General features: G+C 38.0%; 1 protein-coding gene and 1 long non-coding RNA gene across 2 annotated transcripts in view; both read right to left on the reverse strand.

The window, feature by feature from the left end:
- The window catches only part of LOC140613643 (olfactory receptor 5G3-like), a 951-nt gene extending 444 nt beyond the window's left edge, over positions 1-507 (reverse strand). The window contains exon 1 of the mRNA XM_072792075.1: positions 1-507. This exon is cut by the window's left edge and continues 444 nt beyond it. Within this exon, the coding sequence (XP_072648176.1) occupies positions 1-507 (507 nt within the window).
- A 21,096-nt stretch (positions 508-21,603) lies between these two features.
- LOC140613435 (uncharacterized) lies at positions 21,604-59,697 on the reverse strand. Its single transcript, XR_012014474.1, has 4 exons — positions 59,557-59,697; positions 58,526-58,707; positions 56,043-56,079; positions 21,604-21,873 (listed from the first exon to the last, which is right to left on the reverse strand). It is a non-coding gene; the product is annotated as an uncharacterized lncRNA (long non-coding RNA).
- Positions 59,698-72,089: the final 12,392 nt, after the last annotated feature.

Below are 72,089 nucleotides of genomic sequence, written 5' to 3' on the forward strand. Positions count from 1 at the left end.
ACAGAAGGGTAAGCGAAATGTGAGAATTGTATGAGTCATTGTGCTTATAAGAGCCATGGAATAAGGCCCTACCACCAGCTGCACACAGACCCTCTGGGACATAATGAGTGTATACAGCAAGGGCTTACAGATGGCCATATACCGATCATATGCCATGGAAGCCAGGAGAAAACATTCAGTTGCCACAAAAAGGCCAAAGAACCACATCTGTGCAGCACAACCCATGAAAGAGATGTCTTTTTTCTCTGCAAAGATATCACACAGCATCTTGGGGGCAATGGAAGAAGAGGAACAGAGATCAACAAAGGACAAGTGGCTGAGAAAAAAGTACATAGGCGTGTGGAATCTGGGATCAGTCCATATGAGAATGATCATCCCTATGTTACCCCCCAGGGTGACAAGATAGACGAAGAGAAGCATGACAAAGAGGACAATCTGTTGATGGAGATGATCTGTGAGGCCCAAGAAAAGAAATTCAGTCACTCCTGTCTGATTCTTCTCTTCCATTGGTCAGTTTTAATCTGTTGCAAGAAGGAAAAGCAATTTATATACTTAAAAAATCAGTCGTCAACAGTTACAAATAATACTTTAAGCCAATAATGTATTATCTTAAACAGATTTGTAATAGACAAGTATTGAATTATTGTTGAACTTGAAGATAGTATGTCCATGTACTAGGTCTAGGAATTGTGTGTAGATATTGTATAAATTTGGACAATTCACCCTCGATCTCTTTAGATTCAGTACCCTCTCCTATAAAAAGAGGAGTCCAACTATATTGTCTGAAAGTTTTGCAAATCAGAAAATTGCATTTAAAATAGGAATTAGTCCCCACATTTCATCTTACTGTGTTATGGGATAATAAAACTCACTTAGGAAGACCTTTACTGGGAGTACTGCAAAATCTCACCAATGTGATATTCAGATCCTTACATTAGATATCTGGGAAAGACTAAGCAGAGAAGTTCCTGTTCTCATTGAAGGATCAGTACCATTCTAATATTATAAAGACACAATCATAGATGTGTCTATCAGTCTAATCTCTACTTGCACTGATAACACAATGTGGAAATGATAACATACACAATCAGTGAAGCAATTACTGATATAAGAGAACATGATGTTACGGAAGAAATGGAGAGGTCTTGTCAGTAAGAACAAGTGATCTGGCAAATTTTGGACAGTAAAACAGAAATGCCATGACAATTGTATAGAAAATTAAGCGTCTGTTTGCACCAAAATAACATGTTATTATTTTATGTGATTCCCTAAACATTGTATAAACTTCTTTTAAGGCACTTATCCTGATACTTGTTAGGCAATATCAATTATAGAATTGCCCTCCTCAATATAGTAATATCAGTAAGAAAAATATCAAATGCAGAATGCTTCACGCAGGAGAAAGAAAATGTTACTTTTTGTCTCATTAGTTCGGGAAGAAGAAATCAAATGGTTTCAAAGGAGACAATCACTATGGAGAAAAAGTATATGAAAAAGATCTGATTTTAAATAACGTTTATTATCACTTCAATTAATGTCCTCTTTAAATAAAACAAAAGCAATTTACTATTCATACAATAATTATTTGCAGAACTTGATGTATGATACAGTGACTGTATCTATTCGATTCTTTTATCATTATCATAATTATTTGCTCAATGCTATGTAAGGTATGTTTTCAGTAATCACAGGGACAATTCTAGATTTATGTTAGGTGCGTCAGCCATGACATAAATGAAAACATTTATGCCAGTCCAAATATACTAATATAGGTATGTGAAGATTAGGTGGTAGCAGAGACAGGCTGCTTCTAGTTTTGGACCAACCTTCCTACCTTCCTACTTTCTCTCTTTCTCTCTTTCTTTCTCTCTCTCTCTCTCTTTCTCTCTTTCTTTCTTTCTATCTTTCTTTCTTTCTTTCTTCTTTCCTTTCTTTCTCCTTTCTTTCTCTCTTGCTCTCCTCTCTCTCTTTTCTTCTTTTTTATTTGATTATAAGCCATTTTGAGTCTTCTATAAGACAGGGAGGATAATTTCTATGCCCCTTTCATATCTACATTCTGTGACCTTAGAAATCTTTATTGACATTGAGTATCTCTATACTACACAAAAATACATAGAAAATTCAGTTTTTAAAAGTCACACCAAATCAATTGTTTTATCTCCTGAGAATGTGAACAGAATGCCCAAGTCTACTCTCTTCTGAGAGCCTGAGCTAGGAATGTTATTTTCCTGACATTTAAACTCATCCTGATATTGCTCCACCAAATTTCAAAAACTTCATATTTTCCAAAATACAATGTACTCACTTCTTTAAGGATATCCTTCATGTAGCATTCTCAAGTGCTTCCAAAGAAATGATCATTTTCTAGAAGAATGGAACACTCAATTTCCTTCATGGTGGTAACCTCTTCCAAGAGGCATGACCTTTAAATACTCGGTGAAGAAGACAAATCTCCATCTTGAAGAGCCCAGCAGTGAAGAAATAATGTTTGGCCTGCACATGAATATACACATATTGCACAGAACAAGGGGACATGTTCTCAGGAGTTTTCAATAGTTTAGAGCCAGGTCCCCAAAGAACTAAAACCTCAAGAGTTTATTCCTAAAGGGATAAAATTAAAATAATCTCAGTGGCACTTGGACCAAGTATGATTTCCTAATTGTGTCTTTTCTCAAAGAGAGGATTCCTAAGAAAACATGAGAGTTTTGCCCCCACTTTTGGGTGCCTCTTGCCAAAAAGAGCCTTCTTTTCTATCAGTCGGGAGTGATCCATTGAACACCAGAACCAGTTTGGAGGAAGTAGTTTGCTGCCTGGATTCTGGACACATCACCTGATGTTAATGTCAATTCCACAGCTTTACAACTTGTGTCACTTTGAGCACATTTTCAAGTCCCTCTGTGCCTCATACTCCTCATCTCTAAACTAAAGAAGACAACAGTGTCTAGTTCACAGAGATCTTGGAAGGATCTAATGAAGTGATACATTTAAAGTATTTAATGAGTGTCCAACACAGAATCAGTGCTCATTAATACTGTGTATTTTGTTAAGGATTTATAGCATAATTAGGGACACAATCCTTGGACATTAAAATAAAACAGTAGATTTTTTAATTCTCTAGGCAAAATAAAACACAGTCACTGAACTCCAGAGAAAGGACAGATCACTATAAAACGGGAATAGAGGAGAAAATACTCAAGGAAGGAATTACTCTAGAAAGATAAATAAATTTTAGATAGACTGAAGTTAAAGGAAAGGTATTCCAGGCAGTACTAATGAGATCCACAGAAGCAGGAACAGAAGCACAGAGGTTGTTCGGGATGGGAGGGTCACACAAGAGAGAAGCAAGGGTAGCATCTGATGACATAGATTTAACTGTTGTAATCACTACCTTCTCTGAGACCTTGTTGTTGAAAGAGGAGTTGATATCCCCTTCTATTCAACCCCGATAACGTTTTATCAGTAGTTCATTTTTAATTTTCTATCTCAGAAGGTTGTCAATAATTGGCATTGGGTAAGTATTTGTTGAATTACTGGAAAATAACTCCTCCCAAAATTTATAGTACATAATGGTGTATATTTAGCAATTAAATTTATGTTATATACACTTGATTAAGGATGGCAGGAAAATTCTTCTTAAAGCCAATTAAAAATAATAAGACAACAAAAACAGATTTTTTGACATTTTATTAAACCTAAAACACGAAAGGAAAATAATGAGAAAAATCATTCTATTAACAAAAAAATATTATAGAAAACTCTTTAATACATTTTTAAATTTTAAAATATTCATTATGTGGAACAACAACATTGAAAAAAAGGAAAAAGATTATATCACATAATGGGAAGTAAACTGGCTAATCTCAGGAAAGAAATTATATGAAAGAAATTATATGAAAATTGTCAGCACATGAAACAAAACAAAATTGCTCCTTAAAGATAAGATAACAAATTCATGGATAGAAACTTAGGTGCAGTAAAGTTTCAATATTCCAACAGAAGAATTAAAACATGATGAAAAGACCAAATATTGAAAGGAGGAAAGATAAGTATAAATAAACAAAAACTTAGCTTTTTTATCAGAAAGTAAAGAATGCTATCTAAATTTGATAATAAATAGATAAATCCGTTAGCTGGAGTTATGGGAATAATTGTCAAAAGATCTAAAAACAAACACAGTTAAGACAAGTGTCTTTGTAAATGTGTCTGTTCTAGGAAATTGTCATCAAGTTTTTCTAAATTTCTGATTTTTTTAAACATGTGCCTTATTGTTTAACAAAAAATTATTTAATAAAAATAAGTTAATCTCAAAAAATTGCTCCTTAAAGCAATCATGGAAGATGTTTGAGAAGAATAAAAAGATAAAATTTAAAAATAAACCACAACTTCAAAATGTTTATAAGAAAGATGATTACTAAAGAATAAAGGAAGATCCAACATGTAAATTGGTATCCCTGAAGAGATATGTCATATGTAAAACATTTACTAAAACATATGATCTATATTTAAGAAGTAAAAGCACACAATATGTCTTAATGAAAAAACATAAAATTCTGGTTAAGGCATTGGAGTTCTCTTTTTTGTCCTTCATTGAAGAGGGTAAGAATCTAATCATTCTCAAAATGTTCCCCAATTTCATTTCACCTTACATTCATTAAAGTGAACACTCTTATAGATGGGCCTAAGATTAGAAAGCTGTGAGGATTATAAAAAATGGTGATATGACAATAGTAATATACTCAATAGTGATATTAATATGACTAATAATAATATGACAATATAATTAGCACGAACATGAAATAAAAGAAGACAGTTTTACAGGTTCCCTTGTCTACCAATCTCCTCTTCTCAGAGAAGAGAGTTATTAAATATTGATCGAATGCAAAAAATACAGTATTTTATATGTAAGTATATTCTAAGACATAGAAAATTTGTTGCTCGGAGCATTAAGAATGATAACATAATCTATCAAAATCAGCTGATGGAAGGAATATAAGAAATATAAATAAAGGAAAACTCTAACATTAATTAATATTAACATCTTTTACACTGATGTAATTTTAAAGCAATAATTCAAGAAATAGTTTAATATACATAATTCTAAAGGTTAACATCAGGGATTATAAAAATAAATTATACCACTTCCAGATTATCAGAAGAAAAACATATACATTACACATGCCTCAAAACATAAAAAGTCATACTATAAAGCAAAATATTTTTAAAAGGAATATTAAAAGTCAAAAGCTTTAAGAATGGGATGGCACAGCTAACACAAAACCTATTTATTTTGCATCATAAGTTAAAATAGCAAAATATTGGAAATAAGTTTTTAATCAATATTTGACAGATTAAATGATTTTTAAGTGAGTTAGAGCTATGTGTTTTGAAGTGACACAATTACATATAAAATATTCAACTTTAAAAATCTAGGAGCAAAATCACATGATAATCACAGAAAAAAAATTTCACAAAATACAACATCCTTTTAAAATAAAACCGCTTAACAGACTGGATATAGAAGGAATATACATCAACATAATGAAGCCCATAGATGAAAAACCCACAGCTAACATTATATTCAATAAAGAAATATGGAAAAATTTCCTCTAAGATCAGAAACAAGACAACATTGCTCATTCCCACCGCTCTTATTCAACATAGTACTGGAAGTCTTACCTATAGCAATTAGACAAGACAAAGAAATAAAAGGCATCCAAATTGGAAGGAAGAGAAAAAAAAAATTGGAAGGAAGAACTAAAATTGTCATGTCACTGTTTGCTGACTAAATGCTTTTACAAATAAAAAATCTCCTAGAGTTCATCGAAAAATGGTAAGAACTAATCAACAATTCAGTAAAGTGGCGGGTTACAAAAGCAATATACAGAAATCAGTTAGTTGCATTCCTTTATACTAATGATGAAACATCTGAAAAAGAAATAAAGAAAAATATACCATTTACAATAGCACCAAAAACAATGAAATATTTAGGAATTAAACTAACCAAAAAAGTGAAAGATGTGTACAATAAAAAACACAAGACTGCTGAAAGAAATCAAAGCAAACACAAACAGAAAAACATTCTATGTTCATAGATCAAAAGAATACTGTTAACCTAATTATGGATGCAACCCAAGTGTCCATTTATAGATGAATGGATAAAGATGTGAGATAGATTATAGATAGATAGATAGATGATGATGATAGATGATAGATGATAGATAGATAGAATGGAATATTATTCAGCCATTAAAAGGAATGAAATCTTGCCATTTGCAACAACATGGATGGATCTAGAGAGTATAACGTTAAGTGAAATAAGCCAGTCAGAGAAAGACAAATATCATATGATTTCACTTATATGTGTAATTTAAGAAATGAAACAAATGAATCAAGAAAAAAACAGATAGAGACAAATTAAAAATAAAAAACAGACTCTTAATTATAAAGAACAAACAGATGGTTACCAGACGGGATCTGGGTGGAGGAATGGGTGAAATAGGAAAAGTTAATTAAAAGCACACTTATCTTGATGAGCACTGAGTAGTATGTGGAATTGTTGAATCACTACACTGTACACCTGAAAGAAACTAACATAACACTGTATGTTAACTACACTGGAATTAAAATAAAACCTTGGTAAAAATAAATAAATAAACTTTTTAAATGGGCAGAACAACTAAATAGACATTTTTCCAGAGAGGACAACAAAATGGCCAACAGGCAAATGAAAAAATGCTCAATATCACTAAGTGTCAGGAAAATAAAAATAAAAACCACACGAAAATACCACCTCACACCTGTTAGAATGACTATCATCAAGAAGACAAGAAACAAGAGGTGCTGGTAAAGATGTAGAGAAAAGGAAACCTTTATACATTGTTGGTGGGAACGTAAATTGGTCCAACTGCTATGGAGGCCACTATGGAGGCTCTTCCCTAAATTAAAAATAGATCTCCCTTACAATCCAGCAATTCCACTTCTGTGTATACACCTCAGGGGATGAAAACAGAATTTTGAGATTATCTGTACTCCCTTGTTTATTGCGGAATTATTCACAATAGCTAAGATATATGTAGAAACACCTAAATGCCCACCAATAGATAAATAATTTAAAAAAAAAAAAAAAGATGTGTGACTGAGTGGCTCATTTAGTTTAGTGGCTAACTCTTGATTTCCACTCAGGTCACGACCTCAGGATTGTAGGATCGAGCCCAGCATCAGGCTCTGTGCTCAGTAAGGAGTCTGCTTGAGGATTCTCTCTTTCTCTCGTTCTGCCCCTATCCCTGCTCACACTCCCTCTCTTTAAATAAGTAAATAAATAAATTTCTTTTTTTTAATGTGGTATATATACACAATGAAGTATTATTCAGCCATGAGAAAAGAGAATATCCTGCCATTTGCAACAACGTGGATGGGCTACTATTTTACCCATGCACATGAATATAGATAACAACGCTATCCTATAATTATGTAATATGATAAACAACGCTGCAATGACAGCCATATTACAATGTATAAATGTATCATATTAACACATTGTACATCTTAAATTCATACAATTCAGTCAGATTCATTCAATAAAAATAAATAAATAAATAAGCCAAGAGTAGAGATGTATATAAGGTAAGCTTTTCTTTTTTTACATTATTTATAAAAGTGCATATATATATATATATATACATAGAGAGAGAGAGAGAGAGAGAAATAAGCATGCTTTTAAGTGCAGAGAAAAATCTCTTGATAAGAAATCTCTTCATAGGAACCTTTTTGGCGTGAATGAGAAATTTACATTTATTTATATTATCATTATGCAATATAAATTTTGCAATACTTATGATCATACTTTATAAGTGGAAAATAACAAACCTTAGAAATTATATGGGGAGGAATACATAATCAAAAAAAGGACACTCATATTTTTATTAATTTTTTTAAATAATATGAAAGTATATATGGCATGCATGATCTAAGGAATCACATGCAAAACTACTATTTTATCCATGTCTTTATCGCTATACCTTGTAATTTCACTTTCTTCCTAAAGTTGCCCAAAAATAAACATAACATGTAAACCACCAGCTATAAAGCAAAGAATTTACTTCTTTAGAAAAGTTTTTTTTAAATGTACGTGTATATTCCAACATGAATAATGCAAGTGTTGGTAGAGATGGTCCTAGCTTGACATGGCTTCTCATTGTTGATGTCCTACCTTATCCCACCATCTTCTTTATGCACTACTGCTGCATAATAATCCCTTTTGTGGCCACCATTTAATCCCTGGGTTAGAGCCAAGAGGTAAAATTATAAAGCTGATACTGCTACTTTGATATATAAAATATACCTTATCCTAACATTACCAGCTATTTACTTGAGTCATATTTGTAGTTTCTCCTGATCTAGAAACAGTAATTTAAAATAAGCCTGAGCCACTTACTCATTGGGCACCCCTATCACATCATGAGACTACCTCTCCAATTACTAGCCAGCAAGAAAGAGGTTTTAAAATCATATCTTTCTGGGCCACCTGAGTGGCTCAGTGGTTGAGTGTCTGCCTTCAGGTCAGGTCATGATCCCGGGGTCCTGGGAACGAGTCCCTCATCAGGCTCCCCACATGGAGCCTGCTTCTCCCTCTGCCTCTGTCTCTGCCTCTCTCTGTGTGTTTCTCATGAATAAATAAATAAAATATTTTAAAATCAATCAATCAATCAATCATATCTTCCTTAAACTTCAGGCACTTCAGAAAGTGTAGTGTGTACACTGCTTCCATCTGTCACACTGTGTAGGGTGGCGGACTCTATTGTGCTCCCACCCTTACCAGCCAACTTTCACTGCCACCACTTGCATATCTTTACCTGATGATTTCTCTTTCTACTACTTTTCTACTACTCAGCAAGTAAGAAGTGCCTCCCTTCCCTTGCAAAGAATTAACATCCCCTGAGAGCAGTTTTCAACCAGACTACTACAAGTGGAAGTGACTGAGTTAAAAATACACTTGGACTTCTGAGATGTTGCCTGGCTGGTTGTTCAGGTATCTGGAGGATGCCAAGACTGGAAGAGTAGAGACAAAGAGCTCTGGGGAAAAAGCACATGGATGGAATGTGTCAATGGATGCAGATCTGTGTGTCTTATGTCACTGCCAACAATATCACTGCAGACATCACTGACAGGTAAACAGGATGTCAACCGGCCTGTGTCTTCAGTCACCTCAGTACCAGCACAATGGAACCATGAGCAGAGCAGCCATGGTGCAGCTATATGCACAAACCCAACAGCACAAGCTCTCTCTCATGATGGCTGATGGAATAGCCATGCTGATACTGCTGAATAGCCATCTTGTCACTGAGAGACTGATTCTGGGCCATCAACTTGGTCCCATCCCTTGGGGAAACTAACCAGTCACCTGGTACTAAGTTTATTATATCAGATCCCTTCCACATTAGAGGAAAAAATACATGTTTTGATCTTACTGGAATTAAAACAAATTTCAAATACATATTTGCTCTCCAGATTATGATGCTTTGGTTATTATTAACTGACAGGTCACAGAATGTCTATATTACCATCATGGGACTCTGTCTAACAGCATCTCAGTCTAAGGGTCTTGTTTATGGTGAGAAGGGGAAATAGCATGTGACCATGAAGCCAATATGACCCCCCTTATGTCACATCATCCAGAAGTTACTGGCTGACTAAATGTTGGAATGGCCTTATGAGCAGTGTTGTAAAAACAGTTTGGAGATGATACCTAGCATAGTTAGGACACTTTGTCATGATGCTTTATATACTTTGAACCAATGGTCATTATATGACCAGTGTCGCTGAGAGCCAGAATATCAACAGTGATACTGGGACCCAAGAGATGAAAATAGAAGTAGCCCCTATCATGATAAACACAAAGAACCACTTGGGGAATTTATGTTTCCTACCACTTCAGATTAGGACTGATAGACCTTACATTTCATTGCCTGGGGGCATTCACTGCTACCTTCCTGGCAGGCCCAAAGCCCTGGGGGAATTAACAATCCCCAAGAGCAGCCTTCAACTTGAGACTGATGGGACTTGGTATATAAGTACCCGAGCTCCCTGGTCCCTCAGGTGGGTCAACTCCTAGGTCTGTGTTCTATACAGGCTTCCAGAATCTCCTCAACTAGCGCAAGCTCCAGCTACCCACAGTAGTAGCCTTTTATTGGACAATCTCCTCCTTCTGTCTCAGTTTCTCATTCCTGTATTGGTGCCTCCTTCATCTTCCAGATAAATTACTCAAACTCAAATCCTTGTTTCAGGTTCTGCTTCTAAGAAACACAAACTGAGAAAGCAACCTGACCTGAGAAGCAAGAAGATAAAAATATTAAAGTATATATGGTTAGGAAGAAACAAAACATCTCTGTTTTTGTGGGGATTTGGGTTTTTTGTTTGTTTGTTTTGTTTGGGTTTTTTTGTTTTGTTTTGTTTTTGGGGGGGGTTTTGCTAGGATATTTCTTAAATCTCTTTTCACAAACAAGGATAGGTGGACTTCTTTCTCTGGACATTTAGAATAGAACTAAGCTCTCATCTGTACATGTGCCTGAGTGTATATGTATAGGTATGATTTTAAGCATTTTAAATCTGCCTTGTAATTTGGCATTATATTTTGAGGTCTTTGTTTGTTTTAGTTGAATAATTGACATAAAATATCCTATTAGTTTTAGGTGCACATCATAGTGATTTGATATTTTTATACATTATGAAATAATCCCCCACAATAAATCTGGTTATAATCTGTCACCCTATAAAGTTATTAGAATAGTGTTGACTATATTCCCTCTGCTGTACATTACATCCCCATGGCTTATTTATTGTATAACTGGAAGTTTATACCTCTTTGTCTTTTTTACGACACCCCCTCAACCCTCCCCTCTGTGGTAATCAAGTTTGTTGATATCTGCATGTCTGTTTTCATTTTGCTGTGTTTGTTTTATTTTTTAGATTCCGCATGTAAGTGAAATCATATGGTATTTGCTTTCTCCATCTGACTTATTTCATTGAGCAAATATCCACAAGGTCCATCCATGTTGTCACACATGGCAAGATTTCATTCTTTTTTATGGCTGAGAAATATTCCGTTTTTCTGTATCCACTCATCTACTGTTAGACACTTAGATTTCTTCTATATCTCTGCTATTATAAATAGTGCTGTAATTAACATAGGGTATGTATCTTTTCAAAATGAGGTTTTCATTCTCTTTGGATAAGTACCCAGAAGTAGAACTGCTGGATTGTACAGTAGTTCTATTTTTAATTTTTGAAGACCCTCCACACTGCTTTCCATAGTGGCTGTACCAATTTACATTCCTACCAACAGTATACAGGTTTTCTCTTTTCTCCACAGCCTTGCCAACACTTATTTTTGTCCTTTTGATAATATTTTGAAAAAAAAAAAAGAGATACAGTCTAAAGTAGTAACCATAGTTATATACTTGTTTGGTGGAATCACAGATCATCTCTAGACCTAAGTATTAGGTCTTAACAGTCATATTGGTATAAGGAAAGAAGAAATTGTCAGTGCAGTTAAGAATAGGAACAGATGCTTGGGTGCAATACGTGTGCTTTGGGCGGCTTACAGGAGGCTCGATGAAGCTTATGTCCCAAGCTGCATGAAGCTGGGCTCATACCTACTCAGGGTATCAGTCCTTAGAGAGTCATTTTACTGTCATCTTTGCTAGGAAGTTTCTCCTGTGCCCAGACTGGTGTCATCTCCTGGGCACTGGACTCCTTGATACTTTAGCTGGACCCCTCTTATTGCAGACATGGCAAGTACACATACTAAACCATATGATACGGCACTGTTCCAGACTACATAGAAGTCTCCAGAGCTGGATCTATATTGGAGTAAGCTCTGTATTCCCTCTCTCCCTATGCTACCTAGTGCAATTAGTAGTACCAAAAAAAAAGAAAGAAAGAAATTGCTAACATATATATTTTCAAGTGCTACCTTTAAAAGCCTTCTGGCACATTAGTGTCAGCAGAATCAGGAAGAAAAACTAAGAGTGGGCCATTGGAAAAAATTAAGGAAGTCAGGAATCAACTAATGTAAGCCTTAGTGTCCTGGCCTATAAAATAGGAATAAAAACAGTATCTGCATTATAGGATTATAACAATGATTTAAGGAGAGAATTCAGGTAAAAATCTTAGCACTTTTTGTCAAGTAACAAGTTGTCAATAAATGTTAGCTAGCTTGATAATTAATTAATTAATTAAGAAAAGAAGATACTGGGGGAAAAAAGAACTGGAAGAAATCTTGTAAAAAAATTATTAGCACTGGGGACACCTGGATGGCTCTGTCCTTAAGCATCTGCCTTCAGCTCAGGTCATGATCTCAGGGTCCTGAAATAGAGCCCTACATCTGGCTCCCTGCTTAGTGAGGAGTCTGCTTCTCCCTCTGCCCCCCGCCCCATGCACCACATGTGTGCACATGAGCTCTCTCTCAAATAAATAAATAAAACCTTTAAAAAATATATTTAGCATCATGATTAAGGGTATATGTTCTTAAATCAGAACATCCTGAAATCAAATCCCACCTCTGTCATTTATCAAGTCATTCGCTTGCTCTCTGCCAGTTTCCTCATTTTTAAGTGGATATAATTGTTTGGTCTTAATAACATAATACATCCAAAGTATTTAATAAATGTCATTTTCTAAGTTCAGTACACATTTGGTTATCATGTTTTTTGGTTTTTTGGGGGGGGGGCGGTTATTTTTATTTTATTTTATTTTATTTTATTTTATTTTATTTGGCTGTATTGCAAATGAGGAAACCATCACCCAAAGCAACAGGGACTTGTCCAGAGTCCCAGATCAAGTTAGTATTATTGTTGGCACTGGAATCCAATTTTCTTGACTCCAACTTTATTGGTAAAAAAAAAAAAAAAATACACACATTAAAAACCTGCTAAGCTCTCAACACAAGAGTCTAGATCTGGCCATATTAAGAATCCACAGAAGCGGCCTTCTAAACCTGGCCAATGACGAGAAAAGACCAATGGGTGGCAGTATATTCACGTAAAAGAGGTTGGTTGTCTTGATTTTTACAGTCTTTTCCAATGACTTCCCTCTCAATCTAAACTCCACCACTGATATCCTGCCTACACCACAGTGTCTCCTTTGCCTGTGTAATCTTCAGATATCCCCAATTATGAACTCAGCTACTGATTCAGAACAGCATTTCCTTCAGCAGTTTGCTCCTGAAATCCTTATTATTAATTAAATGTTTTGTTGAGGCAAAAACAGCCTTTAAGGAACTTAAGGAGGGGGTGGCAGGGCCTGGGTGGCGCCATTGGGTAGGCATCTGACTCTTGGCTTGGGCTCAGGTCATGATCTCAGGGTCGAGGGATCCAGCCCCAAGTCAGGCTCTGCACTCAGCAGGGAGTCTGCTTCGGATTCTGTGCCTCTCCCTCTGCCCCTCCCAGTCTCCCCCTGCCACCTGGCACACACACTCTCTCTCTTTCTCTGTCTCTCTCTCAGATAAATAAATAAAATCTTTAAAAAATAAAAGACTAAATGGGAAAGTCTTTACTCAAGTGTATTACATGGGGCTAAGAAGCTCTGGAGTACCGTGCTTATGGCTGCTTAGCAAGATGCCACTAAATAGTCAAATTTTAATCACAAATTCTTTACCCATTTCCACATCCACCAAGCAAGCTGCAAACTAGTATGTGGCATCCCATGCACTGATATGTAGATACTCTCCAGGGAGCCTGAAGAATGAGACCCATGTGAGTTTCACTGTCTATAGAAGCTAAATACTAATGATAAAATCATAAATTGATACTCTACTTTTATCTATCATTCTCCTGTGAGCTTTGAGGGGGGGTGCTTTTCATTATCACTCTCTTGTGATATTCTTTGCCACAAGTCAGAATTCATCAACCCAATTACCCTTGAGATCCTATACTTGAAAACCTAACTAGGGGCATCCCTGGGTAGCTCAGCGGTTTAGCGCCTGCTTTTGGCCCAGGGCACGATCCTGGAGTCCTGGGATTGAGTCCCGCGTCCGGCTCCCAGCGTGGAGCTTGCTTCTCCCTCTGCCTGTGTCTCTGCCTCTCTCTCTCTCTCTCTCTCTGTCTATCATGAATAAATAAATAAAATATTTTTTAAAAAAGAAAACCTAACTAGATCCTGGACTAGAAGTGTCCAAAATTAATTTTTTTGTGAAATCTAGGATCAACCTCTTAGCTTCCTCTCATGACAGTTTAAGTTCATGGACTTAACTTTCAGGCATCAGCAAATCTTCCTTGATGAATATTCAGCTTGCTTACATGTCTGCTTCTGTTTTTTCCTCTCCAGAGATAGAAATAAATGGTCACCTGGCTACTTCATAGACAATGAGGGCCATTAACATGCCATGTAGCCTCTTCCTCGGCCAGAAGAGCAGTTGAATGACATCAGAAAAAATACTGACGTCAATTGGTGAAGTATATCCTAAAAAGGAGCAAATTTGGTGTAATATTGCTTTAAGTGAAATAAATTGACAATTGGAAATCTGTTATAATCACACATCTATTTTCCAGTTCAAAGATGACTATGAATCCTCCAAGTCACAGCTCCTCTCTTCCATTTGCCAAAACAGTGAAAGGTGATTGATCTCATTAATTTCACCAAAGCACCGTCCTTCCTAGTCAAGTATATTTGTGTGATTGATTGATTGATTCATCCTTACATGAAATATTTAACTGAAGGGCACTCTAGAGATTATAGAATCCAATTTATTCCACAAATAAGGAAGCAAAGGTCCCATACATACAACATGACTCATGGTCATGTAACTATTGGGTGACAGAGTTCCAGACTGATCACAGGGGACACTGGTGCCACACTAGAAATGACCTCAGGAAGAATAATGTTGAGGTTTTATTTGGGGTAAAATTGATCCCGACTTAAACAAGTGAGTGTTCACTGAACTTTTCCAGGTTCCAAAGTGGATTCATGGTCCCAGTAACCTACATGATATCATTTTAAATTTCCATGAAAGTACCTGATGCCCCATTTAACGAAAATTTGCAAACGCCTGATCACTTGACTCACCTACAGTCTATCAATGTCTGATATGCCATAATTAAAACAGCATTACTCTAGTTTTACATTTTATCCACCTGTTTGGAATGCAAATGCACCTGCAAGATATGTCACAGGTCAGTCAACCCTCAATAACTCTTTAAGTGAAAGAATTCCTTTCTCTCTAAAGAGCTATTTGTTGATTCATTGATGTCTTTGATCATGCGTTTAATGAGTACCTGCTCCTATAAGAGACTGTGCTAAGAGTTGGTGGAATTCATGGAAATGAATAACAGGATTGCTGTCTTCACAGATTTCACAGCCTATCAGGGTAAAAGGATCTAATAAGATGTGACATGTTACAGCAGTTCTGTGAAAATATGCTCTTGCTGCTACAGAGGACCGAGAACTAATTTTATTTAAGGGGGGTGGGGTAGGCGAGAATTAGGAAGGCTTCTTGGAGCAATCCACAGAAGGTTTTTATGGAAGAATAGAGAAAAATATGGGGGCATTCTATAGCTAAGGGGAATGGGGGAGAAAACAGTGTGAAGAGAAGAAGAGAGAAGAAAATCAAGAATTTCGGTTACTCAAAGGCTGACTTTATCAATTGCCCATGTGACCTTGTCCATCTAAATTACCATTTGCTCTAGACATAAGCTGCAAATATATATAGACTTTTTACTGAGTCATATGCCAGAGTGAATACAAAACTAATATAAAGTATCAATTGTGCGTGGTTGGATAGTTGCAATGACTCATGACACTCCAGTATTGCAGGAAAAAGAAGGCACAGGCAAACATCAAAGAGGTCCAAGATTTCCAGACACAGATTACAGAGTGCTTCCTCAATCACATAAAATGTACTTTTGTATCTGAAGCATGAAGTACCACAATAAATTCAGGATAGCTTTGGCTCAGGAGAGCCACACTCTTCTCTAATGAGTGGGTTTATACCCCTCTGATTGCATAGCAGAAAAATTAGGCTGGTGACCAAGAGCAATAGAAGAAACCAAGAGAACATAACAGAAACTAAGTATAAAACCACGTATCTGGTTTGTTTTTTTTTTATGAGTGAAGCTAATAAACCAGTACAGATTGCCTACATCATCTCTCTTCGATCCCAGCACAGGAATATTTATCACTAGTTAGTTGATTTCATTCTGATCTGGCCAAGAGTCTGCACCTTGGCTCCAGTCTTCCCTGGAAATAAGGGTAAGATTTAACAGGTCAGCTGCTATTAATTCTGTATTTACACATGTAATCTGCACTTCCTCAGACCAGAAGAGGACAAGTTAGTAATTCAGGTCCTGACTTCAAAAACCACTATAGCATGCCATTGTTTAACCACAAGTAGAAAACTTCTTAGAAGCTCCTAAGTAAGCCAGTTGAGTTTTTGATTGAGTGAAACACAGTCAGGACTTATTGAATAATGTTAGAAATGATCCCAATGCCAAGAACCAACTGGATTTTCCAGTTTTATTGAGAAATAATTGGCATACATTGCTGGATAAGTTTAAGGTGTAGAGTATGATAGTTTCATTTATATGTACTGTAAAAGGATTAGCGCCATAGGTTCAGCTAACATCAATCTTCTCATTTAGTTAAAATATATAGAAAAGAAGGAAGATAAAAAGAAGAAAAAACTTTTCTCCTTGTGATGAGAGCTCTTGGAATTAACTCTCCTAACTGTTATATACATTGTATAGCAATGTTAGCTACAGGTACCATGTTGTTAAGAGCCAACTGTCAATTGAATCTAAACTCAATTCGGGAACACAGGGAAACAATTCTCATGCCCAATAGATTGTAGACTGAGGAATGAAACTCAAGGAGGGCCCCAGAAAGCAGAGATGAGTAAATTTCATCCCCACCCCACAGCAGCCTAGGTGCAGGCTAGAGATGCAAGTCCCTAGTTCCCTCCCAATGCAACACTGGCAGCCAGAAGGGGGATGGTCCGAATCACACAGTGATTTATACTCGCCCTCTAACAGGGAACCTCAGAGGACATGGATTAAAAATCTCAATACCATAAGGTTAGAGATGGATATCTAGTGGTTGCTTCCCTCCTTGTTCCCTTTCCTACTCATAGCAAAGAGCCTGGTCTTGGACAGAATGACTAAATTATAATTCTAATGAATTTGCTCCTGAACAAAACTATTCCCCAGCCTCAAGGTTTACGCAGGGAGGACTGTGATGCCTTCAAGCCAGGCTCCACCCAGCAACTCATCAGGGATGAATTAGCATTTCAGTAAAAGGCTAGAGGAGCAAGCCAGATATTGTACACACTCTATAGGAATGCAGAGAGATTGATCAGAATGAGAGCATCCTCAGATCTAGATTCACAACCTTCCCTTCTCAACTTCTCAGTCCAGGTACAGCACTTAGCTGCAGACTAGTTAGTGTTGTGTCCTCTTTTCCTCTCTCATGAGAAGGAAAACAAAAGTCAGAAGTGATATGAACACACACTTGCAAGAAAAGCAGAGTGGAGGATGAACTCCCCTTTCTGGGGAGCTAGGACCGGGGAATATAGATGTTATGTGAGCAGTTCATCACACAGAGGGCAAGACTTGGGACAGGAGACTATAGAAGGAGAGATGGGAAGGCAGAGAAAAGCAGGAAATTGCTCAAGTAGAAGAACCGAGGGGCACCTGGGTGGCTCAGTCAGTTAAGCGTCCGTCTTTGGCTCAAGTCATGGTCCCACGTCTAGGATTGAGCCCCACATCAGGCTCTCTGCTCAGCCGGAAGTCTGCTTCTCCTTCTCCCATGCCTCTCCCCTGGCTTGTGCTCTCTCTCTCTCTCTCTCTCCCTCAAACAAATAAAATCTTTAAAAAAAAAAAAAAAGACAAAAGAAAAACTGAGTGGTTCCTGGAAGCGGTAAGTGCTAGATAATGACAGAACAGAACAGGTGAAGAGCACTCGCTTTGAATTTGAATTTGATAGGCTTTCAGTAAATGTTAAAAACACAGTTCCTTCCTTTGAAGAGCTAAAAAAAATTATTTTTTTAAAAAGAAAAAAGAAGAAAAGTGAGATGTTCACCAAAGACAAATGAATGCCTATTAACACATGAAAAATGTGTTAAAACCAAATAAATATTCAAACAGGGAGGCAGGCTCCTGGTGCCAGTAGACACCCTAAATGACTAATGTGAAATTAATCTTTGCATCAGTAGGAGAATAATGGACATTTATAGACATGAAAATCCATTGCCATATTGGGGGTTTGTCAGGATGAAGACCTACCTTAAGGTTTACAGCATCTGAAACACCATATCTCCAAAGGGGATTGATATCTTCCGGGAGTCTTGCCCACCTTAAGATATGCAACCACCTTTAATTTTCTTGTATCACAAATTCTTAGCACACTGTCTACACAAGTGGTATCACTTAGCCAGTGAGTAAACCTAGTCATTGTCCATAGTTTATGAAGCTTTGTTGTCTTATCTTCATTGTGGGTATGGTAACTCACTTAAGCTTTGCAAAAGCTTCTTATCTTGATGAAGTCCCAATAGTTCATTTTTGCCTTTGTTTCTCTTGCCTTCATGGATGAATCTTGCAAGAAGTTACTGTGGCCAAGTTCAAAGGGATGAACCCCTTTTTGGATGAAGGTGGGTGTAATTTTTTAAAATGGCACGATCAAGAAAGCCAGCTTCTAGTTTTGGAGGTGGGGAGTCTGAGAAAGTAGTGATTCTCAGGCTAAAAACGGGGCTGCTTAAATGAAAAGTGGAATATCAAATTTAGTTATAGCCTTACATCTCCACATACTCTCTACACAAAAGCAGAACTTAACAGAACTGTCTCAGTTAAAAAAATTACTCACCAAGTGAGAGACAAAGGTAGTGAAGGCTGAAAAGGTGGTTTTCTCGTCACAAAACGATCAATGCAGGAAACAAATGCTCCTGGGTAGAAAAGTACTTCAGGTAGGAAACTCAGGAACTTGCAAGTACACAGCCTTAGATTATAAACGGTGAAGCTACTGTAAACCTGCCCAACGTCTACCAGTAAAGGTTGGTGGGAGAATTTGCAGAAACGTTTTTTCTTGTTTAACGTAAAGTTAGTAGAAGAAAGAGTATCGACTGACTTCCCTGCCTATCAATTGTGTGTGTGTGTGTGTGTGTGTGTGTGTGTGTGTGTGTGTGTACCTAATTTGAAAAGCAGAAGAGGTTCTGGTGGAGAAGGTCATGGACCAAGATAAACGTTCCACACAGACAAAATCTATCTATGTGAGATGAAAATGCTTTGATACTCTAAGATACCCAAGGAAAACCAAATTCTGTGTTTAAAGCAGGTAAAGACTACCTAATTCATCTTCTCTGGGCCAATTATGCAGACCTCACTGTTAAGCTCAATTTGGTCTGCTCTGCTATGTTATTATTAAGGTTTTGCTTCCGTCCACACTCATTCCTTTGATGACCTTACCTGGTTTCGTTGTCACATGCCAATATATCCTGAATTTGTATGTCCCATTGAGACCTCTCCCCAAACACAGACTCCAAACATCTATTTTGTTTGGAGTAAATATTTCGACAAATATTCTTGGATGTTTTATAGGCATCTCAAAATTAATACATCCAAAAACGAAACTCCTAATCTTCCCCTCTTAACCTAATCCACCCCCAGCCTTCCCCTATCCTAATCATATTTCCATTTTTCTAGATACTCCAGCTAAAAATTTTGAAGTCATCCTGATTTTCCTCCTCTCCTCCTACCCCATATCCAATCCATTCACCAATGCTATTGGCTCTACTACAAAATATTTCTATATCCAATTATTTCCTACCCCCTCCCTTGCTACCACTCTCATCCCCCTATTAATAATTCTTCCACTGGAATCATTGCAACACTCTCCTAACTGGTTTTTCTGCTTCCACCTTTCCCCCTGAGTAATGAAATGGAATCTCAGCATAGAAGCCAAATGATCCTTTAAGAAAAGAAGTCAGACCAGGTCAGTCCTCTGCTCAAGATATCAGTGATTCCCATCTCACCTGAAATAAAGCCAAAAGCCTCTTCCATAATCGTAGTGCCTTATTTCTTGTGCCTCATTTGCAATTTCTTTTCTCCTGACTCATTACTTGCCAGCTTCACTGGCCTCCTTCCAGTTCCTCCAACACATATCAGAAATAGTCCCACCTTCCACCTGGAAGTCTCTTCTTCCACATATCCATGTGGTTCACTTCTTTACCTCCATCAATTTTTGGTTCAAATTTCATAAATTTGTGAGATGTCTCCTGACTATATCAACTTCGACTGTACCCCCTACACACACACACACACACACACACACACACACCCTCTCCTCCTTTCTTGCTTTGTCTGCAACAATCATCACTAGTTAAGGTACTACATATTTTGCTTAGTTATTTGACTTATTATCTGACACCCATTCTTGAATATAAGCTTCATGAAGGTGTACATTTTTTCTGTCGTTTTTCTCCTCCTAATCCTCAACTCCTACTCCCTTGTTGTTGTTGTTTTTTCCCCTAGTTCCAAGAATAGTGTCTGGCATGTCGTTAATGCTCAATAAATATTCGTTTACATTTTAATTAATCTAATTTCTCATAACACATTCACTTCACCTCCGAACTCTCAATAAATTTCCCTGGGATAGGTCAAGAGACTTCGAGATTCATAATTCCAGGTTACCTGCTCTGTGACTTGGACAATACCTTAACTGCTCTGAATCTGTTTCCTTATCTGTAAAATAAGAACAATATATCCAGCTTTAAACTATGGGCATTTATATTAAATAAAAAAGTAAATATGAAAGAGATTAATGCATTTCAAAGTGCTCTGTAAACTTAGGGCATTGTTATGGTTGCTGAAAAGTACCATCAGTCAGTTGCCCACTTATGCTGCTGCAGGTGCAAATTTGAGCAAAGACACATTTCCTGCCTGGAGCTTTTTATAATCTAATGCAGTCGTGCCTTAGGTTCATCTGGTTTACCCTCTCAGTCTTACTCTGGTTTATCAGAAATCCGTTTACTTCATACTGAGAAAGGAAGTTTAGACAGAGGTTTGGTTCCAGTAGGAGACTGGAATAAGTTACTGGTTCATGTACAATTCCCTGATCCTTGATCCAGCACCTGCACCAAACACTGTTTGCTCACACACCAGATAGGCAAGAAATATGACACAGACATGTGCACAGACACACGGGGGGACTGAAATGGCTCTGCCTCTCCAAAACTCCCACCTTGGACATCTCTACTATGCTCTCAAGTGGAAACAAAAATCTTTGAAGATTCCCTTGCAGAATGTTTGCAGTATTATATATAACACCAGCTTGTTTACCTCTTTAATTCAGTCCGTATCCATGTAGTGGGAAATTGAAGTAATCAACCAAATAATGAACACCTGAGAATTTGCTATTGCAGAGCCTGGAATTAGCCAGTGAAGCTGGTGTCATTCGGCAAAGTGGCTGGAAAATAACTCACCTTGCACCTCATTTTGCTAAAACTATATGCAGAGAGAGAGAGAAAGACAGAGAGAGATATGTATATATAATGTTATATTAACATATGTTGACCAAGAAGAAGAAGAGGCTGTAAAGCAACTAAAAGCATTTATTCGAGGTCTTAAGGATTGCAATCTGGGAGATACAGAGAGACCAAAAATTGAAAGTGTGCTCTGAATTGCAAGTGAGAAGTGCAGGCAAAATCCACAAGGTTATATAACTTGTTTTGAAGGAATTAACATTGATGCTGACAGAGCTGAACTGCCTAAGCCACAATTGGCCATTTAGCTAACAGATGCTATCTTATCTCTGTTTCAGTCCAAAGTAGAAGGATGAGATCCAGGAGATGGTCAAGGTGCAGTTGACAGGTTGCAATTGACAAAATTCACAATTCTGAAAATTGAAGCAGAGAAGTTCATTAGTCCTGATTCCTCAATATCGTCCCCACCCTGTTTTTTTATAATAAATTTATTTTTTATTGGTGTTCAATTTGCCAACATACAGAATAACACCCAGTGCTCATCCCGTCAAGTGCCCCCCTCAGTGCCCATCACCCATTCACCCCCACCCCCTGCCCTCCTCCCCTTCAACCACCCCTAATTCTTTTCCCAGAGTTAAGAGTCTTTATGTTCTGTCTCCCTTTCTGATATTTCCTACCCATTTCTTCTCCCTTCCCTTATATTCCCTTTCACTATTATTTATATTCCCTAAATGAATGAGAACATACAATGTTTGTCCTTCTCCGATTGACTTACTTCACTCAGCATAATACCCTCCAGTTCCATCCACGTTGAAGCAAATCCCACCCTATTTTGAATGATGTTCTTAGCAATGCTTCCTCCACTTGAGAATTTTTGTCACACCTAATAGGTTTTGTATTTTATCATTTTATATTAATTGTATATTTTTAATTTTAATTTATATTTAATTAATATTAATTTTATAATTATTTTATACACTGCAAATTAAGCATGAGGATAAGCCTTCTGTAAGTCCCACCAAGCTTGGGTATGGGGGAAGGGAGTCCTAAGGAAAAAATATGTGAATTAGAGAGAATTTAAGTTATACCACAGCATACATATTGTATTTAAAGGACATAACTCCCTTATGCCACTCTAAATATTTCTCTACAAAACCAGAAAAAAAGGGTTTAAAAAATTATCTGCACACACACGCATAAAGAAGATTATATATATTCTTTCCTTCTGCTTCCATCCTCAAGGTGAAACCAAGTTCAAAATAGTACTTTTCTTAAAGAGGAAAAAAAAAAGGAAAGACACTGAGCTTTCTCTCCAGAGATTCTGCAGAGGGAAATAATTAAGCTCCTTCTCTCTGATAAGATATGCAAACTAATTATGAGCAATTATCTGACACCAAGGTACAAGAAGCTGCAAGCCTGCTTTCACTCTGAGACTACATCTTAGAGAGGGCACAGTTCTTTGGTTTCTGTCTGTTGTGGAATAAAATCAGGGACTGTAATGAGGCTGGGAGAACACCAAGAGTCTAATTAAGTATGAAAATTCAATCCAGAAGAGTGGTCTTGCTTTTAAAAAGTCTTTTAATTTTATTTAATTCTTACTCCAAATGCTATCCATACGAGTTAAGTCTTGTTGTTAAGATAAACAAAGGCATATATTCTTACAAGCTAGTATTTGGATGCAGATGTGGGGTGGTATGCACAGCACAGGCTAATCCTTGACATGTAGCCCATGACAGAAATAGCTGAAATCAACTGGGTCTTTTCCAGGCATCTTGCATTGGGTACAAACATTCATTCATTTGAAAAATATGTTAGACACAAGAGATGACTCTGGGTTCTTGGGATTCAACACACAAATATTAAATAAACAAATGAAAGAGAGAGAGAGAGATTTCACCAACTTTAAGAAGTTATGAGGAAAATAACTAGTCCAGAGGAGCAGACCAGGGATATGGCTTTTCTGAGAAGGCGTCTAGCAATAGACTGCCAAATGATCAAGGATAGGGCTCTCCAAACCCCCTTCCACACAGAAGGCACACAAGTATGTCCTGAGTCAAGAATAAGCGTGGTTGGCAAGGCACCTGAGTGGCTCAGTCTGTTAAGTGGCCAACTCTTGATTTCAGCTTAGGTCATGATCTCAGGACCCTGGGTTGGAGTTCTGCTCTCAGCCAAGAGTCTACTTGAGATTCTCTTTCTCCCTCTCTCTGCTCCTCCCCCTGCTCTCTCCCTCAAAATAAATAAATAAATAAATAAATAAATAAATAAATAAATAATAAATAAATAAAAGAAGCTTGATTTGTGTGAACAACTGAAAAAGGGCTTTAAGTAGATGCTGTTTCCCCCCCCCCCTACTTTATACCTGAGAAATTTGAGTTTAAACAACTTGCCTAAATTTCTTTACATATATGTTCCACTTGTGGGAATTCTTTTAACTTTATTTTTCCTTTTTGAATAGGCAAATCACTTACGTTTCATCAAAGCAATATAAAAATGCATTCACTGGAAGTCTTGCTTCCCATTCTTGCCTGAGCGTAAGACCCCATCCCTCATCCCCACTCTCTCTCGCCCTAACTAAAAGTGGTTTAATTTTGGTTTTGTAAGTATCATTCAAGTGTTAATGCAAGTACAAGCAAATACAATTTCATATTCTTATCCTTCTTCCTTATTCCAAAACAATATATACTACATTAAACATGCTGCTTTTCTGTTTCATTTAAAAATATATCCTGGAGGCTGCTCCATGACCAGCTACTGAACTTCTCATTTTGCCATAAACTACTACCCCATAGAGGCGAACAACAGTTTATCTAATGTCTGCCTCTGGATGTTGGAAACCTAGCTTATTCCTAGCTCTTTGCTAGTACAAACAATGAATAACCTTGTACATATTTCATCTTATGAAGTGAGTCAGAGTATTGAGCATTGCTAATAGTTGCTATTTTGCCTTCCAGTGGAGTAATAGATTTCTATTACCACCAGTATGTCACAGAATGGTCTCAAAGTTCAAGAGAGGAAAGTTTTGTAAATTTTGGGTTTTTTCCCATTGGAAAGGTGAAAAATGTGATGATCTCTCCTTAATCTGCAGCAGCTCTCTTTACATTACAGAAATTAACCTTTTGCCTGGGACATGAGTTGCAATTTTTTGTTCTCAATTTGTCATTTGTCTTTTCATTTTACTTATGATGGTTCTGTCTTGTCATGTAGAAGACTTCATTCTTTTATTATGTTTTGTTCTTTAAAGATGATCAAATTTAGGGGCACCTGGGTGGCTCAGTGGTTGAGCACCTGCCTTCAGCTCAGGTTGTGATCCTGGGGTCCTCGGATCGAGTCCCACATCAGGCTCCCCACAGAGAGCCTGCTTCTCCCTGTGGGTAATTTAAACTATGGAACATGAAACTGCAGCTAAGGGAGCATACTGCATTCGTAAGTTACTTACAGTCTACACTGGCCTAGCCAGGACTTGAGTTCAGTGGTATGTCTACTATTGTGTATCCTCATGGTATGGTGCTAACAATAAAATAACAAGCATTTTTTGCATGCCAGTCACTCACTGTGCTAAGCACATTTCATGTGTAAACATATTTAATCCTCACAACAGCACTGGGAGGTATACTCAACAGCACTGGGAAGTATTCTCATTTCATGGATGAAGAAAGTGGGACACAATGTTTTGAAAGCCACTCACAAGGAAAAGTGTGACAGAAGGAAAAGCAATAAAAAGAGGAGATAGTGGTCACAGTCAATTGCAATTAAAATATCTCACTTTTGTAAATTTTCTAAAAACGTATGACTGTGTGAGCACATTCCTTGGGTCCCTTACAGGCCCTGGAAAGGGATGGATCCAAGTGAGAGGCTTCCTGGCAAATTGGCCTCTAAAGGAAGGACACTTTTGGAACCTATTTATTTGAGAATTAAATAATGAGAAGAAATTCATGTGAAAATATGTAGAAACAGTATCTTTGGAAGAGATTGCACTGATTTGACCAGTGCAAAAGGTCAAAGCAAGAACAAATTTGAGATGTTTGAGACATTGAAAGAAAGCCACCATATTTAGAATGTAGCTTCATCTTTCTAGCAAATTCAGAAGCACAAAAGTGTTAAGGAACTCAATGTGAACGTCTGCCTAGAAACCCATGCATCACTATGATGAGCTTAAAGAAATATCTGAGTCTATAGTCTTTTTTTGTATATGTTTTATTGGAGTTCGATTTGCCAACATGTAGCATAACACCCAGTGCTCATCCCATCAAGTGCCCCCCTCAGTTCCCATCACCAAGTCACCCCATCCCCCTGCCCACCTCCCCTTCTGCAACCCTTGTTCCTTTCCCAGAGTTAGGAGCCTCTCATGTTCTGTCACCTTCACTGATATTTCCCACTCATTTTCTCTCCTTTCCCCTTTATTCCCTTTCACTATTTTTTATATGAATGAGACCATATAATGTTTGTCCTTCTCTAATTGACTTACTTCACTCAGCATACATGCAGAAGAATGAAACTAGACCATTCTCTTACACCATACACAAAGATAAACTCAAAATGGATAAAAGATCTAAATGTGAGACAAGAATCCATCAAAATCCTAGAGGAGAACATAAGAAACACCCTTTTTGCACTTGGCCACAGCAACTTCTTGCAAGATACAGCTATGAAGGTGAGGGAAACAAAAGCAAAAATGAACTATTGGGACTTCATCAAGATAAAAAGCTTCTGCACAGCAAAAGAAACAGTCAACAAAACTAAAAGACAACCTACAGAATAGGAGAAGATATTTGCAAATGACCTATCAGATAAAGGGCTAGTATCCAATATCTATAAAGAACTTATTTTTTTATAAAGAACTTATTAAACTCAACACCCAAGAATTAAACAATTCGATCATGAAATGGGCAAAAGACATGAACAGAAATCTCACAGAGGAAGACATAGACATGGTCAATAAACACATGAGAAAATGCTCTGCATCACTGGCCATCAGAGAAATACAAATCAAGACCACAATGAGATCCCACCTCACACCAGTGAGAATGGGGAAAATTAACAAGACAGGAAACAACGAATGTTGGAGAGGATGTGGAGAAAGGGGAATCCTCCTGCACTGTTGGTGGGAATGTGAACTGGTACAGCCACCCTGGAAAACTGTGTGGAGATTCCTCAAAGAATTGAAAATAGAGCTACCCTAGGACCCAGCAATTGCACTGCTGGGGATTTACCCCAAAGATATAGATGCAGTGAAAGACTGAGACACCTGCACCCCGATGTTTCCAGCAGCAATGTCCACAATAGCCAAACTGTGGAAGGAGCCTCGGTGTCCATCGAAAGATGAATGGATAAAAAAGATGTGGACTATGTATACAATGGAATACTACTCAGCCATTAGAAATGACAAATACCCACCATCTATATTCTTTTTAAATGCCACAAAACATTTGTATTTTCTACTCACCTTATGAGACAAACCAGAGATCTGTGGAACCTACTCAAGGTAATAAATGTACCATTTGCCAGAGCGGAAGTTGAGAAGGAAAAAGTGAGTCTTTGGCAGCTGTTAATTCAACTGAAGCTTCTACCAGAAATATTATTTCTTGATATCTCAACAAAAGAGTCAAGGGATGATGTGTTTGTGATGAAAAGGCTAGAAGATATCAGTCTCCTCCCCTTCACTCCCACCATCCTCATCATTTTTCAAATCCTCATTACTTCTCACATTAAACCATTGCACAATCTGATTGTTCCTTCTGCCTCCAGTCTTTCCCCATTCCAGTCTGCCCTCCACAGTCTTGCCCAACTCAGCATCTTTCAAGTAAAGCTCTTATAAAAACATTCTCCTTCACACAGAATCTTCACACAGAATCATTCTTCTATAAATGAAAACATAGAAATCCCAGAATCTTTAAGAATGTTTGGATCCAATCACCTAAACTCAGCATTCAAAGTCTTTTGCAATCTAACATTAACATTATAATTTCCATATTGTCTGCAAATCCTGCTCTCATTCATGCTCTGACCCAGAAATTTTGAGTGCTCCTCATTCCCACACTGTGGTCTTTATTTTTACAAGAATAGATCTTTGCTTATTACCTTTGCCCACATGTTTCCCTAAGCGCTGCCACTGGACAGCTTCTCTATCTTTCATGGTCTTCCATGTCATCTCCTTTATGAAAATGTCCTTGTTTACAGCAAGCAAATAAGAATTGACTCCTCACACCAGAATGGCAGTTTTAACTGCCTGAGTTGTCATCATTTGTGAAACTATTTTGTTTTCCTTATACACCATAAGAGAAGGACTAACCTAACCTATTGATCTTGGTATCTCTCAAAGGGCCTCACAGAATGTCAGGGACACAGTGGGTGTTTGTTACCACATTTGGTGAAAGGACAAGACGGGGAGATCCACAGTATTCCATTCCTTCAGTTTAGGATCAGCCCACAAATAATAGGTTAGATATTGGAGAGAAATTCTGTTATGAAAAATTCAAATGCTCTGTCCAAACAGAGGGAGAAAGATGGAGGGTCACTAGGGTGCAACTTGACAATAAATAGACATCCAATGAAATTAGTTATAGCTAAATGGCACTGTGACAAATTAGAAAGAGCTTCAGCTGGAGCCAGTTGCAGCCATGTCCACATTCTGATCAAGTCACTTTCCAACTGTGTGACTTTGAGCAGCTCCCTGTCTATTCTGAATCTTTCCTGCAAAACCAGGCTAAGGGTCAGCTGTGAAGACTGCCTGAGAAATTGCAATTAACATTTCAGGACACAATATTTATGCCATAAAAAGTAACAATGACTACAAGAATCAGAAAATCAACTGCGGAGTTGAATATTTATTACTGAAATCAGCCTGCACAGGCATGAAACAGTCATTTGTAGCAGCAAACACACATGTTAGAAACCCGAAGTCTATTTTGTCATCTGAAGAGTTTATTAGGCCTGCAGAAATCACCTTTCCCCTTTCATGAGAATTTGTTTTGCAGGCTTTGCAATTATCATCAGGTCTAAAGAGGATGCAAATGACACAAGACTATGACAGCACATCAAAAAAATAAAAATAAAAAAGTGAGTGCACCTGGAATGAAAGACCTAAGCACACTTCTAATGAGGATGGGAGTGAGCCATCAGGGATGACACTGAAATGAGTTTACAAGGCTTGGCACTGCTGAGATGAGAAGGGAGCCTCGAGTTGTTTTAACTGAGACTTGCTGCCTACATTACAGAGAATATATTACAGAGTAGAATGCGAACATCTCTGGGCGTTCTTTGTCCATTGATCCATTCATTCACCCTGTAATCAAGTCCTGAGCACTAGGTAGTGTCAGATTTGAAAAATGCAGGAGTGAAAATGGCTTGTCCCTCAAACAATTCACAGTCTTATGGAGGAATGAGACAACAAGGACAATGCAATCAAGATGCGGCAAGAGCTCTAATCACACAGCGCCGAAGGGATGGGCAGAACACAAAGGAGTTCTAGCTCTAGCAAGGTTGATCATAAAAAAATAAAAGTGCTACCTAACCTGAGTTTTGAAGGATGAACAGGAGTCCCTCAGGAAGGCAAAGTGGTTTGCATAAGCAAAGGCACAGTACAGTGTCCCCTTTGTGAGTCCACACATAGTCTAGTGTAGCAACACAGAAAATGCAACAGGGTAGCAGACGTGGCTTCTTTTTACCTGAGAGCTAGAAGGAACCTTAGATAAAAAGGAACCTCAGATACTGCCCAATGCAGTGTTTCTTAGCATCTTCAACTACTCTATGAAGAATTCTGTTTTTATTCAACTTATAAAATAATATGGATATTAGGATAACCACCTCATTAGCAAATTCTGCATGCAAGTTTTGGTGCTCAGTATTTTGTGTTTGTGGCCTTAAATACCTGGATATGAAATGATTAGCCAAAATGAAAGCTTTGGCTTCTAATTCAGTATTCTTGGGGGCCCCAACCCCTCAAGTTTGAGAATGACTGTATCTGATGCAATCCCTCTATGTGGCACCCAGGAAGGGCAAATGGCTTTATAATGCATCCAGTTAATCGGTAACAAGCACTAGAAGCCCAGATGCCTGGCTCTGTGTTTATCACAGGTGGGCCACTACCCCTCTGAACAGGCAGTCCCCAGTCCCATGACTTTCAAGACTTCTGAGTACAACTTTATCATTCACAACCGTGATATACTTTTATGCTCAGAATTTCATCACCTCCCAGTTTATCTTGGACTACATCTGCGCTCCACCTCTCTGAAAAGCAAGCAGAAAAGGTCAGGATAAATGACTCTAGCTTGGGATAATGAAAAAAGCTTTTTAAAAATCCTCACTCTTTGACCTTCTCGTATTGCAGAATTCATGACTGAACATATATAGGACAGAATTTTCTTATATCCCGATTCCATGGTACCATGAAACTTCTGACCCCAACATAGGTGTTGCTTTTTTGTTCGCTGAAGAAGGTAGTAACTGCTTTCCTATTAGAAAATTTTTAAAGCAGATCAAGCAAGCAATTTTTTGCAATGCTTTACCTTGTTTGATACTTCATAAGTAATAACAATAAATAGCAAACTGACATTACCTAAAACACCCATTTCATACGGTAAATAACCTAATCTCAGAACTGGGAGGCAAGTGAGCCACAGGGTGTAGGGATTCATGGAAACACGGAGTATGGTTCCTAAGAACCTGGCTGTTTAGCAAAATCACCTGGTGGGGGGAGGCTTTTGAAAAATGCAGACTCTGAAACCCTACCCTCAACTAGTTGAATCAGAATTTCCACAGGCTGGTAACCAGAATTCAACACATACAATGGCTCTCTAGGTAACCCATGGTTATCTGATCTACCCAAATAAACTCTTGCCCCATATTTTTCAGGCAAGAGATTTGAAGTCAAAATGATGCGATCAATGATGGCAGTCAATTGTAATCCTGCATGAGATATGAAACCTTCCAGGATCAAAGTAATTGGGATTAGCTATTTGTTTCCTTCATCCAGCTATTTCTTCTGCTTAGGAGCCCACTTTTTCAATCATTGAGCAAATAATCATTAAATGCATACTGTACTAGACCTAAGGATATAATAGTAAACACAATATAAATCACCGTCTTTTCCTGGAGCCTGTGATCTCAGTCCCTATAGTACTATGAGAATTCTATCCAGGAAATTTTCCTGAATTTATAAACTTGACTTTTTTTGTTTCCTGATGTTTCCTTACTTTTTATACTTGGTGCAGACAAGCCTTTTTTTAGAACTATTTCCTGCCTGTACTTAGGGCTTCCACTCAAGAGATGAGATCCATGCCCCTTTTGGTTTGCGTAGCAATTACAGACTCTTTCTATTCCTTCTTCTCCTTTCTCTATCTCTTTAATCAATGAGCAACAGTGAAGATAGTAACATTTTGAGCCAGAAGAGCCATCCCAGAACCACACAATGTGTTAATTCTATTTACATTTTCTCCTGGGCTATATAAGGACCCCCCCAATCCTTTCAGGCTTGCTTATTCTTTACTATAATGCTCTTTCTGCTAAAATCTGCCAGTTGCTGTGCAGGGCAAGTGGAAATGCAGGTATGAAAGTCATGTTCTCTGCGCCTAGCATTAAGGGCATCCCCGTCCCTGTGTAATAACAAAATCAGGCAATTAAAGATAGACATGTACCAGGTGGTAGGAATGAGCACAAGGCCAGCACAAGCTCAACAAGTATATGTTTTGGATGCTCAACAAGTCTATGTTTAACTGATATCAGTTTATTTATTACATGGCACCATGTGAAACTAATGACATTTGACTGGTTTGACGTGCAAAGAAAAATCGCAATTATATGTAATTCAATCTAATACAAATTCTGATAGGATTAAGCAATAGACCATGTTAGAGAGCAGGGAAGTAAGACAGACCAAGGAGCTGCCTTTTTTTTAATAATAAATTTATTTTTTATTGGTGTTCAATTTGCCAACATACAGAATAACACCCAGTGCTCATCCCTTCAAATGCCCCCCTCAGTGCCCGTCACCCATTCACCCCCACCCCCTGCCCTCCTCCCCTTCCACCACCCCTAGTTCGTTTCCCAGAGTTAGGAGTCTTCATGTTCTGTCTCCCTTTCTGCCTTTTGAAAGTTCAACTTTTACTTTTTTTTTCTGATTGGAAAAGCATTATGTCAAAGAAGAATCTAGAAGAATAAATTCAGATCTACAATCTATTTCTACTATCACTCCTCTTATCCAATCCACCATCATCTTTTACCTGGACAAGGGCCACCAGGGCATCATACCTGGCCTCTCCACTTATGTTTCCTCTCCCCTCTTTCTATGCAGTATCCAAATGAATCATCTTGGAAAATCTCAAATCAGATCATGTTCCTCAGCTACTTAAAACTTCCCAATGGTAAACAGTTACGCTTGAAATAAGACACATATCTCACCAATGTATTGGCTCGACCTTGTATTTATCATATGTTTAATTCTTTCTATGCCGCTGCCCTAGTCCCTGTCAAAGACAGCAGGCACACAGACCTTCACATTCAGGTCCCCCCATGAACTTATTTTACATCTGTGGCTCAAGGCTCAGGGGAAGGTTGTTTCGTTTCAACAATATCTAAGAAGTTATATTAATTTTGACTCCATGTCAAAACTTCATTAGACAGGAGTTGTCATAACTTCAGCTGCACCAGTAAAAAGCAAGGACACATGCCTTTATAATGAATCTTGGGTTTTTCCTGAGGCATTTTGAATTTATGGAAGATAGCTCCACCTACCTCCCTTTATATTCCTTTTGCTCCACTGTTTGTTGGTTTGTTTTGTTTTGGGATTTTTTTTTTGCCCAGAATCAAAGTGATAAAGGATATTTAATGAGCTGTGGTCTGGTGATCTTTCCATTCCCATTCCACCTGTCTGCCCTATGCTCTCATTTGGGCTTCTCTCTGATCTCTGCATGGAGGTATTGGCTACCTACATATCAGAGTTCATATCCTATGTCCCTTGTATTCCGTAACATCATCTGTCTCAATGAGTATTTATGGGAAACAAGTTATGGCTTCAGCTCCAAACTATATGCATGTGGTTCTACACTTGAGATGAGGATCCACCCGCTAAGAACTTTTAGGGAAGTATGATGAGGATAGGCAAGTGAACACAAAAGAAGCAATACAATGATTGGCCCCGGCAAATATTTAGCACCCACTGTATACATTGAAGGCCCTAAGATAGCCACCAAGGACAAAAGACCTAACTGGTTGGTCAGGTACATTGTTGGAGAAGCACAAGTCTTGGTTCAAAAGACCTATGCCTGTGTTTTCATGTCAACAGAATGTGTGGATTTAGTCAAGTGCTTTTCTGAACCTTTTTCCTCATTTATACAATGTCACCGACACCTACCTCCAAAAGCCACCTGTGGGTTGGGAAGATTAAATGGATGTGAAGGAGTTTTTTAAACTGCAAAACACTTGCTATGATGAGGTTGAGAACAACAGGGTGTTTGCATGAGGCAAGTGCTGTGCTAAACAATTTAAATATATTATTTCAATTATTCTTCACCAATGTATTTATGAATTATATTGTTATAATATTATATTGTATATTGTTATAATATTATATTGTATCACAATCTCCACTTTCATAGGTGGGGTGCAGAGGGGGAACAAAATTTTTTCAAGGTCACATAGCCTGTGTAATTATGGAATTGACATTGGAATCTAGATCTATCTAGCTCCATAATTAATACTCAGTTATCATGCTGTATGACCAACCAAATACCTTTGTCTTTGGAAAGCACTTTTATTAGAAAGTTATTGACTCTGGGTTAGAGACCCTGGGTATGGCCTGGGTTTATAACTTATTCTTTATCTGGCACTGGGTAAGTCCCAATTGCCTGTTTGTAAGAAGGTTGAGCTCTAGCCTTCTTCAGGTCATTTAGGTCATTCTCTCTAGGAACTGAAGCAGACTACAGATACTACAGAGGGTTGAAGAGGAAGATCTCCAAGGGCTCTAGCAGGTGGAGAAAGCTTTTCAAAGAGGATGGGCCTGAACTATTTATTATTTTCCTCCATAGTCACTATATTTACAAATATTTTATTTTTACTTAACATAATGTGGGGAAAAGCTTTAAACTGAAAAAGTTGATTTTCAATAACTTTTTATCTTAAAATAGTTTAAGACTCACAAGAGTCACAAGAATTGTAGTATAGAGTATTTCACCAGTATTTACACGCACTCTTTGTTTTATCACATGTGCAGACTCAGATAAACTTTACCATAATCGAAATAGAGAATTGTTCCATTGCAACAGAACTTTCTTGCATTACACCTTAATAGTCACCCTTCTTCCCTTAGCACTTATCTTTGAAAACCACCAATCTGTTCTCCATCACTATAATTTTGTTATTTCAATAATGTTATTTAAGTGGAATCATACAGTTTATAGCCCTTTTTTTTTCACTTAACACGTCTTTGAGCATCATCCAAAATTGTTGTATGTATCAATAATTTATTCCTTCTTACTGATGAATAGTATCCCATTATATGGATATACCACAGTTTGTTTATCCCTTTATTTGTTAAAGGACATCTGGATTATTTCCCATTTGGAGCTCTGATAAATAAAGCTGCCATGAACTTTTGTGTTGAGATTTTTGTGGGAACATAAGTTCTAATTTCTCTGGGACAAATACCTAGGAGTATAACTGCTGCATTCTTCATACAATAAATGTATATTTAACTTTAGAAGAAACTGCCAAACTATTTTGCATTGGATCTGTACTATTTTACATTCCCATCAGCATTGTGTATGAGATCCATTTATGAGATTGCTATTTTAAAAAGGAAAGTGCTATAACTGTAATGAGACTGTCTTAATAACTAAAATGATTGCACAGCTAAGGCATCTGACTGCAATCATACTAATGGAACTCACTGCTCACCTGGAAAGGGAGGGTCCAAAGAAGAGAAAAGGTAGCAGTTATTAAAAAAAAAAAAAAAAAAAAAAACTTTATCCTTGTATCTCAACAAATAGAGACTTCTCAATCAAGCATTATGTTAGCAAACATCATCTTTTCTGAAAGGCAATTTCTACTCCCAGTTTGTATCTCTTAATCACATAAGTAACTGCCACTTGGAGCCTCAGATCAGCAAGTGATAACTAATGGCATCACTGAAATAAATTGCAGCCCCATGCAAGGAACCTGATTTCTCAGTGAGTCCCACTGACCTTATATGAAAAATTAGTACTTTTAGTGAGCCTGGAAGCAACTATATCTGCCAATTCATGATATGGATATATCACCAGGTAAATTACTTAATCTCTCCAACCTATTTTTTTTTCTCTCCAACCTATTGCAAATTAGCAAACAACAGTTTCTACATTACACTTTGTATGTAATTTGATAATGTATGTAAATCACTTAAAGCAATGCCTGAGATCTAGTGAATATTTAATAAATGTTCACTATTAATGGCATAGTGCAAGATAGCATAAAAGATGACAAAAGTTTTGATTCCTGGTGACTGACAATGCATTAATATTAAAGAAGATATCAAGATAAGAGGCTGCTTTAGGAGAGAGTTCAATTATTTTTGAGGCAGATTGAATGTACTTTGCTAAGAGTTTTCTAGCAGGTATGGGGAAATCAATATTTAGATCTGCACTCATCTGGTGCACAAGCTTTCAGTCACACATGACTATTTACAATTAAATTTTAATTAATTAAATGAAATTAAAACTTCAGGCTCAGTAACCACATTTCAGCACTAGCCACATTTCCAGTCCTCACCAGCCACATGTACTGGACAGCACAGATATAAAGCACTGTCAAAGAGGCAGAAAGTTCTATTGAACAGAAGCATACAGATCCTCATACCCTTGATCATATTTTTAAATAACTGAGATTTTTGTAATACTGTGTATTTTGTTTTGTGTGTTTAAAATATCTTTCCAAGGAGAGTTTCATAGCCTTCACCAAATTGCCAAATACAATTTAGAAGCAACAGTAAAAGACCAGAAGTAGAGGCAGGGGGACCTTGAGACATTCTTGTGGAAAAGTAATGAGAGTCAGTACTCTTGCACAAAGAGAGAAGGTAAATGTGAAGGAGGCATAACCTCAGGAAATGCTTACCTGATAGGAGACACTAATGATTGATTGGAAAAGGCAAGGCATCATGAGAGTCCTGCATTCAGAAGCCAGGAGAGTAGAGTGTGCTGCTTAACAGGGCCAGATGCTCCTTGGAGATCCAAGAGGGTGACTATTGAGCAGGAACTCCTAGGTTAGGCAGCTAAGTAGTTATGATAACCCCAGAAGTTTCTGTGGATAATGGGGTGCTAGCCACCAACATAGAAATAAATGGGTGTTTAGGAATGGAAGCAGTACCTGAAGACTATTCTTTCAAGAAGTTGGCAAGAATGAAAGGAGACAAAGGAAGGTAGCTTGAAGGTACAAAATGAAACATTTTTAATGAATTTGCAGTTATGGATAGAAAAAGGAAAATGAGCTCATGGTCTGATAGAGAATTTCTATTAGAGTTTGGACAGAAGGCAAAAGAATGGATGCATTATTGCCTTTCATGTCTACATGGGGCCATCCCTGGAACATGGACTAGATTAGGGCACAAAATAGAAGGCCATGACCATGTCCCAGTGTTAGCTTTGCAGGAAAAATCTTTCGTGCAGGAATCTCCATTTCCAGAAAGTCTATTCTGGGGCCTTTTCAGTCTTCAAAATTCAGCTTAGGATCACCTCCACCAACTCTTCCCTGAATTCTTAAAGACAGTTTTGGATACTCTCTTCTCTGTGACTCCATAACCTTCTATAATGATTCTCTCTCACATTCAACCAAGATATTTGAGGGTTAGTTTTGTCTTGTTCTTATTGGTATCTTCAACATCTAGCCTGTAAAAAGAGCTTGGCAAATATTTGTTGAAAAAATGAACTAATTAACATTGTCTATTCATTTCTTCTAATGGGCTTTTATAAAGTCTTCCTTAAAAACCTATTCCATCTAGTTCCATGACACAGATGAAACTGGAGAGTGTTATGCTGAGCAAAATAAGTCAGAGAAAGACAATTATCATATAGTTTCACTCATATGTGGAATTTAAGAAACAAAACAGAAGATCATAGGAGAAGGGAGGGGAAAATAAAATAAGATGAAATCTGAGAGGCAAACAAACCAAAAAAGACTCTTAACTCTAGGAAATAAACTGAGGGTGGCTGGAGGGGAAGTGAGTGGGAGATGAGGCAACTAGGTGTTGGGCATTAAGGAGGGCACATGATGTAATGAGCACTGAGTGTTACATGCGACTGATGAATTACTGAACTCTACTATTGAAACTAGTAATACGCTGTATGTTAACTAATTGAATTTAGATAAAACAAGTAAAAATAAATAACTAAAAATCAATTTTGTAAAAAACTATTCCATCATTACTGAGGGGAATTCCCTTTACCAGCTTGGAATTACTAAGAACAAGAAAGAGCAAAATAAGAACTCTTACAACCAACTAAAATGATTAACAAACATCATCACCCAAAAACACTAGCCACAAATGTTTAACACTATCCATGGCAAATCACCTATAATAAACTTAGCAGTGTATCTTAGACTCATATACACTGGGGATCAAAGTCCACTTCAGTCCCTTGGTAAACGTATGATCCAGAATAACCTGCTTAACCCCCCACATCTTCAATTTCCTCATCTGTAGGGTAGCAATGCAAATACCTACCTGTGTCTTGTGAAGAAGAAATAAAATAACACATAGCAATTAGTGATGTCATAAATATTAGCTGAACATATTTATCACCTTGAGTATTTAGTCCTGGAGAAAATCTGATATAGAATTAAAAAGGGAGTGGTAGCAAAAGCCAGTTTTAAATTTACTTGTTTGCTCAATGCCTTTTAATTGGATCTCCCTTTGAAGGACATAAAGATTTTAGATAGGTTAGAACATCATGCTCTGCTAGCTTTTTGTAATTATTGTTCTTTTAAATTACTGTGTTACATAGGCAGAGGGAGAAGCAGGCTACATGCAGTGAGCCCGACGTGGGACTCGATCCCAGGTCTCCAGGATCATGCCCTGGGCCGAAGGCAGCACTAAACTGCTGAGCCACCCGGGCTGCCATTACTTATTTCAATATATCCCATTCTCTCATATTTTATACCAACATGATTTAACTTAGTTATTATCACGTTTTCTCAATTTATGTAACTTTATATTTAACTTAATAACTCAATTCTTTAAATTATCCTTTTTAAGTACATAAGAGTCTAAGTACATTAAGTACACAGAAGCCTAAGAAAGTAACACTTTCCAAAACAAAGTTAGTAATGATAACTTTCTTACAAAAGAACAAAAATTTATTTTAAAAAAACAATTTGTTAAATACATGATTTTATATTAATTTCTTTGAAATTTTAAAAATATATTTCATGTACCATTGACATTTAATTTTACATATTGAAAATGTCTATGATATTTAGAATGTATTTATTATATAAGAAAACATATCATCTAAACAAATTGTTTATCTACTCAAATAAAAAGAATGTTACGCCAGAAAATAAATTAATTAATTAAATTACTGTGTTAAAAGTAACACTTGCTACTGGTGAAGTTTTCAAACAGTAAAATAAGTCAGAAAGTGGAAAGTAAAGGTGTCCCCCATGGACATTTAACACACTCACACTTTCTTATACAGTTATCTAAAATTATTATGTATTTCTTGAATCATTTTGATTAATATACTATAAGAAGTGTTGCTTGGGAGAGATCTTCCTACACAGTAAAGAGACAAACCCTCTTTATTTCTTTAAGATCTTCTCTGCTGGGTGTTATTCCATATGTTGGCAAATCGAACACCAATAAAAAATAAATTTATTATTAAAAAAAATCTTCTCTGGTTCAAGCATTGTATGCAGTGTCAATAGAAATGAATCCACAACTATCCCATCAGCATCTACTAGAAGCTCAGCACCACCCAAAACTTGGGGAAAGAGTATAGTCAACAGTCAATGAATCTGCTAGTAAGATGGCAGATTCTGGAAAATAATCTAGCAGCAGATGTATGCCAATATGAATTCAGACTCTTAGTTCTCAGATATTTCTTTGCCTTTGTAATTATTAAACTTTTTTTAAAGATTTTATTTATTTATTCATGAGAGACACGGAGAGAGGGGCAGGGACATAAGCAGGGGGATTCCTTTAAGGGACTCGATCCTCAGATCCTGGGATCATGACCTGTGCCAAAGGCAGACGTTCAACCACTGAGCCACCCAGGTGTCTCTAATTATTAAACTTCTAATGAAATTGATAAGTGTAAATTCTCAAAGTCAATTTGATTGCAGTTATAAATCACTGTAAAAATAGTCAAGACCCTTTGACCCTGTTTTTCCCATTCAAGGCATTTTTCCTATAGAAATAATGCAAATATATACTTATTTAAACGGATTTTGTTATTCTGTTATTAATAATGGGAAAATTTTGAGAATCACCTAACCACTATTAGGGTTATCACTAAATAAAGGATGGTACCTCCATAATGTGGAATGTTGTTTAACCATTCAAAGTTGTGCTTTTCAAAGAATACTTTTCAAAGAGGAAATGTTAAGGAAAAATACATTAAATAAATAAAAGCAGGATACAATATAGCATTGTGATTTAATTCAAGTTCTTTACTTGGGTTTCTTGAATTATGTAATAACTCTCTGGAACATCCTTATTCTGTCTTAATCTCCCATCTTCTGGATGCCTCAACTGCTCCCACACCTTTTTATTCTAAATTTTACCCTGAAAACTTCACTTTTGCCACCAGCCTAACTGAATATATTCTTTATTTTTAAAAACTCATATTGAATCTAGTTCTAGACCCTAAATGTTAGCATAAATCGCTCAGATGAAGCATCGTTAGGGCTACCCCCTGCTCCTTGTGGTATAAGAGGCTCAAAAATACTTGGTACTGAGGGGAATAAAATGAGAGAAGATGCCCCATCTTTATATATAACAATCACCCTCTTTACTGCTGATCATTCACTATACAAAACTATTTTTAGCAGTCAATATTTACTTATCCTTCTACTGTTCCATGTACTAAGCTAAATGCATTTTTTTACTCCTCATAACAATCTCTTAAGAAAGGTGACCAGTATCTCCATTCTTCACATACTTGCTGTGTAACTTAGGAGGAGTCACATGCCTTCTTTGATAATCAACTTTCTCTTAAAAGCAAAATGAAATCCCAACTCTGACATTTGATTTTTCTCCTTTACTACATACAAAATCCCAAATAAAATACTGTAATAAAGGAGGGAGAAGGATTCCATTCTATAAATTGGTCCTATTTTTCTGAACTGACCATGCATTTACAGTCATTTACTGACTGAAAGTAGCTTTATTTCTTATTCAGCATACTGTGATCTTCCCAGGACATGTTGGGAACACGAAAAATTCTCTGGATAGATAAGCACATTCAAATTCTCAGAAGATTTCCTGATCACTTCAAGATCTTAGTTTCTGAATACAATGTCTTTTAACATGAACTCAGTATCTGCTTCCAGGGTTGGGGCAGGAAAAATGAGACTAGCATATCATTGTGTGCCAGGAGGTAAAGATTCCCATCCAAAGTTGATAGGACTATATATCCAAAAGATAAGAAGTCAGCTTTATTTAACCATAACTGGTAATATTTGTAAAATGAATAATAGTTAAGATGGATTAAAGTCCATTAATATAAAAATAATCCATGAGTATGTATTCATATAAATAAATAAAGATAGGTGGATCAATAGATAGAGTCCTTACACATGCATGAAAGAGATGAAGCAAATGTAGTAAAATTCTGACAGTTGGTGAATCAAGATGATAGGTATATGAGTATTTATTATTTTTCTATTCTTGCAACTTTTATGTAGGTTTCAGATTTTTAAAAATACAAATTTGAAGGAGGATTTGAACCAAATGACTTTGTTCTTAAATGGCTGTCAACTATGGACTTCAAAAACTCTCTTAAAATAAAAATATTTCATCTCTCTTTAAAACAAAGGAGTGCAGGGCACCTGAGTGGCTCAGGTCATGATCCCAGTGCCCTGGGATTGAGCCCCATGTGTTGGGCTCCCCACTCAGCAGGGAATCTACTTCTCCCTCTCCTTTTGCCCCTCCTCCCTAAACATGCTCTCTCTCTCTCTCTCTCTCTCTCTCTCCCCAAAAAATATCTTTAAAAAAACAAAGGATGCAATGATCACTGATCAATAAAATCCCACTGTGATCATCCACATTATTTTTGAAGTTTACATAACTCTTTCACATAGCCATCCATGTTCCATTTTGTCAGAATGTTTAATTTTGCCACTTTAATTCCTTTATAGGAATTATTCTGATATGATGCACAGTTTGTATCTCCATTAGTAAGTTCCTAACGCTATGTTCAAGACATATAATAGTGGTACTGAATGTAAGGGGGGAAATGCTTGAATTCAAAATAACCCATAAAATTATTTTAATATATATTTTCAAAGCACCTCCAGAGGCTCCTCTACTCACATATCATATAAATCACTGTAGTGGATTCCTATGTCCCCACACGAAGACACATGTCTAGATTTTGCCTGCAGAGCAATTTGCTCTGGCAGGTCAAATCTTCCTTTTTCCTGTGGCTCACACACACACACACACAAACTTATACACATGGACTTAGGGGAAGCATCATCAAGATCTTGATGAAACACAATGCTAGTGTTGTCTTCACCTAAAAAGACATACTTTCTCCTGCCTGAGAAATAGAGTTAATAGCACTTCCCTTCCTCCCCACCCCAGGTAGTAAGTAAGTAAAATGAGGGAGGTAACTATACAGATACACGCAGATGCTTAATGAATGTCTCTTCAGTCATGCATTCTTCTCTATAAATGATGTGGCTAAGAGGCCAGCTAACTGCCCTGGCCACCTGAAACTCAGTCCGTTCTCCTGGTTGGAGATTCATGCATTTATTCATATGTTTACAAAATATGTGGTGAGGACATACTACTAGGCTGAACCCTACAAATAGGGTGACTAACCAAACAGGAAGTCCTGCTCCCTCACCCCAGACTTTAGAATTTAATCCCCAGATACAGCCTTCCCTGTCCCTTCCTTGACTGATGGAACACGCGTTCATGGATGTTCATGTTTCCCATCTCAGGAACCATCTCCTGTCTCCTTTCTCCTTTCTCCCCATGAGATTCACAGCAGCTGAGACCACAAGGAAATCTGTGAGAAGGGAAGGCCATGCTGCTGCACCGGAATCCAGTCCTTGGCAGGACCAGTGCCAGCCAAACTCCAACTAACAGGAGACCAGTTGGGTCCTGGGAGTGTCTGTGACTAAAATATCAGCTTTGAGACAATGAGATTCTTCAAAGCCAAAACACCAGAAGCTAATTAGGATGTTTTTCAAACAACCTGTTGAAATGATAAAGAGCTTCAGAACAGTTGTCCTGGGAAAATCGGTGTGCATTTCCTACAGTCACTCCATTCACAGAGCCAGGGCGTTCCCCACACCAAATGAACCCCTGTGGAAAGTGAGATTGCAGGTGATCATAACAGATACACTCACATGCACTCATATAATGTGAGTTCCTCCAGGAGCTCAAAGCACTTTATAAACAGATAGGTAGCTAGATAGCAACCAATCATAGCAAGTCATCAGAAGAATTGAATCTCCCACAGTCAGTCCAACAGGCTGCATGATATTATGGTTAATAAAAATGGTTTCATTTTTCTCTGTGCCACGATGGATCCAGTTGAAATAGATCTTATGGAAAATTAGAAAATCTTGTAATCACAATCTTCTGCATTAAAAACCTCATTCCATCTTCACTATCACTTTTGAACCTCATAACACTTTTTTAAAAAGGCAGACTGGGTATCATTACACCCAATGTAGCAAGGATAGAAATTGAGGTTTGAAGACAATAAAAAACGTCAATAGAAGTGCTCTACTTTTAAGAAGAAAGCAGCAAAAAAGAGGCATGATTAGTTCTGCTAAGACTGGAGCTTTCTCGCTTTCTGTGGTGTTTTCAAACAAATGTTTCTTTCTCCCTTAAAGAGTTTGAATCCTCAGGACCAACAAGTGGCACTAGCGCCTGTTGTAGAATTTCTTTAAAAAGCGTTTTTCATTTTTCACCTAAAAGACCATGCTTTTGTTTTGAGGACACTACACCATAGGATTGTGCATAAGGTGGCCCTTTTGTGTTAGTTTATGACATTGCAGAGCTGAAGAATGTTCACTGATTGACTTAAAAGGAGATAAGGAGCCTGGAGAAGAGATTCCAGTGGTAGAAGGTGGTTCTAAGACCCATGTTGGTGACAGTGTAAGGAGGAACCCTCAGCCTGCTTCTTCAGTCTGTAATTTATACTTTGATATTCTGTGTCACTACTTCAGTTGCTGCACTGATACATCTTTGTCTCTTTCTCTGCCTATTTAACTATTTTCCCACTTTCTTTAAGAGAACAGAATTCAGGCTGCCTGGGTTCAGCAGTTGAGCATCTGCCTTTGGCTAAGGGCATGATCCTGAGGTCCTGGGATCAAGTCTTGCATTGGGATCCCCACAGGGAGCCTGCTTCTCTCTCCCCTTGTGTCAGCTTCTCTTTATATGTCTTCCATGAATAAATAAATAAAATCTTTTAAAAAGAGAGAAAAAAATTCTTGTAAAGACAGCATATCCAGTAATCGCAAGTACTCATCAAATATTTGCCGTGATTGAATAACATGCTGACTCAAAGATAAGAGAATCCAAGAGGCTACTGTTTATATAGAGTACTTAATACATGCCAGGCTTTGTCTTCAGCATTTTACATGAATTAGCACATTTAATCTTCACAAAAGAAAATCTGTAAGGTTTTCAGTATTATTAGCATTATACCTATTTTACAAGTGGGGAAAGTGAGGAAAGTGAAGGCATTTGTCCAGGTTCACAGGGCTAGAAACATTAGTCTTGGATTTTGAAACCTAGAAGTCTGACTCTGCAAAGAAACTAAATGCTTGGGGGTTGAGGGGAGGAGAAGTGCATTTTGTTCAGTTGTTTTATTTTTAGCAGCTCTCCATATGGACAAAAGGAAGCTGTGTTCATTCCTTATTTCCAGGTTATCTAGCATGGCAACAAGAAAATAATTAAATTGTCTGTAAATCTTCAATGCGTTATGTGAAGGCAAGAAAGTCCTTGATGGCAGGAAGAACTTCCATAAGCATCTGACAGTTCCAGGCTGAGAGGTGGGGGCACCTGGATTCAGAAGGTTTTGTACTGGTTTAACCTGCCTGACCCAGGACATGCCTTGAGTCCCCCAAGTGATTGAAAGTATACATTCAAGTCATAATAACCCCTACTCTGATCTCATATGGAGTAATGATGTCAAGAAGACTCATACTGTTTTTAAAGATGCCAGAGAAGCCAGGAGGCAATGCCAGCCCACAGAGTCTCCTCGATATAGGCTCAGTGGATGGATCTGTAAATACCTGAATGATTCACCTTCCCCTGGTAAAAGATGCTAGCTTTTCAAAAAGAATCATATCCTTTAAGGAAATCTTGGGGAACACACACCTTTTTGTAATCAGAACAATCTTGAGCATTACCTCTGAGGAAGGCATTTATTTCATTTTCCCCCCAAAGAAATTAGAACATGATTACGGAGACAATCCCTGAGGAGGGATCGCTCTCTATAAGGCTGGGACAAGCCTCTCCAAGTCTGGGAAAGATTTGACACACAGCCACATACGCACATATTCTGATCGACTTGCATCCATTCTGAAAAGGAGTGTGTGATGGAAACCAAGTGTACCGAGGCCTTTTGCAAGAAAAACCTCCATTACCAGTACTTTCTCAGCCTTCCAAACATCTTGTACATAAAGCAGGAACCAAGCCATGTTCTATTACCTTATTTGAAAAGGTTCTGGGGCACCTGGGCAGCTCAGTGGGTTAAGGTTAAGCATCTGCTTGGCTCAGGTCACGGTCTCAGGGTCCTGGAATCAAGCCCCACATCAGGTTCCCTGCTCAGCAGAGCGTCTGCTTCTCCATCTTTCTGCTCATGCTTCTCTCTCTCTCTCTCTCTCTCTCTCTCTCTCTCTCTCTCTCTCTCAAATAAATAAATAATATCTTTAAAAATAATAGAAAGGTTCTGGCCCCCACTTAGCAAAGGCTCCTGTGCTCTCCCTATGTGACAAGACCAGTATGAGAAATCATTCTAAACTGTCCCCTATCCTTCTAGAGAGGGCCAGCAACAATCTTAGCACTGTTGACACACAAACTACTCAGAAACCACTCGTTACACTTTCCTATAAATGAAGTAAGAACAGTTTCTCTCTCTTTTTGTACACAGTTAAACTTGAAGGGTTGCGAGTGGCCATCAATTTTAACATCTCATGTTACAAATAAGGCAACAGTCCCAGTGAAGGGGCAAGGCTTGCAGGAATCGGGGACTGTCAGAAGTACTTCCTTTCTCTACTCCATACCACTCCTTTCTTTCTTATCTGCTTCCTCCAGGGTTTGGTCTCATTTCATTCACATTTATCATTTCTTCTGTCACTTTCCTTCTCTCCAGCTCTCTCTTTTCTTCTCTCTTTCTTACGCAGAATTGAGTAAAACAAAAATGGAGCCCACTGAATGCCAGTCCGTCCTAAGAGAAAATAGGACAGAAATCCTTCCCTGGAAAGTCTCAGATGTAGGGTCCTTTGTTTTGGGGATGGAAAGAAGTAGAATCCGGAATGCCTCACCTTCCATAGTCAGATACCCGTGGTCTCTTCTCCTGGCCTTAATAACGGTGGTCATTTTAATGACAACACTAAAATGGCCGGGAGGGGGGGGCCTCAGTGGTTGAACATCTGCCTTTGGCTCAGGTCATGATCTTGGGGTCCTGGGATTGAGTCCCACATCAAGCTCTGCAAAGAGCCTGCTTCTCCCTCTGCCTGTGTCTCTGCCTCTCCTTTGTGTCTCTCGTGAATAAATAAATTAAATATTTAAAAAAAAAACATAAATAATATGAAGTGAGGCCCAGACACAGGCTTTTGCTTCAAAAGCAAAGATAAAACTGGTGCAATGACAGTAATAGCAATTGCTACGTTTATTGAGCAGGTCTAGGTGTTAGACACTAAACTAGCTTCTTCCAATATATAATATAATTTAATCTTTACAAATTCATAAGTATGGATTTCATTCATCCCACTTTGTAGAATAAGAAAACCTACACACGGAGATCATAAGAATCTTGTGCAAGAATACTCAGCTTAGATATTTCTGGATCCAAGGGTTCTTATTTCTGGTGTTATAAGCAGCCTCCCTGCCTCCAAAACAAACAAGTACAGAAGCTTTAAAGGAACGAGTAGCTAGACTCAATATCCAAGCAAGTACAGACAAGAAACTAACGATTACAGAGGTCCTGCTATGCGCCAAGTGTTTCCAATGCAACACCAATGGAGGGATGGTTTGAAAGTCTTTGATTATCTCCCCCAACACACACCCACACTTCCCACCAGTGTGCTTGCATTGCGTAGTACAACAAAATGACTTTATCTCAAGCTTACATAAAGGACCAACCTACACCCTTAGGCAGGCAGTTTACCTGCCCCCAACAAATTTCCAGCCAGATTGTTGTCCTCAAACCTCCATTATACTGAAAATTCTGCAGGTAGCCCAAATGTATGTGTATAACCTACAAATACCAAGTGTATATATGTTGGATTTATGAAACTTCCATGTAGAAATCATGGAAACTATTGGTGGGTTCTGTAAACACCACAGTCTCTATGTTAATTCAATGTAATCCTGAGAATAGTGCCTTTTTTCATTTTATAGATGGGAAAACTAAAACCCAGAGAAGTAAGGTGATTTGCATGATGCCCTACAGCTAATAAATGGTAAGCAGAAATATGATTACAGATTCATCTAGCTCCAAAATTCATGCTTTATACATTTTTTCTTGGATCCTTATTTTAAAAAAACTCTGCTTTTTCTAAATTATAAAAGTAACATGTATTTATTTGCAGAAAATCTGGGAAACACTATTAAAAATAAAGATGAGAAAAAAATAAATTAAATTAAATAAAAATAAAAAAATAAAGATGGGAAAATGTTTCAATAACACCATAATCCAAACCAATAGCAATGTTTTAACAGTTTTCCTTCCAATTACATACTATTCAGTAACAGAATTTTATTGACTGATTTTTTCATTATATTGTATACATGAGCCCATGCAATTAAAAATTCCACTAAAACTTCTTTTTAAAATTTCTGTAGATACTTATAGATATATTCTATAGAGGGGATCCCTGGGTGGCTCAGAGGTTTGGCGCCTGCCTTTGGCCCAGGGCATGATCCTGGAGACCCGGGATCGAGTCCCACGACGGGCTCCCGGCATGGGGCCTGCTTCTCTCTCTGCCTGTGTCTCTGCCTCTCTCTCTCATAAATAAATAAATAAATAAACAAATAAATAAATAAATAATCTTTAAAAAAAGATATATTCTATAGAATATTCAACATATACATAGTTCATCAGCCTTCTTCCTTATTGTTGGACATTAGACCATGCCTGAATTTTAAAAATTATAATAGTACTAGGGAAAAAACCCTTAGTATATAAATCTTGGGCTGGTGATTTACTTAGGACTGATCTCCAAATATGAGAATGGGTGTTTTCTATTATTTCATGCTGCTTCTTCTCTTGAAATGAAGACCCTTCCCCCTCACCATTGCCAGTACACTACACCAGAAGCTCTCCTTATGCCTCATTTCTAAACCACTGAGTCAAGTTATTATCATATATGTCTAGACCTTAGGTTTGGAGAACGCAGGGCAAAAAGTCAGGAATCTGGAATCAGAAAGTCTGGATTCCTACACCAATTTACTTGTCACCAAAGTGCTTCTGGCATGTTCCCTGAGGTCTTCAGCTCATGTTTTCTTACCTGGAAAATAGAACACTAATAGTACCTCCCACAAAAGATTGATATGAGGATTAAATCAGATATAGCACGTGGCAAGGTAAACCATCATGCGTTCTGGCAAACATCAGCTGCTGTTCGCTTTAGGAGTACAACATATTTGGACAGCTTTCAAGGAGAAAAAGAGAAAAACTAGTTTTCTGTTCATTGGCTTTTTTCGTAAACTTAAACCATTCTTTCAAAAATGGTTGTTTAAAAAAGAAGTTTTATGGGAAGCCTGGGTAGCTCAGCAGTTCAGCACCTGCCTTCAGCTCAGGGTGTGATCCCAGGGTCCTGGGATCAAGTCCTGCATCAGGCTCCCTATGGGGAGCCTGCTTCTCCCTCTGCCTGTGTTTCTGCGTCTCTCTGTATGTCTCTCATGAATAAATAAATAAAATCTTAAAAAAAAAAAAAAAGGTTTGAAAACCCTAGAGAGAAATAACAGCTGTCACAAATACTTCCCAAGTCCACCAAGCATTTGTGTCATCCTGGAGATTTTGAAAGCTTTTGCTCCCATGTGGAATTAACAAACCTAAATGTCTCCATCTACAGGCACACTAGAGAGCTCATGAACCCAACCCCACGGGGTAGCAGTGTAGGACAGCCCTGTGTCCTGGGCCTTGCCCCCACCCCCCCACCCCCACCCTGGGGCAGGCCACAACTTTTGGAGCTACTGTGATTGGCCCAGGCTCTTTCCTAAGAGACGTTTAATGCTGAAGGGGGATGCTGCTAAGACACCTGCCAGCAGAGAAAGGAGAAGGGAGGAGAGAAAGTTAGTGTCACCTCCCAGGGAAAAAAAGTGATCCTGCCTCTATCAGGCAGAAAAGATTCAAGACAGACAGAGAATTGAGAAGCTGGGGATATGTTTGCTGTCAAGTGTGTGAAGAGGTAACTAGGCTAAAAAAGAAGTTTTCTGGGCAGGCATCATACTACAGTGAAAAAGAAGGAAGGAAAAGAGTCATTTTATGATTGGTCAATTCAGAAATTTCAGGGATGCAGTGACAATGAAACTTGAAGACAAGCATGCGGAGAATAGGAGCCTTTAGGGAAGAGTCAGCCGTATCTAAGGGGATAAGCATCAAGGAAATGGGAAGAGGTGCCTCCTGCTTTGAGATGAGCTCAGATGTTGACCATGGATGCTGTTGTGTATCTTGGATTTTGCTTTGTTCTGTTTTGAAATAGAGACATTGTCTATTTTGCTTTTTTTTTTTTGAGAATAGTTGACACAGTGTTACATTAGTTAGTTTCAGGTGTACAACATAGTGATTCAACAACTCTATATATTATGTTATGCTCACCCACAAGTGTGGCTACCATCTGTCACTGTCTTTTAAGAAGAAAGTTAAAAATGGGTGAGTAAAATCTGGGGAAAAAATGTCTGTGACCAAGTAGAAATTTCTCAAACTCCTATAAGTGGGGTGTATAAAAGACAGACAACGATTCATCTAATAGGTATCAAAATGTTAATAACAATAATGAAAACCTACAATTATGGATGATGCTTTTTTAATCCAAATCATAGGATCAGCTCAGATGATGTGTTGGCAAAAATGTGGGCCTTCCATAACCTTGGAAATAACTGACAAACTCACTCAGCCTGAATAGCTGAGCTGATAAATCTGAAATTTGCTGATGATATGATCTCCCAAAAGTTAGGAAAAGACCATGATTCTGCATCCAACTCTAGCCAACAAGGAGGGATTGAGGAATAAGATAGAAACCATCAGAACTTTAGGGGGAATACCCATGCCACCTTAGAATTCATATATTAAGAATGAAAATCCTGAGCATGGTAAGCCATGTACCTTAGACTTTAGATAAACAAATCTAAAAATGTTCAGAGAAAAGATTCTTCCAAATGAAGATGGCTTGAGAAGGATGGGAGGCTCCAGAAGAATTCTGAGAAATGCAATAAATATTCCATTGCTGCTCAGAATTCAAGGAGCCTGAACTTTGGAACTGGTTATGTAAAGGTGGGAAAGTTACTGAAATTGCTCCTAGCCTCTACTTCATGATTTGTAAAATGAGAATGACCTTACTCATCTGACTGGTTTATGGTAAATGGGATGAATGCTTGTGAAGTGTTTAGCACAATGCCAGACACTTAATAAAATTTCACTAAATTGTACCTATTATCAATCTCACTAGCATCCTTAACTTCAGGGATGGGGTGATTATTTCCTGTTCACCACCAGTTTAGAAATTCTGATTCTATTTGGTGTCATCTGATTGGGATCAGAGGGGGCCTATGGTGGAGAAGCACGATGCTCTCTAGTGAAAGAGGGCAGAACATACAGCCAGATGCTTACTCTACAACTTCAGAGGTGTTTGCAGGGTGTGCCCTGAAAGGCAACTCTGGACCAAAGAAAGTTTAGTCTCTGTGTGCTGGCCCTGGACCCAAAGGCGTCCAGAGAGGGATACTTTTATTTATATGGAAACTCTTCTCCAAGCTTCCATTCTCCTCATAAAGGGTGAATAATGATAGCCTTTCTTGTAGGATCATTCACTCATTCATTCATGTAGTCAGCCATTCTAAAACCCTTGTTAAGAGTCTAGCCTAAGATTAAAAGTACAGGTTTGGGAACATCACAGGCTTGGCTTGTATCTGAGCTCTACTACTTACTAACAATGTCTTGAGGAGCTGTTGAAGTTCTTGGAGCATCAGCTCCCTTATCTAGAAAGTAAAGGTAATAATACTTTCATCTTCACCTTGTGAAAGTCTACAGTGCCTAAGGTGGATTGGCACAGATTAAATACTGAAAAAATGGCAGTGCTTGTGTTTTATTATTACTTAGTTCTTCTGAGATGGGCTGTAATTTTCTCCAAAGAAAAGACCAGACAAATAAGTCCATGAAACAAAATGGGTACATCAGCTCCTGTTATTGTACATATGTGTATCTTACTGTTTGCAAACTATCTGATTTAAAACTAATGACACAGTGTGGCACCTGGGCGGTGCAGTTGGTTGAGCACTGGACTCTTGGTTTTGGCTCAGGTTGTGATCTCAAGATCATGGAATCAAGCCCCAAGTTGGGCTCCACATTCAACAGGGAGTCTCTTAGGACTCTCTCTTCCTCTCCGTCTACCCTCCCCCTTCCAAAAAAAATGGATATAAATAAATCCTTAAAAAAAAAAAACTAATGATGCGGTGCTAAAATTACAGTCTAGGTCTAGTCTTCTTACCTGAGAAAAGTTCACTGGGGAAAAGTCAAGAACAACCTGTAAGTCTAAGAAGGATTGATTATATAGTTAATAATATGTTCATATGATGGGCTATTTACAATTTTTGAAATGAGGCTAACAAAGCATTTGAAGGCAAGACATGAAACACTATTTGGCCACAAGTTTTATGTAAGGCAAAAGTAGAAAAGGAACAAATGCAATCTTGTGATGCATGCACATGAGCAGCATGTCCAGGACAACAACAACAAAAAAGTTAAGTATCCTCCTTATCTCTGGACAGCCACACTCTAAGAAGGACACTGAAAAACTCTAGTTCTTTCTTGTGTGGATAAAAGGCCAATATGACAGGGAAGGGATGACAAAAAATTAGAGGAAATACAGAAGTCCATTTCAGCTATTTGGAGGACTACCACGTAGATGACAGGAGCATTGTGTGCAGCTCCAAAAGGGTTCTATGGAGTCAACGGAGGGGAAGATGGGGCAGGAGGAGGCAAGATTTTCACAGAGGTAGAGTGATAACAGGATTCACATCAGGACTAAACACCTAGCCAGAATGGGCATCTCAGCTTAGCCTCTTTCTTCGCTTAGCACAATACTGGCACAGTGTATGGGCTCCATTAGCATCAGTGACTTTCATGGCATGAGGAGGAGGGGTTGGAGAGGAGAGGTAGCGAAAGAGAAAAGACAAAGGAGAGGAAGAGAAAGGGTCTTGAGTGCTGAGCTATGTCTTCCCCCTTCTTTCTCTTCTTCCATTACACATAGTGACACTGCCTTAGCACAGCATCCCTGTCCACCTCCAACCGTCACAACAAAACCAACCAGATTCTAAGCCATTGATGAAAGGAAAGCAATAATCAGCAATAGTTGCATCTTCTCTGGGTTGTCAGAATTTCTTAAATAATCTGGTTCTCACTGGAATAATGGTTCAAGTAGAAAAACAGGTGGAGAGGTAGAAAGAAAGTGGTGCTGAGGTGCTAATAGGTGAAGAGAGGCCATTTCTCCATAAGGAGAAAGTGAAGAAAGCTAAACTGAAGAAGACTAAGCCAAAATGAAGGAGGAAGACCAGAGAAAATGTTGAAGACCTAAACAAGGCATTGACTCTAGAAATGGAAAAGAGGAGGTGGGTGCCAAGGATGTGTAAGAGACATAATCTATAATATGTGGAATAATATGTGGATTGACTGGGAATAATCAGGAAGAAGCAGCCTGGCTGACTTGTGGATATGCAGCATAGGGAACTAGGTGGCTATATCCATTACAGGATAAGGAAGCCGGGAGGGTGAGCAGATTTGGAAGGAAGAGTAGAAAAAGAGAGAACTGGGGCTGGAGCTCAGCAGAAAGTATCAGAGAAAAAAATCTTGGTATAGGGAAAGCTTTCAAATTATGAAAGTTCTCAAACAGTAGAATGAATTGCAGTGGAAAAAAATTACCATCTGCTTATTCCTTTGGGTGAAAGGGAATCTGGGTGACTTCAAGTGAATCTCCTCCATTCCAAAAAGGATGTCTCCTGGGATAAGGGCAAAGACCAAATTCTCCTTACAAACTGACCTATTCAGATCTCATGCTTTACCTAAAATATGAAGAGACTTGTTCTAGCCACTTGTTCTAGGCTTGGAGCACATGAGACCTGAGAAGGGTAAGCATAAGAGAAATGACCCAAAGATTTGGGAATTGAGTATGTGGTTGGATGTTGACTATTCTGGTGAGGTTTTCTAGGTGAGTAAATCAAAGTTCATGTTCTTATTATCTTGTTTTGTGACTGTGTATACAAACACACACACACACACACACACACACATTCATTCTCTATTGGTGTTTTCTTTCCTGAATTTTGGGAAATTTCAGCATTTAACCTCAGTTAAACAAAATATAATATTTTTTAAATGCGGCCACTTAATGATTTATTTATTTGGTCTGATTTCCAAAGCCTAAGGTCTTAGCCACTAAGCTAGATCCTCAATAAGGTTTTAGAATGAGTAAAGAAATTAATTAACCCTTTGGACAGAATAGGCAGCATATTATACACATTTAGGGAAAAAAACTGAGGCTAGAGAAATTAAGTAATTTGCCCAATATAAAGCAGCTTACTCTGCTGCTGTCCTGTGCACTGTACCTTAATGTGAATTAGGATGGAACACTTCTTGGCTGATTGCAGCACAAGATTTGGCAAACAGAATTCTTACTGGGTTTCTTTTTTTTTTTTTTTTTTTTTTTTTTCTTACTGGGTTTCAGCCCATACATTCGCTCTTGGCTGGGTGCCTTTGTGCAGGGCACAACCTCTCAACAGTACTTAAGTTTGTAAAGGCAAGACTTTGTCTCAGGCCTTCTGATTTTCCATACTCTTCTCTTCCTGTAAAGATCATACTGCTTTTACAGTAAAGCACATTTCTCCATCCCCCATCAAATAATAGCAAAAAGTTAGTAGGATTTCTAAGCTATTTGTGAAAGCAAAGTAATAGTCATATCTTTCCTTTGTTGCTACTGTTTTGGAAATAGCTCTTGGATGAGTATTGGTACAAATTTATGAATGGATTAAGGAGTAGGGATTGTGGTTGAGAAAGGAGTCAAAAGGCTACAGATGAAAAGGGGAAATGCTGGGTAAGAAAAAGATGGTAGTTCTTAAGACCTGTATCCTCTGAGCTCAACTCTATTGAATGCTCCCAACTTTCTCCTTGTTAGAAAAATTTTATATTAATCTTTTCATTCATCCTCGCCCTGATTTATCAAGCATCCATTGATCACATGCCATATTCCAGGCAGAGTGAAACAGTAGGTATCAATAGTACATGGTCTTAGTCATCAAAAACTCTAAAATACTTAGGAATACATTTACCCCAAAAGGTGAAATATCCACACACAGGAAACTACAAGACATTAATGAAATAAATTGAAGAAGATACAAATAAATGGAAGGATATTATGTCCTCATGGGTTGGAAGAATTAATATTGTTAAAATGTCTGTACTACCCAGTGCAATCTACAGGTTCAATGCAATCTCTATCAGAATTCCAATGATATTTTTTATAGAAATAGAATCCTAAATTTTCTATGGAACCAGAAAAGACCCCAAATAGCCAAAGCAATCTTGAGAAATAACAAAGCTGGAGGAAGAGTGGAGAGAGAGAGAGAGAGAGAGAGAGAGAGAGAGAGAGAACTGGGGCTGGAGCTCAGCTCCCTGATTTCAATACATACTACAAAGCTATAGTAATAAAAACTGTATGGTATTGGCAAAAAAAAAAAAAAAAAAAACATATTGATAATGAAACAGAATAGAGAACCTGGCAATAAACTCACATGTATATGGACAATTAATTATGACAAAGAATCCAAGAATTTTGGGGAAAGGATAGTCTCTTCAATAAAATGGTGTTGGGATAAACTGGACAGTCACATGCAAATGAATGAAACTGAACCACCATCTTGCACCATACACAAAAATTAAAAATGGATTAAAGATGAACATAAGACCTGAATCATCAGGGAAATACAAATTAAAACCACAATGAAAGATCACCTCACTCCTGTTAGAATGGTTATTGTCAAAAGACAAGAAATAACAAGTGTTGGTGAAGATGTGAAGAAAAGGGAACACTTGTACTTTATTGGTAGGAATGTAATTTGTGCAGCCACTCTGGAAAATAGTATAAAGGCTCCTCAAAAAAATTAAAAATAGGACTATTACATGATCTAGCAATTCCACTGTATTTATCTGAAGAAAATGAAAACACTAATTCAAAAAGATATCTGCTCCCTTAAGCTCATAACAGTATTACATACAATTGCCAAGACATAGGAACAACTTAAGTCTCCAATGACAGATGAATGAATAAAGAAAATGTGATATACTACTCAGCCATTAAAAAAGAATGAAATCTTTCCATTTACAACAACATGGATGGACCTTGAAGACATTATACTAAATGAAATACATCAGAGAAAGACAAATACCTTATGATTTCATTTATATGTGGAATCTAAAAAAGAAAACAAATAATCAAACTCATAGATACAAAAAAAAAAAAAAAAAAAAAAAAAACCAGATTGGCAGTTACCAGAGACAGGAAGTATGGGGTTGGAGAAAAGGGTGAAAGGGTTCAAAAGTACAAGCTTCCAGTTACAATAAATAAATCATGGGGATGTAATATATAGCATGGTGACTATAGTCAACAACACCATATTTTACATTTGAAAATTTCTAAGAGATTAAATCTTAAAAGTTATCATCACAAGAAAAAAATTTTGGTAACTAAGGTGACAGATGTTAACTAGACTTATTATGGTGATCATCTTGCAATGCATACAAATATCAAATCATTCTGTTGTACACCTATAACTAATTTTATATGTCAAGTATACTTCAATGAAAAGAAAGAAAAACACAAAGACCATGAGAGAAGAAATAAGTTCACAGTTTCGTTACAATGTAATTTGAAAAGTAATATGAGCTGTGGGAGCCCAGAGATCATAAATAACTTTCCTAGTGAGAGGAGAGGCAATATTTGATCTGAATATGGAAGGGTGAGGCATTTTTATAGAGAGAAAATGGAGGAAGGCAGTCAAGGCAAAGAAACAGATGTGCAAAGCTTCAGAACAACAGAGACATGGAGTATTTATTGAATGGGGAGAGGTCTGGTGGACAAGATGGTTCATGAAGGGTAATGGTGACTGGTAAGTCTGGAGAGGTAGGTTGGAGCCAGAGGCAGTGATTCAGGGGATTAAAACCTAATGTGGAGAGATGATATCTGCCCAGCAGATACATACTGATTTTAGCATCATCCCTAAACAATCTGGCATCATTTATCTCTTGAGAGGCCTTTCAGAAAAAGAATTCTACATGTTAAGGCTAGAATAAACTATTACAGCTTCATGGCTTTAAAGTCACAAAGCTTCTAGTTCAAATCCTGGCTCTATTATTTACCTATTTATTGTGGCATTTTGGAGATGTTTCTCTCCTCTGAGAGATTTGGTATCTTTATGTTTACGACAGAAACAAGGGAACCTCACAGAACTGAGGTGTTGACTATGAATTGTCCCATAGAGTGCCTTGCACATAGGATACATGCAACAGATGTTGGCACTATCCCCTCTCCCCATCCTTTTACCCTCTCTCCTTCCTTTAGCAGGATTATACTTGCTCAAGAGTGTTAATAACATAGCCTATTTTTACAGGTCTTTCAAATAGAGAACTTCATGACTTACACAATATACAGCTTCTATTAGGAAATTCTTTTAAATACCCTAAGACTGCCTAAACTCCTTTGTTGTACTACTCAACAGAACAATGAAAAGAGTCTACATAGCAGGACAATGCCTACTATTCTGGAAAGATTTGTAGGTCTTCAGGTTCTGTTATCACAGTATTGCCTGCAAATCTTTCTGGGAATCAGAAAAAAAACAATGAGCTCAGAAAAACATTATTGTTGGCTCATTGTTCTAGGACTCTGCATGACTGCTTAAAGTAAAGTAAAATTTCAATGGCTTACCTTTCTCCTACACACTTACCTTGATCCATTAGAATGTTTTCCATCCTAATCTGCTCCTGTAAAACAAGTAGGATGATTTTTCACTGGATAATCCCAAAATACTTTAATCACCTTAATCACTGAATGGCTCTCTTCCTGGTTGGGGGAATTAAGTTTTAGACTTGTAGAATGTGACAGTTAAAAAATACCTTTGAGATCATATAGTGTAGCATTTCCCAAGGGAGTCAGAGTAAGTGTACAGAAGCGGAATGGACAGTAGAGCCCGGACTGGTTCTAGAAAATACAAAGCCCTTTTTACATCATTGAATCTAGAGACCCTATGTGTCCCCAAAGCCACAATAGCAGAAAGACTAGCATCTACCTCTTGGAGAATCCTCCTTCCCCAAAAACTGTTTAAATCCCTGGGATGTAAGAGAACATCTCTTACTTCCAAATATAAGCAGGATATAGGAACCACCACTGCTTCTCATAGCCTCTATAGGGTGCTGTTTAACACGATGGGAAAAAAACACAGTTGGTCACCTCTATTCTATGCCTGGCTGTCACAAGCCCTTGTAGAGATTGTCCAAGCATTTTTTTTTTTTTTTTAGAAAATGTGATGCGACCCCTTCTGTGCCAAACTGTGCCAAGAGCATGCTACTTTAGACAGCCCAGACCTCAGGGCTGTGCTCCCACGCTCTCTTGTTCATTTGTCCTACGCTGCCATTATCAACTTTACCTGTCCTTTTATAGAAATAATTTAGTCCCAAGGACTCATTCCTCTTGGCTTTGGCCAAGAACTAAGAGGGAGATTTGATGGGAAATGGGATTTTCATGATTAGCCATGCTTACTGCATGCCTCAGATAGTGTGAGCAATGTCCACCAAACCCGATGTTGGGCTTTAAAGAGTCATCATGGCTCATTAATTCAAGCCAACTGCTTCTTCTGATGCTTAATAAGATAAAGAGTGATCTCTTTCAATGTTCAGGAATGTCCTGGCAGTGTTGGGCTTGCCTCATGAAGCAGTGCATTAAGTAGGTGGATCTCCAGCATGAGGCTTTCATAGAGGATTTCCAAGGGTAGTTTTGATTATTTAACTTGAAATACCCTCCTGGAGTTAGAAAAAATCCTCTGTAACAGAGTCTACTGATTCCCAAGATGGGTACAGGATGAGGTCCTGGAGGGGATTATTCTGTAGGTAAGTGTGTGCTTCCTAAGCCTCTAGCAATTCTCTCTAATTTACAGGATGTCTTCAGAGCCATGAACTTGGACTTTGACATTGTAAAATTGTACCTTAAGTCACTGTTCATTGGAGAGCTTGCCCCAAAAGAGCCTAGCCAGGAGAGAAACAAAAAAGTGAGTGAAGTCTCAGGACTTCACAGGAGCATGTGGAGGGACGGGGACAAGAGCCAGTTGACTCTTTCCAGATATATCCAAGAACTGATCATTTTCAGTGAGACCCAGCCTGTCATGCCTGGGTGAGCCTGCAATAGCATGAATGAGTAGATTCTGCATATTTCAAAGCAATGTCATCCTCCTTAGACCTCTATGTAAGAAAGGAATGAAATTTTTGGTCCTGTACCAAACTAATTCCACGTCTCTAAGTACCTACTTCATGTCAGGCAATGAACACATAAAAATTTTTTCCAGTGGCTGCTTGTAACTGTTAGATGTCTGGATCTATGTTCTTTGCAAAAGTAAGTTCCATAAGAGCAGTGAATATCTGTATTTTTCTTATCCTTGGGCCCTCAAGAACCCACCTGCATAGAATCAGACATGTAGTAGGGACTCCATAAATAGCTACTGAATGAAAGATGTGAATATATCCTAACAACAACCCTTCTTAAATTTGGTGAAGTTATAGTCTAGGAGGAATAAATTACTTTCTGGAAGTCCCACAGTTGATGTGTCAAAGAACTGGGACTCCAAGTTACTTCTTTCTGGCCCAACCCCTTAGGTAATCCCAAGGAAGGGTGTCACTCTTTCTTTCTCTAATATTTTGGCTTCCTGCAATACTGTCTTTTAAAGGACAGGGTCTCTGTAAGATTAAACATTCAGTGGGATGATTTTACCTAAAGCTTAGAGGGATTTTAACTATATAATTGAGCTTTTTATTTTTTGCAACTTTTTTGTTAAAACTGCTCAGATTCTGTGTAATTCAGAAATAATTTGTACCAAGTACTGGTCTACATATCACTATGAGGAGGATATAATAAGGATAATGTTTCTGCTTTAAGAAATGAGGAAATAGGGACGCCTGGGTGGCTCAGTGGTTGAGCGTCCACCTTCAGCTCAGGGTGTGATCCCAGGGTTCTGGGATCGAGTCCTGCATCAGGCTCCCTGCAAGGAGCCTGCTTCTAACATCTGCCTATGTCTCTGCCTCTCTCTGTGTCTCTCATGAATAAATAAATAAAATCTTTTTTAAAAAAAGAAATGAGGAAAGAAACTCACCAAGGAATAGGCAGAAACTGAGAACACAGAACTGATTTGGTGCAGACCTCAGATGAACACTTTATACTCACCCTTCAGGTTCACTTGCATCCTGCACAGCTGTGTGTCAGGACACACAGTCCTGTATTTGGCAGCAAGGGCTCTGAGGCTGCGTGCTTGGACTCGCAGACCAGCCCTGCCAGAGGTTACCAAAACTCTCCATGACTCGGTTTCTGTCTCTTTGTAAAATAGCAACAACAGTAGCACCAACCTCCTATGAGATATTGGGGGATTAGGGAAAGAGTTAAAGGCACTTCAAGTCCTTAGCACTGTGTCTGGAACATAGTAAATGCTCAATAAATTTTAGATACTATTGTTATAAACTCAATGGTAGCACCAGCAATTGAAAAACATCCAGATATGTCACCACTATTTAGAACAAGAGGCTCTAGATTTAAAAAGAGAAAGTGACACAAAGCTTGTTTTTCCTAAAATTTTCTCAAAGAAAAAGAAAATCCCACTAATGGTTGAGAGCTGTAAGACAATCATTCATTATCTAAAGGAGTATTGGTCTCTGGGGGTAAAAGTCTGCTGTAAATCTTCTTTAGTACATCTATGTGGATACACAAATATACATATTCGTATGTGTGTGTGTAAAACACACATATACTCAGATATGCGCATATAGGCAATTTCAAAATGAAAATGTTTGTTTCCTGTATTTTGTTCATACTGCAAATGTCTCTCCTTTCATGTATCTGAACAATCCTGCTCTTTTTCTTATACTCAGGTCACTGTGTCCACTGTCCTTGTTTCAAACCCATTAGTCATTAAGCTAAGAGACAGCTCTTCCCAGCACTTGCACTGACTCTCCAGTCTGCTCGGCAAGCTGGTAAACCAATGTAACCTTGTACTTACACACACACGTACACATGTTACACAGACACAGACCAGGACCCACACACAGCAGCAGACACACACTAATGCCACCAGAGATCACAGGAAAGTCATCCTTTAAGTTAATCTAAGTGAACTGTATTTTCCTATGTTCATCCTCTTTAATGAATGAGCCTTCGCACATACTAAACTGCTGATTATGTAGAAAATTCTGTGTAAACTGTACCCCTAAGGATAATAACACAGATCCATCTAGACAACGTGGCTCCCCAAAGCATAATCCAAAGATCAAACAACACCTAAAACAATATTGATGGTTTAAAAGGCAACTATTAGAAATGCCTGGGTGATTCAATCAGTTAAGCATCTGAGTTTATCTCAGGTCACAATCCCTGGGTTCTGGAATGGAGTCCTGCATTGGGTTCCCTGCTCCACAGGGATCCTGTTTCTCTCTCTCTCTCTCTCTCTCTCTCTCTCTCTCTCTCTGCCCCTCCCCCCACTTGTGCTCACTTTCTCTCCCTCTCTCTCTTCTGTCTCAAGTAAATAAATTTTTTTTAAAAATAAAGGACTAAATAAATAAAAGGCAACTGTTAGACACAAAAACCACGCCCCTCAAAAAAAAAAAAAAATAACCCATTCTGAGTTCCAAAACAGTTTGAGGACAGTTTATAAATCACTACTCATCTTTCTCTTCTCCTGGAAAAAAAAATATATATATTATCATAACCCTTTTAAAAGGTTTTGTTTGTTCATGGTTTTATGTTTTTAATTTTTCCCAATTAAACATATTAATATCAATAAATTTTTATTCATTAAATTAAGGTATGAATAAAAGAGATCATTCATTGTGTTCATTTGTGTTCCCTGAGGGAATTAATTCCTTCTCTGAATATTCATTTCTCAGTCCCAGTTGGTGGAACATTTCCAAGAATTGCGAAGAACATTAGAGTCCATGAACATGTTCAAGGCCAACCTGGTGTTCTTCCTTCACTTGGCCCAGACCTAGATTTTGAAGACCCTAGCTTGACTAATGATGTGGCATTTTGGCAACGGCTGGCTTGTGACAATATTCATTTCCTTCTTTCTCACAATTTCCCAGGTTAAGTAGGTAGCCTAAGTGCAGGCAGTGGCCTACAGTGAAGGCTCAGACTGTTTCCTTCTCTGTTTAGATTGGCACCATCTGCTGCCTGACACTTTCCAGCAAGCTACCCATCCATGTCTGACACTAGCAAGTTACCACACTTTGCCAGACCACAGTTTATTTGTCTTTAAAATGGGGATAATAATTGCTTATGGAAATATTTTGGACTAAAAAATTAATGTTTAAAACACCTAGTGCAGTGACTGGCACATAGGAAATATTCAATGTATGACAGATGCTACTCTTCACCCAATTTCTACATACCAGCTCAGTAACTGGAGTCCTTTGTCGGCCGTGTAACACTCTCTTCTATCCTGTATTCATCTTCCAACCAACAAAAAGAGAGAGAGAAGCAAATCAAGAAAGAGACTCTTAACTGCAGAGAACACACTGATGGTTATCACAGGGGAGGGGGCTGGAGATGGGTTAAATAGGTCATGGGGATTAAGAAGGGCATTTGTGATGAACACTGAGGGGGGATATATGCAAGGGTTGAATCACATTATACACCTGAAACTAATATTATACTGAACAAGCACATGCTATTGAAGTAGAAAGAGGCATTTGATTCTCATTGAAATATCTGTGGAAGGTTTTATGGGAAATTAATAATGTTAATTCCAGAAGTCTATGTCAATTTTTCTTCTTGAAAAGTCAACTTGCTTTTATTGAAAAGCAATTCTTTTGGAAACTGAAAAGGAAACAAACATTTGTTTGGTGCTTAGCATAAGCTAGACACTTTGTAAGTATTTAAGTTGCCCAACAGTCCATGAGTAAAGTATTAGGTTTTATCAGATGAAGAGCTGAGGTTCAGAGCTACTGAGTAAATTGCTCAGATCCAAGCAACATATACATGATGAAGAATGGTTGAGAATCCAAATGTGCCTGACTCCAAAGGCCATACTCTTTCTACTTCTCACTGGAAGATTCTGACAGTGGCAAGGAAAATGTTCTAGGCTGTAAGAATCCCATGGACAAAGGAACACAAGAGAAAAGAATGCAACATGTGGGGAATAGAAAGTGAATATGGCTTAGGGTCAAATGAGATCTCCCACCATCCCTCTCCAAGGGGCTCCTGAGTGTACAAGCAGACTTATTTATTAATATCTTCTTGACCACCCCCTCAATTTCTCTAACAATAACTTCTCTCTTCTAGGGTCAGAGTTCATTTCTACAGCATGACCTGGGACATCTTTCCATGTTTACAAAGTCCAACTGGAACCGCCTAATGTAGAAATTTGTGATGAATGAGGGCAGCCACATTGTCCTATAACGCCACTGCAATGTAGCACCTAGCAGAGTTCCTGGCACATAGTAGGCTTTCAATAGCATTTGTTGAGTGGATGGATGGATGGATGGATGGATGGATGGGTGAACCAAGGTAACAGTACAGGAGTGCTAAGAGTGGGTTCTAGCCCAGACTCTGATAAGGCTCCCTGCATGATCTTGACTGAGTCATATTCTATCTCTGCCTCTCCATATTCTCATCTCTAATATTAGAACTTAAACTGGATCTCTGCTTTTCTATGACATTCTAGGATTCAGAGACTATGTACTCTGGCTTACAAGGAGGGACGTGCCTTTGAGCCTTCCACTAAGCCATAGTGGAGCCTTCCACTATGACCTTGCATTCCAGCCAGGTCACTTAGGAAAAACTCATAAGCACTGACTCAGAGCCTATTTGCTTTGCCTTAGCACAGTGGTTTTATATTGAACTGAAAGGTACTTAAAATCACAGGTCTTATGAACCCTCTTTCTGGTTGAGTAAAATAAGTTTAAGTAGATTAAATAGCACAGATTTGGATCTGGATTCATATTAGAATTATGTCTGTTACTCAAAATGGTTAGAATGAATAATGTATTGTCATTTTATGTGACAAGTCACTTAACTGGAAAGTTCCTGTAGGTACACTGTTCTGCCTTCCATCCACCAGTGCTATATTAACAAAGTGTTTCTGTATTCACTCAGAAATCTTTACCACAGAATAAAAGCAAAGACAGTTTCTTCTGTCCTGGTGAGAATTAGGGAATGGGCGCTTCCACTCTCTCTCCCCTGTTTTGAGGAAGTCAGAGGAAAAAGGAGACTCATGCACTTTGGTGGTAATTGACAGTTGACTTGGTGCCAGTATATGTAATATTTCAAGCTCCATCCTTGCTGGTGTTTTTAAAAAGTCACTGCTTTTTCATTGGTCCAAATTTGTACACTGCTGTCTCTCTGTAAATTGTGTTGCCAGAAACAATCTTGCACTAGTTGAAATGAATATAACCTTGATGACTCATGAACGGAGTAAGTAAATGGGAAATGTTCTAAAAGCAAATCGAGTGTACTCTGCCTTTTTGCAAGAAAAACCAGCAACTCATGAGCAAAATGAACAGGGAGATACAGGAAATAAGGAGAAAAAACTATCTGTGGGAAGGAAAGGCGGGTAGGAGGAAGGTAACAAAGAAAATTATAAGCAGCAATACCTTTACCTATGTACATCACAATTTTAAATTTCAAAACTTGATTTCATATCAACTTACCCTCCCCCTGGAAAAACACAGAGGGTTTGGTATGTTTTTTTGTTTTGTTTTGTTTTGTTTTTTTAATTTTCATTCACTCACTGCGCTAGTAAATGTGTATGTCTGGTCTTCATAGTGCTTGTGCAATAAAAGAGCCCTTCTGAAAGCACACCGCCAAATATCTGCACACATTTTGGACTTCTGTGCAATACCAAAATCCAAATGAACTCCCTGTAGCATATCTTTCAACTCCCTTTCCCAACACTCAGCATGTACAGTTTGAAAACTATAAGAATCAAGTATATTATAGAGACAAAGACACAAAATATTTGATACTAAGACCTGCCTTGAAAATCTGGCCTATCTTGTTTCCACGACTACGTCTGAAAATAATTTGAGGGGACGACTGTCAAGTATGTTATTTTCTGTAATCCTCTTCTTATCTATTTCACAGATGGGGAAATTGCCCATGGCTACACACACCCAGTAGTAGGGATTTGAATTCAGGCCAAAAAAGCTTCATAGAAGCTTTGGAATCCAAGGCTTGGATTCTATGTACTGCACCAAGAAAGATCTCACTTGGAAATGAGAAATGACTTAAGATGGTTTCTAGATGGAATTTGGTGCGGGGCAGCCTATTTCCGTGTGGCTGATAATCTTTACTTCCCCATGGATCAGTCTATCCCTTGGTTCCAGTAATTGTGGCTTCCAGACCCAGGAGTGAGGGTAGAGCCAGCAGCTTTAGATTATACCCATAATTACTCTGACCATTGTTCTAAGTTCCAGAACTTTGAGCTGTCAAGATCTGTTCCCTAACCTATCATGGATCAAAACTTATCTCTCCTTTTACCAATTTCCACAGATAGTCATTGACTGCAGAGGTACAGTCAGCTGATGGAAGAAACCAAAATGTTGGCTCTTAAAGGATTTAATTAGCAAAGTGAATCATTGCTTACCACAGTGTCCATTTGTGTTTATTGCTCCCATTATGTTGTATATTTTTTAAGTGTGGGAACCCCATTTTATCATGTCTGACTTTATATTCCAAATGCTCAACTCAGTGTCTGATGCATAGGATGTACTTCAAAATAAATAATGGATGGGTAAATAAAGGAGCAAATGCATAGCAGTAAGAGTTAGCAGGTGGTATGCAGTTTGATGGGAGAAGTGCAGAGTGCAATGGAGCCCTAGAAGGGGGAATAAAAATTGATGAGTACACATTGAATTTGACATATCATGAGCCATCCAAAGTGCTGCCCTTTCAAGCATGAGATTAGAGGGAGAGATCTGTGATGAAGAGAGTTTCCACTATAAGTATGGTAGGGAGTGTTAGAGGTGAATAGAGAATGTTTCTCCTGATGGATGGGGACAGGAGGAGTTTGCTAAGAGAGGACTCCACCATAAGGACCATGGAAAGACATGTTAACCCTTTAGATGTTCAAATATCTACATGAGATGTACAGTGTCTAGACCAGCATAGTCCAACAGAAGTATAAAGTAGGCCACATTACAATGACACAAATAATTTTAAATTTTCTAATAGCCACATTTTAACAAGTAACTTTATTACCCCATATATATTCAAAATATCATTTCAACATGTAACCAATATAAAAATCATTAATATGGTAATTTGCACTCCTTTTTTCATCCTGAGTCTCAAAATCCATTATTATACACTTACAGCCCATCTTAATTGGACTGGTCATACTGCAAGTGCTCAATAAGCAGCATGTGGCTCACGTCTACTGTATTGAACAGTGAAGATATAAAACATTTATAGGCCAGTTATCAAGAGAGGTCAAATATGCAATAAAAAACAAATGCTCTTTATTCTTCTGTAGTGAAAGAGGAGAAATTGAATATCTCAATATGCCAGCATTTTATATACATCATCTCATGTCTCCCTAAACAACTCATGGAGGTAAATGTCATCATATTACATTTATTAAAGATGAAATAGAGCCTCAAAGAGGGTGAAATTTACCCAAACCACACAGCAGTATTTATACATCCAGTATATGAAAACACATCAATATGCTTCCAAATCTTCACTCTATTAAAACCTCCAGACTGTCATTGAGAGAGAAGATATCACAAAAACCTAATCAGAAATGTTTTGAGCTTGGCATCAATTCAAATATTTTTATTCTAGTTTATTTTTATATGAGAGCATTGAAGCCTGAACATGCAATAATTTTTATATGAGAACATTGAAGCCAAGCCCCTCTAAGAGATCATTTCAGATCCACGATTCTTTGAAATACTTTAATAGTAGGATTTCTAGCACCATTTTTCCCCCAGAGCTAATTAAAATTTTAGAGCTGAGTTTTCTTCATTTATAAAATAAGAAATCTCTCTGCCCTACCTACCTTCAGAATTTTTTAAAATGAGGACCTCCCCTAAAGAAAGAGGGATGGGAAAACATTTCATTGCAACAGGCTTTTATGAAATTTCATGATCAGGAATTATGTTAGTCTGAATTTGTGTTCCTGGATCTCATAATTATTTCTTTATAGGTTTTGAAAGCCAGTGAGTCATTCCGTGGCCCAAGGGCAAGTTCAAGAGGCTCAGATATCTTACTTTGACTTTAGAGATGCATGTTGAAAGCTCTGATAGAGAAGGACATTTCAGGAGAGAAATCTCACAACTAATGAACCCTTTCTTCTCCTCAGGGCCTATCAGCAAAATGGTGGAATCACAGACACTTCCAACATCACATAAAACCAAACACCTACCCCAAAGACCCAGATGTTGATGTAGGCCCACTTTTCCTGGTTGGAGACTCACAGCCTGTCAAGGTAGGTTTAGAATTCCTGAACATGTGAGAAATATTCCTGGAAGTGGTTCCTGGAAATACCTATGGTCTTGCCCAGGAAAAATCAAGATGGGGATTCCCATTTCAAGCACGTTCTCAGAGTATGTCTCCTTTTAACTTCAGAACATAGACATGAGATAACAGAATCTGGGGTTGTATGGATAGAAGGAGATGTGGAACATGAGATTCTATGACCCTAAAGGACATCCAGCCAACCTCCTACAATAGGAAATATGATAACCATATCACTCTGCATGAACAATTCTGGTGACAGACAGATCCCTGCCATCACTACTACCTCTGAGGAAACACAAAATTAGTGTTAGTGAAACCAGATGACTAAGGTTGGAAACCAGATGACTAAGTTTAATGAGGATATGAAGACATTCGCTCAAACTTCTCTAGCAAGAAGTTCCTTTGGCCGAGGTCAGAAAGGTTGCTGCCTGTGTTCTCCTCTAGGATTTTGATGGATTCCTGTCTCACATTTAGGTCTTTCATCCATTTTGAGTTTACTCTTGTGTATAGTGTAAGAAAGTCATCCAGTTTCATTCTTCTGTGTGTGGCTGTCCAATTTTACCAGTACTATTCTTTGAAGAGACTGTCCTTTTTCTATTGGATATTCTTTCCTGCTTTGTCGAAGATTAGTTGACCATAGAGCTGAGGGTCCATTTTGGGGTTCACTATTGTGTTCCATTGATCTATGCCTGTTTCTGTGCCAGTACCATCTTGTCTTGATGATGATCTTTGTAATACAGCTTGAAGTCCAGAATTGTGATGCCTCCATCTTTGATTTTCTTTTTCAACATACTTTTTGGCTACTTGGGGTTTTTTCTGATTCCATACAAACTTTAGGATTGTTTGTTCCCACTCTATGAAAAATGTTGATAGTATTTTTATAGGGATTCCATGGAACGTATAGATGGCTTTGGATAGCATAATAGTTTAACAATATTAATTCTTCCAATCCATGAGCATGAAATGCTCTTCCATTTCTTTGTGTCTTTCTCAATTTCTTTCATAACTTTTCTATGGTTTTCAGAGTACATAACCTTTACCTCTTTGGTTATGTTTCTTTCTAGGTATCTTATGGTTTTTGGTGTAATTATAAATGGGATTGATTCCTTGATTTCAATCACAAGAAAGAAAATTGGAAGGAACACAAATACATGAAGGTTAAAGAGCATCCTACTAAAGAATTAATGGGTCAGCCAGGAAATTAAAGACAAATTTTTAAAAAATACATAGAAGCAAATGCAAATGAAAACATGACAGTTTAGAACTTTTGGTATACAGCAAAGGCAGTCCTAAAAGGGAAATACATAGTAATAAAAGCCTTTCTCAAGAAACAAGAAAAGTCTCAAATACACAACCTAAACTTACACCTAAAGGACCTGGAAAAATAACAGTGAATAAAGCCGAAATCCAGCAGGAGAAGAGAAATAATAATAAGTAGAACATAAATCAATGATACAGGAATTTTTTAAAAACAGTAGGCACTGACGGGGGCACTTGGCGGGATGAGCACTGGATGTTATGCTATATGTTGGCAAATTGAACTCCAATAAAAAAATTTTAAAAAAGAACATAATGTGAACTGAGAATATTAAAGAGATATTTTGCCCATTTCATGATTGGATTGTTTGTTTCTTTGGTGTTGAGTTTAATAAGTTTTTTATAGATCTTGGAAACTAGCCCTTTATCTGATATAAGAAAAAAAAAAAAAAAAACAGTAGAAGGGCAGCGCGAGTGGCTCAGCAGTTTAGCACCACCTTCAGCTCAGGGCCTGATCCTGGAGACCTGGGATTGAGTCCCATATCAGGCTCCCTGCTTGGAGCCTGCTTCTCCCTCTACTTGTGTCTCTGCTTCTCTCTCTCTCTCTGTCTATCATGAATAAATAAATTTTAAAAATCTTTTAAAAAAAGAATTAAAAATGCTTTTTCTTTTTCTTTTTTTTTTAAAGATTTTATTTATTTATTCATAGACACAGAGAGAGAAAAGCAGAGACACAGGGAGAGGGAGAAGCAGGCTCCATGCAAGGAGCCCGACATGGGACTCGATCCCTGGTCTCCAGGATCACACCCCAGGCTGCAGGCGGCGCCAAACCGCTGCGCCACCAGGGCTGCCCAAAAATGCTTTTTCTTAACCAAAATCAAACTTACAGCATCTCACAAAGAAAGTTTTCATGGAACCCCAAAATATACTCATCTAAAAAATGCTTACACATTTGAGAAATAAGACAAAATCAGGGAAGGTCCCAAACATTTCCTATAGATCAATGGTTTTCAACCAGAAGTAATGTTGCCCCAATGGGACATAGACAAGAATGTGCAGAGATATTTTTGGTTAACACATGGAGGGGAAGGGATGGGGCTGGCACCAAGTAGGTAGAAGTCAATGGTTCTGTTAAACACCCCAAAATACACAGAACAATCCTTAACAACAAGAAATTACCTGGCCCAAAATGCCAACAGTGCTGGGGTTGAGAGACTCTGTTGCAGATAGTCTGATTTGCCTAAATGTTTCACACCAGTACTCATCTGTAACATGCCTCATCAGGATGTCTTGTGGGACCATTTTTTGAGATATGGGGGTCAATTCCCACTGCTGGCCCTTCCACTGCTGGAATTCTGCAGCCCCATTCTATAGTAGTCACCCTCTCCTTCTCCTGCATTACTAAAAAGAGGAATAAGGACATCAGTGCCCCATTTTGAAAGGTAGCCTATTTCTAACCTAACCAGAGGTGTGTTCATGTAAGAAAAAAGCTATTGGAATTTCTTATCTGAGACTTCTTCCCTGTCTGTAGTGCTGCATTGTGACCTTATCTCATGAGGAATAAATGGATGATATGGATTCACTGCAGAATGCCCATCTCACAAGACTCTCTGCCCTTGGGAGCTATTTCATTGTGTCCTTTTCCTTCAAATGCCAACTTAGCATCTCAGGTACAAGTAAGTCATGCTCAAACTGTCAAAGAGAAACCGAGCTGGACATTTTTTAAAAGTGACAAGACAGATTATATTCAGGCTTCTGTAGTAGGGGAAAGGGACTTCAGTACAAACTGAACTCAATTAAAACAAAAGGTGGGAGATTTTTTTAAACACTGGGTGTGCTAAAGGAGGGGAGGAAAAGTTGATCAGTGTGGTTAGGTCATCTGTGTCCGCTACATAGTGCTTATGAAAATTAGGGTCTCACCCTCAACACACAGAGAAAGAAACTGGGATGAATCATCCTAATCTGGATGATTACATTCAAAGGAATGACTGCGAGATCCTCAAGAAAGACATTTATGGGTCATAAAAGATCCATCTCAAAGAGACAGAGAAAGGATTTTACTATTGTAAGTTTTCTAACAGAAATAAAGGAAGATCTGAGGCCTACAGTCAGTTTTGGCTTGAACAAATAGTAAATTCTTTTGGCAGTATTGGACTTTCTTAGGCAGAACTGTAAGGGCACTGGGGTTATCCTGGAGGCATGACCTTGAGTTGTTAGAAACTGTTTGTGTTTAATCAAGTCTCAGTGTAGGGTATCAACAAAATCATTTGTGCTACAGGTTTGGAGAATTTGATAGTCTGGAAGCCAACAGGGAGACCTAGTAGAGAAAGAAGGTTCTAACTAAAGTCTGGTTGAGGACAGAGTTGTCAAAATTCAGAGGGACTCCATCAGATTCCTTTGTGCTCTAGACAGCTTCTCTGGTCTTGGGGGAGAAGCAGGTAAATAACCATCTGGTCAGAAAATAAGTATAGCTTCTGTGTTTCTGCCACCTTGACATATTGTGACAGGGCCCAATCCTAAGGATTGTGATGGACTGAAGGATTCCATGGACCTCAAGAAAGTGTGAAAGTTCACAGCAGAAGCTTTTCTGGGATGCCTCCACCAAACAGCTCAAATCTTCAAAGCCCCCTTAGTCTTCTTGAGAAAGCTTGAATCAAATTCCTGTTCCAGCCTCAGAGACTCTAAGATCCCAGTGGAGTCTACGATGTGGCTGTGGTTCTTCACTTTGTATCCCTTCTCAGGGGCAACATTCCAGGAATGGCATGTTAGGGAAGCAGACTTCTGCTTATTTGCATTGGGATCACATTCTGTTCACCTACCATCTTTTTTTGTCACTGTTTTCTTTTCAGTTGTGCTTCCCCTCCTCATGCCTGTATATTTCAACCTGAAATCCTTACAAATGATATAACTCCAAAGGTATTAGAAGGTGAGTAACCTGACTCATCCTCTGAAGGTAGATGAGGTAGAAAAGGGGACATGAAAGCACTTGGTCCATTCCAGATGTAGCTTCCTTGACTAATAAGCCATAAGATTTAGCCCTAACCCAGTGAAGGGAAATGAAATTGTGTTTGGGGCATTTAACTGTCAATCATTCTCTCTGCAGGAAATTCCCTGGATCAGTAGCTTTTACATCCACTATTTCATCACTTTAGGCCCTTTCTATGGAATTCTCAGAACCATATTGCTCATATAATGTGGTCAAGTAAGAAAACAAGAATATTCTTTTATTCCTATAACCTAGATGATCCTCTTACCTACTTTATCTGAGCTATTTGTGATTAGCAGAAAATTGGGAAGCCATGCCCCACTCTCTGTAACTAAGACATTTCCATGAAAAAAAAAAGTTGAAATAATTAAATAAGAAGAGTTCCTTAGAAAAAGAATTTGCCTGATCTCGTACTTTTCTTCCCACATGCTCAATTCCCAATTTCAGAATTCCATCTGATCCCCAAGTTCTTTAGAATTGTAATCCAGCTGGACACCATAGTCCTTGCCAAAATAATGGGAAGACAGGAATTTGTAATGGTTATTTTATGACTAGAGATTCCCCCCTAAAAAAAAAAAAAAAAAAAAAAAAAAAGACCAAATAGCTCTCTTCAACTTCCTACCTTGTTCTTCCCCTATTTGTTCACATTGTTATTTTAAACCCTACATAATAATAAGGATATTGACAGCAACTATGCATCAGGCACTCGGATAAAGGATTTATCTGCATTATCCTATTTGATGTAATCCTTGCACATTCCTGTAATGTAGATAGTATCATCTTTATTTCCCTGCTAGTCTCTCTGAAGTTCAGAGAGATTAAATCATTTGTCAAGGTTATAGAGCAAGTTAGGGCCAGTGACAGTACCAAACCAGAACTCGAGCCTAGTTCTATCTGATGACAATATCAAGGCTGTGAATCACTTTTTGTATATGCCCTAGATATCTTTTGCTCATTGGGCCAATGCTGCAGCAAACTTTGGAGTCACTATATACACTAGGCTGCAAGGCTGGTCATGTGACCAAAGCCTATTGTGTCATCTCTACATATAACTCCAAAGAGCAAAACAAAGTACCACCATTTTATTGGAATCTTTGATACCCTTCCATTTCCTCCAATGCTCAGCCAGATCCGAGTTGTACAAGCCCAGTGATGGTAACTGAAACACCTCAAGGAGTCACCACTTCCTCCTTTTATTCTCTGAAAGGTTTCTTGAAAGTCCGTGGTTGACATATGTCACACAGATGAGCCACATAGCAATGAAAACAAGCAAAGAGGAGAACCAGGACTGGCTTAGCACTCAGGTAATGGTGGAGTTCCCAGGAGAAGATCCTTCAGATCATACTGATTTAGAGACAGATTACCTCAAATGATAATAATTTATACTTATGGAATGAACGCTTGCTAGGGGCCAGGCATGGTCCACTGCTTTGCACTTAACTACATAACACAGTTGCTATGATTATTATCACTTTACAGATGATAAAATTAAGATGTGAGGAAGTATAATAATCTATGTAAGACCACACAGCTAGTAAGTGGTAGAAAGTAGTTTTTAAACATAGGCAGTCTGATTTCAAAGCCTTTGCTCTAAACTAAGGGTCTGTAACTACAGTCCAAGAGCCAAATCCAGCCCACTGCCTGTTTTTGTAAATAAAATTTTATTGGAATACAGCCATCCTTGTACACTTAAATATTATCTATGACTATCCTCACACTACAATAGCAAAACTGACTAACTATGACAGATAATTAAAATATTTATGGCCTTGCACTTTATAGAAAAAGTTTCCTGGCCTGTCCCCACACAACACAGCCTTTCAAGTGAATCCCAGCTCCTAGAATTACAAAATGAGTTTTATACCCAGAATTCATCTCATTTCATTGTATAGATAGAAAGGCCCAAAGAGGAGACATGGTATGCTTTCTGAGCATGCTGTTAACGATTAACAGAGTTATGATTACTGCAGAATAACTCTGCTTCCTAAGCCTTCCACTGGCTGTGCCATGATTAACTGGAAAATCCAATCATTATACATG

Source organism: Canis lupus, chromosome 21 (genome assembly GCF_048164855.1).
Source record: "Canis lupus baileyi chromosome 21, mCanLup2.hap1, whole genome shotgun sequence".
NCBI lineage: Eukaryota > Metazoa > Chordata > Mammalia > Carnivora > Canidae > Canis > Canis lupus.